Source organism: Oryctolagus cuniculus, chromosome 11 (assembly GCF_964237555.1).
Source record: "Oryctolagus cuniculus chromosome 11, mOryCun1.1, whole genome shotgun sequence".
Lineage (NCBI taxonomy): Eukaryota > Metazoa > Chordata > Mammalia > Lagomorpha > Leporidae > Oryctolagus > Oryctolagus cuniculus.
The window spans coordinates 888,672-956,376 of NC_091442.1; the positions used below are offsets into that span (position 1 = coordinate 888,672).

A 67,705-nucleotide genomic window follows, 5' to 3' on the forward strand; every position below is an offset into this window, starting at 1 on the left:
CCTCCTTCGGGAGCCGGTGCCTGTGTGCATCACGTTCCCTCCCTGGCTGGGCTGAGCCCCTCCCTGCTGCACCTCGGGGCTCCAGGGCCCCAGGACTCGGCCAGGGCCGGGGACACGGCGGGTGCTCCGTGTCCCGAGGAAGGCACAGACGTGAGCCCACCCCTGCCCTGGCTTCTCACTGCCAGGCCGTGCCGGGGTCCCCGGGGGTCCCTGACCCCACATGGCTGCTCAGGCATGGCCTCCCTGGACGCCGCAGTCCTCGAAGCCCACAGGCCCCCACGCCCGGCTCCAGGCCACGTCGGGGGAGCAGGAGGAGACTCCTGCTCGGCTCTCGGCCCTCTGGGAACTGGTTCCGCTTGACCTCACCTGTGTGCCACTGCCTGACCCGGAACCTCTCACAGGGGCCCATCAGCCTTGCCCAAAACACGGGGGCTGCACCAGGGCAGGACCAGAGACCTGGGCAAAACCAGGAGAGGGGGCGAGGGGTCCCCGACACATGTCGCAGGAGACGCCCTCTCCCTGCTGGCCCGGAGCTCCACGCTCGGCTCAAGCCGCCCCAGAGGAGTGGGTGGCCCCGAGGCGCCCGAAAGGCTGTCCCAGCCCAGCCCGGGACTCTGCCTGGTGCGGCCTTGGTGCCCCTGCGCAGTGGGCTTTGCTGCCTGGCCCTGACGTCTTTGTTTGGAACAGGTCCTGTTGGTGGGTGGGGCCGCAGCACAGTGGGATCAAAGTCCCCTTTGGCACGGGGACAAGGCTGGTGCTGGAGCGGGCTCTGCGAGGCCCCTCCCATCTGTCCGACGCGCGTGTTAGGAGGCGGCAGTGTGCCGCTTCCCTGGCATGCAACCAGATTACCTAGAATTCCCCTGGACTGGGCGGTGATGGCCACAGGGCCCTCGTGGGAGGGGCTTGGCGGCCGGCTCAGGGCAGGGGGGCAGCGCGGAGGCCTGCAGGCGGGGTGGGGTGGGGGCGGGCAGAGCAGGGGCTGGCTCTGTCTGTGCACGGGGACGTTGATATCTGAAGCGGTGCACGCCTGGGGGTGCAGAGCCCTCGGGGTCCCCTCACGGCGTAGCAGGGCGGGGTGCTGCATGTCCCCCAGCCGGGGATGCCGGCGGCCGAGCTGGGGCCCTGCCAGCCAGCTGAGTAAAACTGCTAATGAAATTCGCAGCGAGGAGATGGGCAGCCTCCGTGGCCAGAGTGCTCCGCTGGCCCCCAGCCCAGGGCTTCCCAGCGCAGGGTCAGGGGCAGGTCCCCGGGGAGAGCAGAGCCTGGCGGCGTCCCCACCCCCGCCGCCCCGGAATGTGGGCTGTGGAGCTTTGCTGCTGTTTGCTGTTTTCAAGCTGTGTTCTCCAACAAGGGCTTTTCTGATAGCTCTGGCCGCCTCTCCCCTCCGTCCCCAGCTCTCCTCTTCCCTTCCCTCCCCATCCAGAGGTCTCTTTCTCTCCGAGCAGAGCGTCAGGTGCGTCCAATCCAGGCGGGGCCTGATCAATACTAAAACAGAGGTGTCCCCGCAAGTGCCTGCCCCTTGCTCACGAGTGACAGCAGCGCCGCTCTGCCTGCCGGGTAAGGCGGCTTTCCTGGGGGAGCAGGTGCCAGGAGCAGGTGCTGCCCCTGCGACTCCTGAACATGGAAAAGTCTGTGTTTCCCTGGGATGCCTGGTTCAGTTACTGCTGTGGCCAGAGGGCACCATGGTGGGCGGTGTCCCAGGGCAAACCCCAGGACAGGGGTTACCTGCCTCCTGCAGCGCCAGCATCCGGTGCGAGTGCTAATTCGAGTCCCTGTTGCTCTTCTGACCCAGCTCCTGGCTGATGGCCTGGGGAGCAGAGGAGGACAGCCCAGGTCCTTGGGCCCCTGCACCCACGTGGGAGACCCGGATGGAGTTCCAAGGTCTTCGTTTTGGTTTGGCCCAGCCCCAGCCATTGAGGCCGTTTGGGGAGTAAGCCAGGAGATGCAAGATCTCCCCCCCTTCTCCCTCCCCTCCCCCTCCCTCTCCCCTCCCCCTCTCCTCTCCCTCCCCTCCTCCTCTCCCTCCCCCTCCCCCTCCCTCTCTCTCACCCTCTGTCACTCTGTCTTTCAAATAAATTTTTAAAAGAAAAGAATCCCACCGAGCCAAAGCTGCCACCACACGGGAGGTGCCGCGGGACACAGGTGCCTTCTCCAGCCCGAGCTGCAACTCCCCTCTAATGCAGCGCGGGGCTGCACCCTGTGGCCTTCGGGCCTGGGGTCCTGAGGAGGACATAGCCCACCCCAGTGCTCAGTGCAGGGGCTGCAGAGACCCCGCGTGCCTCAGGCCCCTGCAGCACGGGCTGTGGGGCCAGGCCAGGGGAGTGTGCAGGCGTGCTTGGCCCCTGGGCCGCAGGCATTGGTGAAGCGGGCTGCAGCTCCCTGGCAGGTGGGGACTCAGAGTGGGGGGAACCCGGGGCACGGAGGAGCAGGGGCCGAGGAGTCGGGCTGGGGCTGCAGGGCGGGGCCCTCCATGCCCACGGCTCTGGCTGCCCAGAGACCTGGGCTGGGCTCTCCGGAGAAAGGCACGAAGCTCTTCCCCGACCTCAAGGGGCGCCCGACCTGGAGGGACGGGGCGTGACCTGGGTGCCCGTGGGGGCTCCTGGGAGGGCCCTGAGGGGCGGGGCATCGCAGAGAACATGGCCGCCTTCCCGGCTGCCCGCTGTCCCCCGAGGCCGGGCCGTCTTGGCTCGGAGGCTCTCCGGCCCGGCACGTTCAGAGGATGCTTCACCAAGGCCATTAAGCTGTCACGGGCGTGCGGCTCGCGCCCCTTCCCGCCAGTCGCCGGGGCAGCTGCACTTCCCGTCTTTCCCCTCCACTGAGTCACCATCCCGCCGCCGCCTCTGAGCTCATCCTCCCAGCCGTCACTCAGCCCCCTCCCCGCCGAGGGCCGAGGACTCTGCCAGCCCGCGCAGCCGGACGGCCGCAGGCGCCCACTCTGCTCCCTCTCCCCTGTGTCGAAGGCAGGTGCACCTCGCAGGACGGCAGGTGGACGCTGTGGCCTGGGGTCCTCCCACCACCCCTCTGCTCCAGGGCCCGGGGGTGGGGGCAGCGGCTCCCTTGGTGGCTGAGTCCGCAGATGTCAGCGCCACCCGCACCAGGAAGGAGGAGGTGGCATCGGTCCATGGCCTGGCACACGCGTCCGTCTCCCCTGCCATACAGAGGACAGGGCTGGGCAGGGACCCCAGGGAGCTGCCCACTGCCCAGCTGCCTGCGACAAGGCCCGGCGGCCCCACCACCCTGTGAGTCCTCGGGGTCTCTGCCGGGAAGCCCTCCCGGGGACCGGGGAGGCGGTGCGCGCCCCAGAACCCTGGCACCGCGCATGCTCAGCAGCAGAAGCCGCGATGGCCCCGCCCGACGGGCAGAGGAGACCCAGACCTGACCAGGCGGGCAGGTAAGCAGCTGGCGCAGCACGCGGACACCCGGAGAATGTGGGGCACCAGCGCTCCGGTTCCGGTTCTGGTATTTCCCCGGGGCTGTGCCGCTGACGGGGACTCCCGGGGAGGGGTCCTCCAGGCCACAGCCTGGGTGCAGAGAGCGGCCTAGGGACCACCCGAGTGTGCGCACGTGACTCCGTGCACAGGGCCCGCCCGCGGGCCAGGCTCCACCCCTCAAGGCCTGGAGGACCGACTGGGCCACCGCAAGGGCCGAGCAAGGTGACGCCCCTGCGAGAACGGAGCACAGCCCGGGGTCCTCCCAGCACAGCGCTCGGGCTGAGCGAGACCAACAGAGTGCGCAGGCGCGGCCGTTCCAGGGACAGGCGGTGCCCTCGTGCGGGCCGGGGCCAGGCGCTCCCGCAGCCGCCATCTGTGAAATGCACACGCGTGCACACTCGCTGGAAATGCACACGCTTGCACACTCACTGCACACACTTGTTGCAAATACACACGTGCGCACACCTGCTGCCAATGCACACACACGCAACCCGCTGGAATGCACACACGTGTGCACACCCGCTGCAAACAAACGCGCACACCTGCTGCAAACACACGCACGTGTGCACACCTGCTGGAAACACACGCACGTGTGCACACCCGCTGGAAATACACACACGTGTGCACACCCGCTGCAAATACACACACGTGTGCACACCCGCTGCAAATACACACACGTGTGCACACCCGCTGCAAATACACACACGTGTGCACACCCGCTGGAAACGCACGTGTGCACGCCCGCTGGAAATACAGAGGAGACGGAGGAAGTGCAAGAAATGAGCAAACGCATGTTTCAGACCTGAAAATACAACATCTGGCCTAAGAACGTTGCGGACAAATGTCAGTAGGGAAGAGTTGGAGAGGGAGAGTGGGGAACTCGCGACGGCCGCAGAGAGCAGGGGCTGCGGACCAGACGGCCAGAGGAGCAGGAGCAGCCCCGCGACCAGGCCGGGCAACGCCGTCTGTCCGTCCAGCGCACTGGGCTCCAGAGACAGCAGAGGCTGTGGCAGAAAAGGCGTCGGGAGGCGTCCCAGGTCTGGGGAGAGGAAGATTCGAACCTCCCAGAAGCGCAGAGAACGGGAACGGCCTAGAAACGCAGGAATCCGAAGGAAGCGCTTTGGAAGCAGCTAAGGAAAACAACGCATTTCACACTCGAAAATGGCGCCGATGGCCGCAGGCTGCCCGTCAGGGGCAGAGGCGGGGGCAGTGGGGCGGCATCTTCTCATTAAGATCAACTGTATTAACTTGAAAGAGTGACGGAGAGAATGGGAGAGACAAGGATCCCCCAGCCGCAGGTTCATTCCAAGTGTGCAATGGCTGGGGCTGGGCCAGGCCGAAGCCAGGAGCCAGGAACTCCCTCCAGGTCTCCCAGGCACTGGGGCCACCTCCCATGGCCTCCCAGGCTGCCAGCAGGGAGCTGGGTGGGAAGTGGAGCAGCCGGGACTGGAACCGGTGCTCTGAGACGGGACGCTGGCCTCACCAGCCGTGGCTCAGCCGGCTGCGCCCAGCGCCGGCCTCAGAACAGCGTCTCGGAGGCGGAAGGTTCTGCTTCATCTTCTGACCTGACTTGTTCCCGTCTGCGTCCTGCCTTGACCTTCACTGCTGGCCCCGGGCTCCGTGCACGTCCCCTGGCTCCCTGCTGGAGCTGGAGTGCGGAACGGGCCCAGCGCAGGCCCTGGGCTCCCCAGCGGGGTGGGGCTGGCCCCTCTCCCTGCTCCTGGGGTCTCCGTGGGCCCCACGCTTCGGCGCGAGCCCTGAGGCGTGACCTGAGCCTGTTTCAGGGCCCAGCCCTCGTCTGTACCCCCGCCCAGGTAGGCTCCACCCCGCACGTCCAGGTCAGTCCGGCCCAGCCTGGGGCCCTGAGCACCCGGGGATCGGGGGTCGGACACGGAAGCCCAGCAACGCCTCCACCTGCTCCTGGCTGGCAGCGTCCCCCGGCCCAGTGCGATGGAGCCTGATGGTGCCCCGACGGTGTCCCGGTGACGCCAGCAGGAAGGACAAGGACAGTGCCGCAGGCCTCGGTCAGGAGCTCCCCTCACCCCAGGACAGGACCCTGAGCCTCGGCTGTGCAGGGGCCTGGGGTCCTCTCCAGAGACCACACACCAGACCCACGGACCACAGTTTCCAGGCAACAGGTGCCCCATGACCCAGACAGTCGCACCCGGGGAAGGCCGGTGCTGGCCGGGTCAGTGCAGGTGGCCCCAGCGCAGCCAGCTGCATGGGTGCCAAGGGCGCCTTTGAGGCCACACATGCTTAGGGTGCTGTCCAGGCTCCCCAGGACACGGCTCAAGTGCGGGCAGCACTGTCCCCGGACCTCGCTGGCCCCCGACGGCAGCCAGCGTCCCCTGAGGCTCTCGGCTTATGGCTTCCAATACTCCCTGTCCTCGGGCCACAGAGCGGGGCTTCTGGGGGCGCTACTCCAGCTGGGCTGGCCTCGAGCCCCACCGCCGCTGCACAGGGCTATCCTGCTGCGTGCTGGCCAGGAGCACGAGGGGCATGAGGAGTCGCCCGTCCCCAGGGCGCCCTCACCCCCAACATCTCAGTTGCCTGAAGAGGAAAGAGCCTGCCTGTGCGGCCGCGGGAGACCCTGTCCGCAGGGCTGTGCCCCACCCCCACCCCAGAGGGTCTCCCTCAGCCAAACCTGGCTTCACCTGAGGGCGCTGGGAGCTTGGAGATCCCGGGAACCCGGAGTCCCGTTTCACGCTTCAGCACCGCCCCAGCCCCCGCCCTGGCTCCGGCTCCAGGGTGGGGCTGGGGGCTGCCGAGGGGCTTGTGTGGTGTCTGATGCCCCAGAGCCAGGACTCGCGGGGAGCAAGCGGGGGCTCAGGAGGCAGCAGACCCCTCCACTCCTGGGGGAGCCTGGGGAAGAACCTGGATGCTCCTGCCTTGGCTGCCTCCACTGTGTCCTGGGTGCCCTTGGCCTGGGGCCGCCCGCTCACCGCCTGTCTGGCCGAATGATTCACTGGGCCGCACAGGGCCAGCCCTGGCAGGACAGGCGGGGTGAGCGGTGTCCTGGACAGAGGCCCGGCCCACCGGTGCCCTTAGATCACCAGGCTGCAGAGCCGGCTCCGCCTCCGGCCCCCAAAGCCGCCTCCTGCCCACTGCTGCCTGCTGTTCTTGGGCCGGCTCAGTGCCGCCACGTGCACTGTGTCCTGGCTGTGCCTGGCTCCATCCAGTCCCGTGTCGATCCCCAAACTCCACCGTGAGCCGGCAGAGGCCGACAGGCAGCAGAGAGCCAGGGTATGGCGGGCTCCGCTGTCGGCTTGGTTTCGGCTTTATCAGACAGCACCGCCCAGGGGCCTGGAAAAGACAGTTGCGGGTTCGCTCTGGGGCGCGTGTGTCTGCAGGTGCACATAGGTGAGCCGTGTGCCGTGTCCACACGTGTGTGTGCGTGTGCTGCATGGCCGTGTTTTACGCCAGGGCGCGCTGGAGGCCAGGATCGGGCTTTGGCTGGTTTGCTTCCGGGGGCTGTGGGCCTGGGTCAGCCTCCTTGCCCCCAGCCTCGGCCTGGGTGTTTCTTCCCGTGTCCTCTCGGGCTTGTTCACCCAGAGCCCCCTGCCCTGAGCTGGGTCCCTGCGGGCTTCTGGTGCCGGCTCCTGCCGAGAGGAGGACCCCCACCCCCAGGCCTGCGCCAGCCCAAGCACTCCGGGGGACGAGTAAGAGGGCCCTCCCCACACGGCCCGGACCCTCGGACTTGGGTCTGCCAAGCAGCCCACTCCCCCGAAGTTTGGGGCCAGCTGCGGGGGCTGGGCGGGGCCCTGGTGAAGCGGCCACGGCGGCGCCAGCATCTCCTGCCAGAACTCGGGGTTCAAAACGCAGCTGTTCTGCTCCCCTCCAGCTCCCGCCAGCACAGGTCAAGGGCTGCGGCCCCGGCACCCACGGGGAGGCCTGGAGGCGGCGCCTGGCCCAGCCCTGGCCATCGCTGCCGTCGGGAGTGAACCAGTGGATGGAGGATCGCTCTCTCTCTCTCTCTCTTTCTGCCTTTCAAATAAATAAATAAATGTTTAAAAACTTGTTATTTCAAAAATAATAAATAAAATATTGTGTTAAAAAGGTAGTGTGCCTGCCTGCCCAGTGGCCACGGCACAGGGCCACCCCCCCAGACCTCAGATGGACGCCTCGCCTCCCCCTGCTTGCCCCCCCACTTAGCCCCTCATCCCCCGGGGAGCCGGCCCCTCCCGGATGCGGGCCACTGGCAGGAGGGTCCCGCGGACACATGGGGGAGGGGCTCCGTGCAGACGCTGAGCCAGGTGAGGCTGAGCCCCTCCGTGCTGTGAGGGGCGCCCAGGTCTGGGGTCTGCCTCCCTGAGCTCCGCGCTCCCCTGCCTCTGGGCGCCTCCACTGTGGCTGGGGCGCTGCCCACCTGCCGTCTGGTCCCCTGGGCAGCTGCGGGCTCTCCTCCCACATGGAGAGGGCACTCTCCAGGCCCGGGCTGCGGGAAGAGCTCAGGGCCAGGGTCGGGTTCAGGGCCAGCGGCTCTGCTGTGGCTCCTGCACAGGGGGGCCTGGCACGTGGGCACGCCCGGTCCTGGCTGTGCTCTCGCCCGGCTGGCTCTCCCCGGCACTCAGCTCCGGGTGGCGTGTGTTCCCGGTCCGAGGCCTCCCTCCCTGCCCTCAGACAACCCCGGGGCACTGCCCGCTACCCAGCTGCCAGGCCCTCTCAGTGCCCAGTGGTCTCAGGTGGGCGTCCAGGGGAGCCGGTCCCCGTGGTCCACACCTGAGGGACAGGGTTGGGAGACTGCACCAAGGTCCCACTGGCCCCAGAACCCTGGCACCGGCGGTGCTCTGGGCCCTCGCTGCTGGCGGAAGTGGCTGTGGTGAGCAGACCCCAGCGTGGACTGGAGCCTGGGGCCAGGCGTGAACCCCGGCCCTCGCTTCCCTGCAGGGTGACCCGCTCCGCCTCCCCTGCCCCCTCCTCTGTGCCCTGGGAGGAGCAGGGTCCGAGCCTCCCCAGAGGGCAGGGTGATGATGCCCCACCCCCTGTCCTGGGGCCCCGCCTGCTCTCAGCTCTGAACCCAGCAGCCCTGGTGACCCCACCGGAGCTCCTTGACCTGGAGAGGCCACTCCATGCTGGACCCAAAGCCCAGCTCGGCCCCGGCTGCCCAACCTGTCTCAGTCCTCGGCACCACCTGGGCTTCAGCGAGGGGCCCCCAGTCCCCCAGCCCCCCGCTCTGGACTGTGGTGAGGATGGGAGGGGGCACTGGACATTTGAGGGGCTTGGGGCCTCTTCACAACAGAAGCAGACCCCAGGCCCTGGTGAGGGGGTGCACAGCACAGGCAGCCGGAGCCGAGAGCTGGGCGCTGTCCAGCAGAAGTGGCGGCTCGGCCATCTTCACGGGGAAGGGGTCTCGGGCGACCCCAGCCAGGGCACGTGGCGTGTGGTCTGGGGGCCACTGCAGGCACGGAGACCCGGACACCCCTGACACCCAGCCCTCTCCTTTGTCCACCCCCCGAGCCCCAGGGAGCAGGTGCCAGATGTAGCCGAGCCCCTCCCTGCCCCTCACAGAGCGACCGCCCCCTCCCTGCCCCTCACAGAGTGACTGCCCCCTCCCTGCCCCTCACAGGGCGACCGCCCCCTCCCTGCCCCTCACTGGGCGACCGCCCCCTCCCTGCCCCACACAGAGCGACTGCCCCCTCCCTGCCCCTCACAGGGCGACTGCCTCCTCCCTGCCCCTCACAGAGCGACCGCCCCCTCCCTGCCCCACACAGAGCGACCGCCTCCTCCCTGCCCCTCACAGAGCGACCGCCCCCTCCCTGCCCCACACAGAGCGACCGCCTCCTCCCTGCCCCTCACAGAGCGACCGCCCCCTCCCTGCCCCACACAGAGCGACCGCCTCCTCCCTGCCCCTCACAGAGCGACTGCCTCCTCCCTGCCCCTCACAGAGTGACCGCCCCCTCCCTGCCCCACACAGAGCGACTGCCTCCTCCCTGCCCCTCACAGAGTGACCGCCCCCTCCCTGCCCCACACAGAGCGACTGCCTCCTCCCTGCTCCTCACAGAGCGACCGCCCCCTCCCTGCCCCTCACAGGGCGACTGCCCCCTCCCTGCCCCTCACAGAGCGACCGCCCCCTCCCTGCCCCTCACAGGGCGACTGCCCCCTCCCTGCCCCACACAGGGCGACCGCCCCCTCCCTGCCCCACACAGGGCGACTGCCCCCTCCCTGCCCCTCACAGAGCGACCGCCCCCTCCCTGCCCCTCACAGGGCGACCGCCCCCTCCCTGCCCCTCACAGGGTGACTGCCCCCTCCCTGCCCCACACAGGGCGACTGCCCCCTCCCTGCCCCTCCAGCAGCTCCGTGGTCACCGGGCCTGACACCCCGCGAGCCCAGTACTGGACACTGAAGCGGATCCAACCCCTGAGACGCAGGGCCAGGGCCTGGGCTTTGAGGCTTCCGCGAGTGCTCTCGGCACCTGGGCTGCGGTCGCGGAGCGGCCTGGATGCTCCGCGGTGGCCTCACGGCTGAGAGCCGTGTCCTCAGGCGGCTGCTCCCCAGCTCCAGCACCGAGCGGCCCTCGCCAGCCGTGGCCGTGCTAGAGCCCCACGCTGCTGCCCACGGGAAGCAGGGAGTGCCCAGAGAAGGCCCCAAAGCTGGATCTGCTTTGGTCATTCTTGTCGGGAAACTTGGCCCAAAGCCCCTGGAGGAGCTGTGGCAAATCCAGGAGAATGTGGACCCCTCCAGGGGTTACACCACCCCCTCGTCGGCAGGAGAGAGGCAGAAAACTCCGCTCCTCTCGGAAGCAGCTGTGCCCTGCCCCAGCCAGCCCCGAGCGCCAAGCCCAGACCCCAGTCCGAGACCAGCCGCTGTCCCTGGTGCTGAAAGCAGGCAGGGTGTCTGCGGACATCCTGCCTCGGTCCCCACAGACAGCCCAGAGACGCCTCGGGCTGTGAGAGTGCGGTGTGCACGGCCGGCTGAGACACGGGGACCCACCTCCGCTGTCTGGCTCAGCCCCTCGGTGCTGCTGGCCAGGCCAGTGGCGCCCAAACCCAGCTGTCCTGGGAGAAAGCCTGGTTGCAGCCGCGCTGTGCAGAGCGTGTCCCCAGAACGCTTGGTCCCACCGAGCCCTGAGAGCTGTGTGGCCAGAGATGGGCAGCCTGGCTCCCGGGGGCCCCTGCGGGCTGAGCTCGTGGCTCCAGGAGGGACTTGGCAGAGCCTCATCCCCACTAACACTGCGAACACCCCCCACCACCACCCCCGTGGACCTGGGACTGCAGACGGCAAATCTCCTCCTGGTAGCGGTCAGCTCCCCGAGGGCTGACCACACGTGCCCTCGACAGCCGATTTCCTGCAAGCGTTTGGGCAGCACAGAGTTGCCAAGTCACGCTTGGGGACATAGACCGGGTGTCCTGGCGGCCGGCGGGCTGCGGCACGTGGCCTCCATTTGCATTTCCTGAGTCCCCTTCGCAGCCAGGAGCACAGCCGCCAGCGTGAGTGATGCGTCTGTCCTGACAGAGGCCACCCGCAGAACCGCCAGGCCCCGCTCGGGCTCGGCTGCCTGGGCCTTGCAGTTCCTGGGCTGGGAGGACCACGGGCGGAAGCCCCACCCCCACTGCAGGAGCTCACCCTGGCTCCCGGGCTCCCCTTGGCCGGTTCACAGCAGAGGAGCCGCCGCCTCGGAGGCCCACGGAGTGGTACAGACAAGCCGGGAGCCTGTGCCTTGGCGGCTTCTCCCCAGGGTGCGGTCCCAAGGAAGTCTGGTTTTGTCTTTCACCTCAGCTGAGCCCTGAGGGTGGGTGTGCAGCGTGTGCAGGTCTGGGCGTGAGTCACTTGTGTGTGACTCCCCCGGTGAGCGCCGGGTCAGGGCACAGTGCTGTTGTGTTTGGGGACAAAGTGTGGTGTCACCACCAGCCCTCGCGCGCCACAGGGGACACAAATGCACTGCCTGTCCTGCCACACTCTCCAGGGGTCCTCAAGACACTTCTGTGTCCTTGGCGAACTCACCAGAGCCCGTTCTGAGGGGACCCCAGCCCCTGCCAGCCCCTCAGCTGTGAACGGCCCCGCCTTGACCTCCACCCAGCTCCTCGTGTCTGACCCAAGGGGGAGTCTTCCAGCGTGTTCCGCCCCCACGCCACGGCCACTCCCCAGGACGCCCTGAGCGGCAGGCAGGGTGTGGAAGGGGGGAGCTGGAAGCATGGCCCAGGAAGGGGGCTGCTCTGAGACCTTGTCCCAGGGAAGCTGCTGTTGGCGGGGTGAGCCTTGTCCAAGGCCGCGTGCCTGAGGCTCGGTCCGGACCCTCTGAGACGGAGCTGGCCTCACCGCAGGGCAGGGGCCAAACGAGGACCAAGGCGGACAGCGGGCAAGGGCGAAGGCAGCCAGCACAGCCAGGCTGGAGGGGAGCGGCCCCCCTGAGGGGCGAGGAGTGGGCTGGGGGCTCCCCAGGCTCTGCCCCAGCCAGCCGGGACCTCCAGCCCACAGAGGTCAGGAGAAGGGAAAGTCCGGGAGCTGCTCCACGCTCGTTCTGAGAGCGCAGCTGGCTACTGACTTGGTGTTTCTGTGCGTGACGGGGCCGTGGCCAGCACGAAGAGGCGGCGGATCGGCCCACGGGTCGGCAGAGCTCTCGCCGTGGAGGTGTAGATCACTCATGTAGTTGTGCGGACCACCCGTGGGTGCGGGAGACGAGGAAACTTCACCCAGAAGCCCCCACGCGGCCCCCAGCCCGTCTCCAGCGGGGACAGCCGAGGGGCATCGCTGTTCCACCTTGCGCTGAGCGTGAATTGGGCAGACATCCTACAAGGGGGTGACCTAGACCTGCGGCATGGTGTCCGCGTGTGCACTGTGCATTGCACACACCCATGCCCGTGTGAGGACTGCTGTGTGTGCACCGTGTGCATGTGTTCATGTGTGTGCACCATACACTGTGCACACGCGTGCCCATGTGAGGACTGCTGTGTGTGCACCATGTGCGTGTGTTCATGTGTGTGTGTGCACCATACACTGTGCACACGTGTGCCCGTGTGAGGACTGCTGCGTGTGCACCGTGTGCACGTGTTCGTGTGTGTGTGCACCATTCACTGTACACACACGTGCCCGTGTGAGGACTGCTGCGTGTGCATCGTGTGCGTGTGTTCATGTGTGTGTGTGCACCATGCACTGTGCACACGCGTGCCCGTGTGAGGACTGCTGCGTGTGCACTGTGTGTGCGTGTTCTCCCTGCCTGCAGTGCCGGGAGCTGGGATGAAGCCTGATGAGCTGCCCCCCCACCCCGCAGCACAAGTGGGGGGGGTGAGGATGCCCCGTGGGCGTGAAGGGGGGGCAGCTCGTCTGTGTCTGGGGGAGGGGCCCAGGGCCCTGGGGGGTTAAACCTCGGGAGCCGGGAGCCCGGGCCCATCCGCCATCCCGGCGCCGCCCCCCGCCAGGCCGGCTGACTGCGAGGACGGTGGGGGAGGGGAGAGGAAGCCTCTCCTTTTAGCTAACACGGGGGTCTCGAGCACTTCCCACTTCACAGGTGGGAAAGAAGGGCCAGGGAGGCGGGGCCGGAGCCCCCCGCCCGAGGAAGGTGGGTGTGGGAGGGAGGAGGCCGGGGCTGGAGCCCCCCACCTGAGGAAGGTGGGTGCGGGAGGGAGGAGGCGGGGCCGGAGCCCCTGCCCGAGGAAGGTGGGTGTGGGAGGGAGGAGGCGGGGCCAGAGCCCCTGCCCGAGGAAGGTGGGTGCGGGAGGGAGGAGGCAGGGGCACGGAGCTGCCCGCTGGGGAATCGCAGGGCAGGGGTGAAGTCCTGATGCGGACGCTCTGCCTTCTCCACAGCCCCTGTGAGGCTCGCAGAGGCCTGGCCACCTGGCCCCGGGCGCCCTGGGCTCCTCCCTGGCCAGGCACACGGGGTGAGGGGCGACCCGCAGCCCAGCATACGGCGGCCAACGAGAGGCTGAGGACAGGAGTCGGGGGCCCGAGGGGGCGCAGGCACAGGGACCTGAGCAAGGGGCCCTCAGGGGGAGGGGCAGGTGCGGCAGAGTGGCCGGCTGGGGGTGTCCCCCACAGGTCTCAGGACCGCCGGCCCTCGGCCCTTGGAGGATGTTGCTTGAGGGCCCAGCCCGGGGGCACCTAGGGACGGCCCACCTAAACCCAGGACGGGGGCGGGGAGCAGCGGCTCCTGACCCAGGAAGGGCCCCCTGCCTGCAGGCTCTGCGGTGGGAGGAGGAACGAAGGAGGAGGGGAGACTCCAAACTGCAGGGCTCCAGCCTCCCAGGGTGGCCCTGACCTGGTTTGTGCCCCTTTGTGCGGAGCGCGGCCTCCTGCAGCCGGCGAGGTGCGCACAGCTCTGCCCCCTGCTCCAGCCCCACACACACTCCCACCCGCCAAGGCCAGGGGAGGCGGGAGATTCTGCAAGGACCCTGGTCACCCCTGAGCGCTGCAGCCGAGAGCATGGAGGAGGAGGCGACAGCGACTGTGGGCCCGGGGAGCCTCGGAGGGGGGTCCTCACCTGGGTTTGGTCTGGGGGTGTGAGCAAGGTGCACCAGGGGGCAGGGTGTGCGGCGGCTGGGGGCCCCACAGGCTGGAGGGGTGCAGCTCAGCATCACTGCTCCCGGGGCTCCCCGAGTGCTGGGTGAGGGAGGACCCATGTTCCCAGGCCCCGCACCGGGGCTCTGCGTCCTCACCAGCCCCGCCTTACGCTGCCCGGGACCCGCAGCTCCGTCCCAGCAGCCACCTCTGCACGAGGCTGTGACCCGCAGCCCCATGGCAGTGGCCACTCGGACCCCCACCGCCCTCGGCGAGAAGACAGGGCCAGAACCCCTGGACCAAGGCTCTGCCCCAGCACGGCCCTGCTCCTGACGGCCCCTCCCCCCAGGAGCCCCCTGATGTAACCGGGGGGGGGCCCATGTGGCTCAGTGCACAGCAAACCTGTAGCCCCAAGAACAGCGGCCGGACAGTCCCCAGCTGGGCCGGCCAGGCCAGGGCGGCCGCAGGCCTCCAGGCCACGGAAGGGGCTCCAGGTCGGGGCGGCCGCAGGCCTCCAGGCCACGGAAGGGGCTCCGGGCCTGGCCGCCTCTTGGAGGAGCCCCAGGGATAGGGAGGCGCCTGTCACCTGCTGGTCCACCAGGGCGCCAGCTGCAGCCCCAGGCCTGACCCCGAGTCTGTGTTCCGGCTCCCGGGGAGAGGAGGGCGGGGCTGCCCCTGCAGCCATCACGGAAACCCGGAAAGGAGGAGGGCGTCTCCCGCTCCCGCCTGGGGAAGTTCCACGGAATTCAAATTCCAGTGTCCGTGGACAAAGTCGTCCTGGACCCTCCCGGCCCAACAATGAGGCCTCTCCACAGCCGGGGGCAGCCCTCCAGCCGCTGCCCGCCCAGTGCCCGCCCCGTGCCTGCCCGGTGTGTACAGTTCACCCATGTCACTACAGGGGGCTGGACGTGGCCCCTCCTGGGGCTGGCAAGGCCTGCAGAGGGGTTCTCTCCAGGGACCCCACACGGGAGCTGATGTCCCCCCACGGGGGCCTCTGATTTACAGGGAGCCTGGAGGCCCAGGGCAGGGAGAGCCCCACCATGGGCAGAGCCTGGCCTGGGCCACTCGCACACTGGGCTCCCCGGGCCAGCCTGGGGCATCTGCTGGGCTTGGGCCTGCCCGCCAGCGTCACACAGGCCGTGAGGCACACACGGGGCTCAGGGCCCGGGGGAGGAAGGGCAGCTTCCCGCCACCGCCCTGGCTTTCCCGGGCTGCCTGTTGCTACCGTTTGGGCAGGGTGTGAGCTGCCACTCCACGGAGGAGCCGATTGACCAACTGCTCAGGGGTAGGAGCCAGCGCCTCTGTTGGGGGCAGAGGTCACGTGAGGAGGTCGGGTTCCTACAGACGGGGGCGGGGGAGGCCCCCTGGGCCTTGGGGCTCCTCGCCCAGGTCGGGGGGCTCCTCGCCCAAGTTGGCCGTGGGAGGGCCAGACCTGGCAACTCTGGCCTCGACACACCCTCAGTCGTGGAAGGGTTCCCAAAGTCTCCCCTCTGGGAGGGGCCCTCCCTTCCCGCACCCCACACACCCTGGAAAGGTGTTGCCTGTGGACGACCTGGGGGTGGGGACAGAGTCTGTGTTGCTTCTGCCAGACGTGATGGGACACACATGGCTGACTCTGCAGAGGGGCCCCCAAGAGGCCAGAACCCCAAGGGCAGGCCGTCCTGCCCTCCACACGGAGAGGGGTGAGTGGAGGGGGCAGCTGAGCCCGGCCGGGGAACCTGTGGCTGGAGGGCACCTCTCCCCGCCCGGCCTCGGGGGACCCCTGCAGCCTCTGGCCTCCTGTGCCCACCCGTGCTCGGGGATGCTAGCCCTGTGTTGGAATCAGGCAGAGCCCAGGGCTCGGAGGCGGGGGCCGCTGTGTCCATCTACAGAGGTGCCCACTGCCCGCCTGGCTTCTTCCCCCGCCCCTGGACCCGGCCTTGAGCTGAGGCGCCCCCTATCTGCTGCTATGGGCAAAAGTCGGGGCTCACTCCAGCGCTGCTACCCGCCCCCCAGGCTGGCAGTCACCCGGTGGACCCACCGGGCCAGAGCTCTGCCCACCAGCTGCCCTGAGCCCCTCGATGCCAGGCCCTGCCCAGGAAGGGGTCTCATCAGGGTCCCGCTCCCCAGCCCGCGGTGCACCCACGGCAGCCTGCCCACGGTGGCCTGGCTTCTGGGGTCCTGGCCTTCACCAGAAAGGCCCCACAGTCCTCCCAGCCACAGCCCAGCAGGGTCCCCCCACCCGCCCAGCCCGTGCCACGTGGTCTAGAGAGAGGCCCAGCCCCAGCCTTGCCCAGTGCCAACGCCGTGATGTGCCTCAGAGCACTAGTGAGACGTGACGCGCACCCCAGCCGCAGGCCCCGGCCCGTCCTTGGCCTGGGGCTCAGAGGAGGGCGTGGGCGGCCCCAGGGAACACTCGGTCAGTCGAAGCTCTGGCGTGAAGAAGGCGTTTATTTTCACGGAAAGCTGGCCGGGGGAGGGGGACGGGGGGGACGGGGCAGGAGCACAGCTCTGCCACCACCTCCGGCCGTGTCCAGTGTCGCGGCGCCACCTCCTGGGTCCTCGCCGCGTGTTCCAGCCGGGCCGCGGCGCAGTCAATGCACAGCTACAGCTGGTTGAAGGGGACCAAATCCATTGCAGAGTCGATTTGGTTCCATTTTACCAGCTTCAGCAAAGCATTTGGCTCCCGGTCCACGGGGTGGCGACGTCCGCGGAGCAGCGGCTCCGCCCCGTGTGGGGCTCTCGGGGAGTCACCAGGCCAGGACGCACACCTGTCACACACAGCCCCACACACCCAGGCACGCGCCGGCGCAGGGACCTCCAGGCGTCTGGGGTGCTGCCCGGCCACTAGCGCCCCTGCTCTGTCTCCTGCAATCCCAAGGCCCCACCCCTGCACACCATTGCCTCTGCCCTGTCGCGGGCCTGGGGCCTGGGGTACAGCCAAGACCCTGGGGCCTCAGTGAGCCCTGCAGGCTTAGCCCTCACTCACCCCTCAGCCAGGCAGCACAGCCGTGGGCCCTGCCCCGTCCACCAGCCGTGGCCTTGGCAGGTGGTGGCCCCGCTGCTGTGTGGGTGCCTCTGGGAGGGCAGGGGCCAGACTGTCCCAGCGACCCCCATTTGCCATGGTAGGGGGCGGTGAGACGGGGGACCCGCACGGCCTGGCCCAGGTGTGACCCCGCTCGCTCTGACGCCTCGTGACGTGGACAGGCGAGTTCCTTCCCAGGCCGCCGGCTCTCTGGGAGCAGGAGCCGGGGGGGGGGGGCGCTCCACAGCCTGGGTGCATGGGGGTCACTATGTGTGCAGCCCCGGGCCTGTCCCCAACCTCCCAAGCACGGCAGCACAGGCCCTCAGGCCTGTGCCCACACCCAGGCGCCTCTGGGAGCTGCTGAGCCCCACACCCCTGTGACCTGGGCCTTCTAGAAGGATCTGTGCTGCGCTGCAGGGCACCCTGGGCCCTCCGGGAGCCACAGAGGCCGGCGCCACGCTGCCCAGCCCTGCGTCCCGGGACAGCTCCCCCACCCCAGGCCCCTGGTCACCCAGGCACGGCCGCCACGCTCTCTGTGACGGGGCAGGGAGTCTGACAGCACTGGGTTGGCCCCGAGTCCTCTGCTCCAGCCCCGGCACTGTCCCTCAGCGTGGCACCCCCGGCCCGGCCTCAGAGCAGCAACTTCGTCCTGCCCAGGACGTGGTCCCGTCCCCTGGTGTGCTGCCTGCCTGTCATGTAAATGCGGGGGGGGGGCGTATGCAGGAATTTCCCCCAAACGCACCGATCTTTGCCTGTGCAGCCAACCTCTGCCGTCCTACTGGCCTCCAGACAGTCCCCCGGCATCCCTGGCTGTGTGGCCGACGTTTGAGGCGCCAGGGGCCACATCCACGGCTCAGCCCACGCAAGCCAGGCCCTGACACTGGGCAGCTCCAGCCCCCTGTCTGGTCCCCTCCACATGGCAGGCACTTCTGTGCCCCTCCCCCAGTCCCACTAGGCCGCCCCGTGTGGTCCCAGAGGCTCCTGGGTGTCTCCCAGCATTCCTGCTCTCCCAGACAAAGGCTGAGATGCGGCATCCCACCCCGTGACCCAGGGCTCAGAGGCCGGTGCTTTGTGGAGCCCACCCTCTGGAGACCCCCGCTGGATCTGCAGACCCTGGCACTCACCTCCTTGCAAACCACGATGCACAGCCCACCCTACCTCACCTCTCAGCATGGGCCCAGCCGCCCCTCAACACCGCTGCCCAGTCATGTGTCACCTGAGCCCCAGGGTCACCAGGGGCTCACTCGGGAGCCAGCAAGGCCTCCCCTGTCCAGCCCCTACCTGGGCTCAGCACAGAGAGAGAAATGCCTGCCCCATTCCCCCACCCCCATTTGGGGACATGTGCCGTCAGGCAGGGAGGGAGGCCGGCTGCTCTCCTGGTGCCCCAGGGCCCTGGTGCAGAGCCTGGGAGGCGGGGAGGGGGCGAGCGCACTGCCGAACTCACCGCGTGTCCGGCTGCACCCAGGCGCGGCTTCCCGGAGAACCCCCGGGTTCCTTGTGCCGCCCTTTTTACCAGGGTGCTAAAGAGCACGGGGCTGCAGCTGCTCCCGTCGGCGCGTTTTATGAACCAAACAGTCAGAGGGGCTTGAAAGCAGCTGCCGACAGAGTGGCCCCACCGGGAGTGCGCTCAGCACTTTCGCCAGCAGCCGGTGCTGGGCGCGGGCACTCACTGCCGAGAACACCGCCAGGATCGATAGGAAATGAGCCGCTATGGAATCGCAGGGTGCGTCCAATTAGTTAGCGCCAGGGAAGCCCCGCCCCAGACCCACCTGCTGCGGGCAGCTCAGGGCCCGCCCCCAGCCTTGCCCCGAAGGGCCCACTAGGGGGAGCAGGGGGCCTCATCCGAGAAGCCCTCCTGCTTGGTCAGAGCCTCAGGGTCCCGGGCTGGACCCTGGCGTGGAGGCAGCACAGTCGCCTGGATTTTGGGAACGGTGGACAAGCCGTGGACCCAGGGTGCTCCCAGTGGCCCAGGTCTGACCTTCGTGTGGTGACCTTGGGCTCCCGAGCACTGCACACCACGCCGGGATGAGCCTTGGTCCCTCCTGCAAGAAGTGCGGGTGGCATCGGTCACCGACACTGCCTGACTCAGCACAGCTCGGCTGGGGACCTCGGTCCGGCCCCCTGCAGGGCAGCACCTCCCCATTCACACCCTCAGCCCCTCCCAGGACGCACAGACCCCGCCAAGGGGAGGCGTCCCCGGCCCCAGCACAGTGGACGCTGTGACCGGTGTCCCCCGAGAAACGCAGCAGTGAACACCTTGGGCTCAAGGACAGCACGCAGGGCACAGCCACACCCATACCACGGTTCTCGCCAAGCCGGCCGGGCCCCCCACCCCGCCCTCGCGAACACAGCTGGGAGGAGGGGCGGCAGGGGCAGTGCCCCCCGCTGCCCCGGGGCGCCACCAGCGCAGCCCAGCTGTCAGTTGCGCCGGGGCATTTACGACGGAAACACCAGCGCCCTGACGTGTCTCCATGCAACAGCGTCACCGTCACCGTCAGCGCTCGGGCTCCACGCAGTTCGTTTTTATCCAGATTTTGGTTAACTTTTAAAGGAGATGGCACAGAAGACCGTTTGCCAGTGGGCGTCAGCAGCCCCTTGGGGCCGCCTCGCGGGCGCCTCCTGGGGGCCTCACTGGGGAACGACCCCCACCCCCGCGTGCGGCGAGCCGGGCCCACCGGCTCAGGTCCACAACTTTTCCCCCTTCCCCGGAAAAGGTGTTTCTAGTAAACTTGTCGACAGAAGAGCCTGGGACCTGACGGAGCCCCCGGGGGAGAAGTCAGCTCCACGGGGCCTGGGCGGGGGCCGGGGCGGGCGCCGGGGCGGGGCACGCTTGCTTGGCCCTTTTCTGCGGGAGATTTCCGGGTCTCGCTCTCCAGGCGGGGCCTGGCAGAGGTGGCTTCCTTCGCTATTCCCAGAAAGGAAGCTGCTCTGCTGAGACCCCTCAGCTAGGGCGAGGGCCGGCCCACGGCCCCGGGGGCTGCCCGCGGGTCTGGGGGAGCCCCTCCCTGCTGCCCCTGCACCCCGGCCACCTGCAGAGGGGCCCAGGGCTCAGGAAGGCACCAGAGGAAGCGGGGGGGGGGGAGGCCGGGGTGGCCGTGCGTGCAGCTCGGGGCCTCTCCGGCTTGGGGAGGGCTCCCCGGGCTCAGGCGTCGCGGGGAGCTTGCTGTCCGCCTTCGGCCTGGGGGAGTGTCCTTGGACGGGCCTGTGTGCCCTCTCTTAGGGACCCGCACTCCACAGCCCGCGTGCCACCACGAGAGATTCACTTCTTGGGCCTCCAGGAGGGACTGACGCAACGTGGCTCTGGGTGCCGAGAGGCCCCTGCGCGGTGCCGGCAGCCGTGGCCGGGGACAGAGGAGGCAGGGCTGTCTCGGGCCAGCCTCGGCCTGCAGTGGGGCCGAGCCCCGAGTCGGGCGCCCTGGGCTTGGCGTCTTGGGCCTCTCTTGCCCCTCAGCGGCAAAGGCCCTGCCTTGCCCTTGGGAGGGGACGACGCCTGTGGCCGGATCCCACTTGCTGGCCGCCCGGGAAGGGGCGAGACGGGGACATGTGGCGACTGGGCCCCGAGCCCCACGGCGGGCAGATCTGAGGGTGGCTCCTGGGCCTCCTGCCCCGGAGTCATCGGAGCTCAGTCCTCCGTGGGGCAGCTGAGCACAGAACTATTTATACCGCGAGGCCAGCGGGCAGCCCCCTGGCCATATCTGGGCATGGCGAGGGCACCCGGGCCTGCCGGGGACGAGGCCCCGCGCGCACATCTGTCCTGGGTGCCCTTCAGCCTTGCCAGGTCCCCTCTGAGCCCCCGCAGGACAGGCTCGGGGACAGCTGCCTTCTCCACTCCCCGCTGTTAAAAATACTCTGGTCCTTGTCCTGCTTGTCCCCGAAGCCGACCTCACGCGTGCGCATGCACGCCAACCCCGCCCGGCTGAGGAGCGGCCGCTCCCCGCCCAAGCCAGGGGTTGGGGTCCCTGGGGAGGGGGCCTCAGACTCTGGGGGAGCCACGCCCTGGCCCGGGGCACTGGCCTCTCTGTGCTCCTGCAGAGGGGCGTGCTGCCCTTCGTCCCTCACCGGGTCGCGAAGGAGGCCTGGGAGGCCCCTCCCCATCAGGGGCACCCGCCCCTCCCCCATCTGGGCAGCCCACCCTGCGGAGCAGACCCGCCCGCGACTCCGCGGTGCCTTGGAAAACCTGCGCTTGCACCCGGCGGCGGCCACTGTGCGGGAGCCCAGCCCTGCCAGCCTCCGTCCCTGCCCTTGGGACGCGGCCCCGCACAGGCTGCATCGGCCGCTGCACTGCAGCACACACAGCTCTGCACCGCCGCCCCTCCCTCCCCAGGCCCTCCCAGCACCCGAGGCCTCCCCTCCAGGGCCCTCCCAGAGGCCCACTCTCTGGCCAGCTGGGCCCTGGGCTCCGGGGAGGAGCAGACAGGGCTGGGGGAGCTTCTCTTCTGGAAGATCACGCCGGCCTCCCCCCAGGTGCGATGCATCCGGGCTCCGGACAGAGGGGAGAGGCTGGGGCCCCTTGCAAAGCCACTGAGTCCATCTCAGAGCCCCCGGCCGCCCCCAGGAGCAGCGCCCTGCCCGCGGGCATCAGAGGCGGGAGCAGCGCCACGGTGAGCACCAGGCCCCGCACCCGGCCGTGCTGGCACTGCTGAGTCAGCAGAGGCTGTGAGTGCCGGGTTCCCCTTTACACGAACATGGCCCCGCCCACTCAGCAAGCCCCTCCCTGCCCCAGCCCTAAAGATTGTTCAGGTCCCCTCAGATTTGGGGCATTTGGGGGCGGGGGATTTGCAATGCAAGTGAGCTCCCTGCCCTGCTGGCCAACCGCGGTCCATCCTTCAAGGCCAGGGTCAAGGCTTTTAAACGAGATGGCTGACACACCGCCCGCTACGCCAGAATCCCCAGGCGGCGCTGCAGTGAGGGCGCTGTTTGCGAGCCTCCTGACCCTCAGCGAGGACCCCTTCTGCTCCTGCCAGCCCCACGCCTCCCTCAGCGGGGGTCTCACCCGCAGGCAGAAGCCCCATTGGGAGCCAGACACTAGGGCCGCTGAGTCTCGGGCACCATGGAACCCACTGCAGGACCCCAAGCGTCCAGGGCGTTCGGGGAACCCAGCAGCCGCCCCTCCTCCAGAGCTCAGAGCAAGGGTCCTGGCTGCCTCCTCTCAGCCCCAAGCCCAGCCCCTGCCCCCTAAGAGTCACCAGCCCCGTGCAGCATCAGGGGCGGCGCAGTCAGCACCCCAGGCCCAAGACCCCACAGAAGGAAGTCGGGGAAGCCGCGCACGGCGGCTCTGAGCCCTTCCCGGTGCTCCCTGCAGACAGCACAGGAGGCCAGGCCTGGTCCCAGTGCCCTGGAGGCAGCAGGCGCCCCGGGGGGCCCTCGGGCTCGGTTCAGAGCTGGGCGGCCGGGTGATGGGCGCGCTCGCTGTGGACGCGTGGTCTTGCTCAGACCCGGTGCCACTGATGCTTTTATGCAAACACCACATCCTGCAATAACGCGCTAATGCGCCCCAGACCAGCTGGGGAAACTCGGCGCCACCGCCGGCCCGCGACTTCCCTCCCTGTGGCCGGAGCTGGCAGTGAGCAGAGCGGGATGACCTTGGGGAGGGGGGGCTCTGACCCCTCTGGGCTCGGGGCTGAAAGGAGAGCGCAGCCCAACGACAACGCAGCGCCTCCCCAGCTGCCACGCCCGCCACGGGGGAGCGGGGCCAGAGCTTGGAGAAGGCGGCTCCCAGCTCAGTGCGCCCTGCCCCTTGTTCTCAACTCACACCCGGGGTGCAGACCAGCGCCCCAGCCTGCCCAGGGACATCCACCCAGAGCTTGAGGCGGCTGAGGGGGGTCCTCTCTGCCCCACCCCCACTCCACCGAAGGTCAGGGCGAGGGTGGGAAGAGCAGCAGGACCAGGGACCACAGCCAACGCAGAGATGACCCTCGGGGACAAAGCCGGCCCCTGGGCAATCAGCCTCCACTCTGAGACCAGAGGCAAAGCCGCAGCCAGGCTGACCCCTCCAGGGCGGCCCAGCCCCTGCTAGCGGCCCCCAGACCCCCCCCCCACACACACATTTTGTCCCACAAAAGACCAGCGGCGAAGAAGAGACTCAGACTTTGTCCTCAGGGCCGGGGGACGGCAGCCCAGCCAAGGACAGACGCGGGGGTCCTGGTCACCTAACCCGGCTGCCCGCGTGCCGAACACACGAGAGGCAGATTCAGTGCGAGGGAGAGGAACGCTGTGCCAGGGTGGTGGCACAGCGCGGGAGTCGGGCAGGGGCCGAGGCGCTGAGGGCTTCGGGGGAGGGGCAGAGGCAGCCCCTAGGCTAGTGGTGCCCCAGTGAGGAGCAGAGCCCGGGCCAGCCGGGCACTCTCCCCTGCCTTCCCCCGGCAGGGCCCCTGGCACACAGGGCGCACGGAGCTGCCGCTCTCCCAGTCTGCACCGGGCACGGCCCTCTCTGCCGCTGCCGACCTCTGCTAGGTAGCAGGAAGTGAGGGCCCTGGCCCCCCGCCCCGGGTGGGACCCCACGCCTGCTGGAGGGCCGCGCCCTCTGCCGCAGTCAGCACGCTGAATATTTAATGTCTGATGAGCACTTCCACCTGCTGACACAGGCAGAGTCAGACAATGCCAGCAGGGACACGGCGGCCCCGGCCTCGCCCGGCTCAGCCCGTCTGCCCGTGCCCCCGCGGCCCCCACGGCGCAGACGCCCCTCAGTCCGGCGAGAGAGTGCCCGGCCTGGAATACATACTTCTTTACATTCCATAGCGTACCAGGTCCATATGGGCATATAAAGAAGTATGTTTCCCAAGCAGGGGTTCAGTGCGCGCTCTGAGCACCCGGCCCCCGAGCCCAGGAGGCAGCTCAGAGTCAGCGGCATCCCCAGCCCGGCCTCCACCCTGGAGCCCTCCCCACGTCCCCGGGCTGCCTTCCCTCCTCCCCTCAGCCTGCCTGGTCTACCCTGGGGACCCCAGGTCCCGCTGGCCTCGGCGTCCCTCTCTGAGTCTCCCCACAGCCCAGCGAGGAGGCAGGAGCAGATGGTGTGCTCCGGAAAGTCTCAAGGCAAAGACGAAGCCATGTAGGACCCCTCCCCCCAGCTGAGCGATGTGCCCTCCACCCAAATCCCAGACGGCCAGGAGCAGCGTCCGAGCCTCGTCCACACTGTCCCTCTGTCCCAGCTCAGCGGGGGTGACACAGGCCGCGGCCCACCGGGGCGTCACACCCCAGCAGGGGCAGCCGCCTCTTCTCCCCGAGAGCTGGGGGACCCCTGCTCCCTGCCGGGGCAGGTGGGGCCAAGAGACCTCGGAAGCCAGCGGGGGTGCTTACCTGGGCGGGTGACGGCTTCCGGGGCAGGCCCCTGCTCAATTCTGCCTCCCAGATCGGGAGTCAGGGGAGGGCTCGGTGCCTCTACGGAGGTAGGAGCGGGAGACAGGGCCTGGGCGGGCACCCAGGGGTGAACGCTCAGCTCTGGCACCCGGGCAGCCAGGCCTTTCACGCTCGCACCGACCCCTGCTCAATACGAATGTGCAGGCAGAGGGGGCTGCTCCCTGGTGGCGACCTGCCCGGCGCTCGCCGGCCCCTAACGAGCGCCTGGGCCAAGGCTCAGGATCCCGGCCGGATGCGCCATGCTACACTGCACCTAGAGTCCAGCTGTGCCCGGAGGAACGGGGGTGCCTTCCTCCCCCCAACTTCGACTGCCCGCTGAGAAGCCAGGGGGTGCAGGGAGAAAGGGTGCCGGGCAACAGGACAGCGAGGGCACGGCCCCCTCGGCCGCAGGGGACGTAGGCCGCGCCGTCGCCCAGCGTGAGACCGGCAGGTGCGGTGCTGCAGTCTGCAAGGAGGCATCATTGCTGGTGCCCAGGAGCCAGAGAGCCACGCACCCCGAGGGCCTGCTGAGCGCCAGGTCAGCCGGGCCCTGGCGCTGCCATGGCTGGGAGCCGATGCTGGCACGGGGCCGGAGGGCAGGCCCGGGACCTGACAGGACTTCCAGTTCTCCCTCGTCAGCAGGACGAGGCCCGAATGACCCCGCTGCCCTCCTCGCGGGCAGCCAGCCGGTCCCCGAGAGGGAGCAGCCCAGAGGGTGTCCCGACGCCCGTCCCTGGCAGGGCTGCGTTCCCACAGCGCTGAGCTCATCCGTCCTGCCTGGGCTGGGTCTGGGCTGAAGTTTCGGGGGAGGCAGGGATCAGGGCTCTGGGAGGCCCCCTCTGCAGAGGGCCCCTGGCTGTGAGGGGTCTCGGCGCCGGGGCCTCTGGCTGCTGTCACTCAGGAGGGGACACGGCACCCAGCCCCCAACCCCTCCCAGCTCCCGTCTGCCCTGGGAACAAGTCCCCGAGAGCCTGGAGGGCAGAGGGGTAACCTCCGGCCCCTGACGTGGGACCTCAGTGGCTGGGACCCTCAAGCCCCTGCCCCCAGACACTCACATGGGGATGAAGGGGAGAGCGGGGGCCATGGGGGCGGGAGAGTCCCCCCCAGACCCTGCTCGAGCCCGTGTGAGCTCTGCCCCGTCACGAAGGAATCATGATCACTTTCCAAAGTTTCCCATCCGGATGGAAACCCGGCCCCAAGCCCCTCCCAGCAGCGCCCTGGGAGAGCAGAGCTGGCGCCGGTGCCCTGGGCCTCGTCTGGGGGCTCCTTGGACATGACCGGTGCCACCCGGGCACCCCAGTGCCAGCCCAGAGGAGAAGCCGTGTGGGAGTCACACTCTCCCTGGGACCCGCACAAAGCCAGACCACGGAGCTTCTCTCCCAGGAAGCCCCTAGCCTCCGCCCACGTGTGCCCCCCAGGCCCCCTCCCCACCATAACAGGGGCTGAGAGCCTGCAGACGTCTAGGGTCCCGCCCGGCTCAGGACGCTCTGCCTGGCCAGCACCGCAGTGCTCAGAGCTGCAAGTTCCGCGGTAAGTTCAGCTGCCCTGAGCAGGTGCACCCAGCCCTCCCCCAGCCCCCGCGCCCCCACCGGCCTGCGGCCCCCGCCCACCCTGTTCCAGCCGAGCATCCCGGGGAGGCCGCTTCCTCGCAAGATGCCTGCACGACAAAGTTTCCGCAGCCCAGCCGGACGCGCCTGCCGGCCCTGCTGGCTGCTGGCGCTGCAGCTTTTCAAATGTGGACGATGCCGGCGCGAGCCAGGAGCCAACTCCAAGGCACCCCCCGCTGGAGCCACGCGGCGCCGGCACCCAGAGCACCCACCTGGCTGGCGGGCACACCCCCGCCGCAGCGCAGGGCAAGTGTGCAGGGGCCGTCCGGGGCGGGCGGAGCGGGCGGGCGGAGCGGGCTCACCGCGCCCCTCGGGCTGGGCTGGTGACAGCAGTGGCGGTGGCGGGCGCAGGGTCGGGGCTCCCGGGAGATGCTGCAGCAGCGGCAGCGCCAGCCACCTCCTCCCAGAGCCAATCGCAAATGCAGGGGGGTGGGGTGGCGGGGGGGCAGGCCGGAGCTCCCAATGCAGCTGCACGGGGGTGCAGGAGAGAGAAGACACCAGCCCCCCCTCTCCGCACCCCTGCCCTTCCCCCAGCCCTCCAGCAGCAGTGCAGACCTAGCAGGAGGGAGAGGGAGGGAGGGAGAGGGAGGGAGGAGAGAGCGAGCGAGGGAGAGCGAGCGAGCGCCAGGAGGTGCCGATGCAGAGTTGCGAGAGGCAGCCCCGGGCACCCCTCGAGCTCCTGCACCCCTGCCGGTCGGCACCAGGTAGAGGTCAGCGTGGAACAAAAGGGAAGCCCCCGGGGCGGGCGCGCGGCTCCCACAGGACGCGGCCGGAGACCGGTGCCGGTGCCGCGCGAGCCGCGCGCAGGCCGGCGGGGGAGGGGAGGGGAGGCCCGGCGAGCGGGCGGGCGTGGGGCCCCCTCGGATCAGGAGCGCCTCACCTTTGCCGCGTCTTATATACTCGGCCAAGCATCCCAAACACGCGGCCTGGCCAAGTGGCCCCCCTCGGGCCGTGCTCCCTGACCATATTTAGTCAAGCAGGAGAAAAAATAGCCTGTCAGCTGGGCCGCCCTGGCCCGGCCACCGCGCGCATGGGAGCGCCAGCGCCATTGACGGGCGGCCGGCCGGCTGCTCCGACAGCCCCGCGCCGGCTGTCCCTGCCCTGTGATCCCCCGCTATTTTTAGCCCAGCCCAGCACAGAGAGCGGCCTCTGAGCCCCGCCAGCCGGCCGGATCCTGGGGGTGCCCTGGGGAGACCGAGCAGCTCCAGGGTGCGGGCCAGAGGGAGGGGACGCCTGCCGCCTCCAGGGGACGGGGCCTGGCCCGGCCACCCAGCCCCCTCCACGGCCTGTCCAGAATCTGGAGCCAGGTCAGGTGGTGACCAGGTGGACTGGGTTTCCTGAGCCCCCCAAGCCGACCCTCAGGTGACCTTGGATGGTGGGCAAGGCCCTGTAGCTCTGCGTGTGTGGCGGGGAGACCCTGGGTCCCCCGCCTGCTCACACCTCAATGACGGGGCACGGCCTGACAGCGAACAGTCCTCCGAGGACTGAGTGTGGGGCCCTGGGGTCACCCCACCGACCCCACAGCTCGTCCTCTCGGGGGTCCGCACCCAGTGCTAGGGGGTGTGAGGTTGCAGGGATAGAGGGGGCACCTCCCACAGGACCAGGAGCAGGTGTGGGGGCTCCTGTCTAAAAATCACCTCCCTAACAACCTCCCACCTCCCTCACAGCCAGGATGGGAAACGGGGGGCTCGCCCGTGCCTCTCTCTAGGGGACCCCTGTGAGCAAGCCACACCCACCTCCCAGGAGGTGAGGTGGGGACGGGGACGCAGGGCTGGCTCTGTGGGGGTCCCGGCGACAGAGGGTCCCGCCGATCACAGCCCGGGGACCGGCAGCCAAGGAGGAGGGGACGGGGTGCCAGGCAGTGACGATGCAGATGCCTGGGTCAGTCGCCCGCCAGCAGTCAAGGGGCACAGGTGAGGGTGGGGTCCCCGGGGCCCCAGGGTCCCAGGATGAAGCCAGTCACAGGTGTGCCCGGCATCCCACAGGCTTCTGTGAGCCCAGTGCCGCCCCGAGAGGTGGGTCTGCGCGGGCCCTGCCTGGGGGGGAGGGGACTGGGGCTCCCAGGTGCTCACGGGGACCGGGGCTGCGTCCCAGAGCTGCCTGGGCCACGGTGGGGCGGGCAGCCCTGCCTCCCCTTCCTGGCCCTGGTGGCTAAGCACCGCCCCTGCCTGAGGGAGACTCCAGGGGTTGGGGTGGTGTGGACCAGGCCCAGCCCCTCCCCCCATCCCCATCCAGGTGACACCTGGCAGGTGATGTGTGGGAGGAGCAAGCCCCCACAGCGTGGCTGCGCCACCACTCGCCCCATGGGACAGCCCGGCCCACCCAAGGGTGTCCTCACACACACCTGAGCCTTCAACTTAACTTTAATTAACTTCAGTCTTGGGGGCCACGTGTGGAGGAGGGACAGTGCAGGCGGGCGCTGGTCGGGGAGGGTGAGGGCCGGGGCCCAGGGGAGCTGGGGTGAGGGGGCCCAGGCCTGGGGAGGGCAGAGCATAGGCAGCAGGGGTGGGGACAGCAAGGTGGACGGATGGCCCGGGGCTGGGCTGCAGGCGGGTAAGGGAGCTGAGCCAGGCGTGGCAGAATCCCCGTGGCCCTGAGGGGAGGGCAGGGCTGCGTGGGGGAGGCCTGGGGCAGGGAGGTGGCGGTGGGGGGAGCGTCTGCTCTGGGTTCTCCGGCACAGCAGATGGGGCCGAGAGGGGAAGAAGCGCCAGTAGGGTGGACGCCTGGGGGCAGGACCCTGGCTTCTCCAGGCAGAGCAGCGCAGGGACGTGGCACGGAGGCCCTGGACGTGGTGTGGAGGCCGGGGAGTCCTCGCAGACCCATTTTGCAGGTGAGCAAGCTGAGGCTTAGCGCGCTGTAGTCACTCCCGGCGCAGACCCAGACGGTGGCAGGTGGAGGGCCGGAACCCTCGTCCTGTCCCCACCTGGAGCTGGGCTCTCCCTGGAGCGGCTGAGCGGGGTCCAAGGGGAGCTTGGAAGGGGGGGGGGTTGGGGATCACAGTACGGTGCTGGCAGGAGCCGAGCAGGGCAGGCCCCGTGGCCCTGTACGCCGAGGGCTTCTGTCGCAGAGCGAGAGTGCGAGGAGACAGCAAGAGGGGAGGGGGCTTCCAGAGGCTCCGGCCGTGGGGCGCCGCGTCCTGGGGTCTGGGAGGACCCTGCTCCTGGTCCCGGCCTCCCTCTGGGCCACAGCAGCACATGCAGGCCGCCCATGGCCACCAAAGGTCACCTCCCTCCACAGAGGCCACTGCTCTCTGACACTTCTGATGGGGGTCAGTCGAGGGTCTGGGTCCCTGAGGGAAGCCTCAGCCAGGGGTCTGCGATGGAGCCCCACGGGGAGGGGGCTTTGTCACAAGGCTGCCCTGGGGGCGTCAGTCCGGTGGAGGCAGAGCCCTGGGCTCCAGGGCCTCCGTGGTGAAGCGGCGCCGAGGGCCTGGGCTGCTGGCCGGCGGTCCGTGGGCTCTCAGAGCGGCTGCCTGTGGGGCTGCGTTGGCCATCAGGGGAGGGCCCCACGGGGGACCTGGCCATAGCCCTCCAGGTCTCACTGTCTCTGCTGCCCAGAGGAGCCCCTGGGGGACGGACTGCTGAGTCGCCCGAGCCAACAGGCAACCGACCGAGCCATCCGCTGGCCGCCGACCGCCGGTGTGGCGGGGGTGGGGCGGGAGCCTTGCCGATGCGCGTTCAGCTTCAGGCTGCGGATGAGGCTGGGGTCCTGCTCCAAGCCAGGGAGGTGGGCGCAGTCAGGGCGGGGCCAGCTCTGCGGGACGGGCGGGTCGGGACGGGGCCACCGCAGACCACGCGGGCCGGACGTGAGGCACGGAGACCGCGGGCCCAGCGGGCAGAAGCCGGACAGGGATGACCATGTGCGGCAGGGCTCGGCCCACCTGAAACATCGGGAGACAGATGAGGGTCTCGGGTGGGGGCGGCCCCGCGCCGGGGGATGGGAGCACGGGGAGCCAGGCGGTGTCCGCATAGCTTCACCTCCCTCTGCCTCGGAGTCCGGCCTCACCGCCTCCCAGGGCCCCCAAGTCCACCCCAGGCCCCCTGCTGCCCGAACGTTCCCTGTGTGGTGGGCGGGGGTGGCCTCCCCGCACCCCCAGCACGTGGGCTGCTGTCGCGTCCACGCACCAGGGCCTTCGCAGATGGGGCTCAGACATGGGGCTGCCTGGAGAGGTGCGGGGCGGGGCAGGCGGGAGGGCCAGGCACAGAGGGAGGGGCCGTGAGCCCAGGGCTGCGGCCACCCCGGGACTGGAAAAGCCGAGGAAACCCGACTGCCCACCTCTGGGCTTCTGACTCCCGACTTCCAGAACCCCAGTGCCTTTAGGGCCCAGCTGTGTGGGGCAGAGCCGGGGCAGGCAGGCGCCTCTCCCGAGCTGTCCATCTCTGAGTAGCCACCCCTGGGGAGAGCTGAGCTGGGGATGGGGTGAAGGGCTTGGAAGGGCTTGGGGCCACAGGAGGACACCCTGGGCCCAGCTTCCAGTGGCTGTGCCCCGGCTGCCCCTCTGCCGGCCTGGCCTGGGTGGGGCAGAGGGCATTGGGTCCTCAGGCAGGGCGGAGCAGGGGCCTAGACCCCAGCCAGGAGCGCAGCGTGTGGCCGTGAACCGCCCGCCAGCTGCTACTGACGCCTCCAGGGCTCCGCCCAGCACCAAACGCAGGTCGTGGCCCGGATTCTCCTCCTCCCGGCCGGCCGCAGACCCGAGGCTGCTCCTCCAAGCGAAGTCCCCGTGTCCAGCAGACTGCACCGCGAGGTCCAGCAGGGCCTGCGGCCTGCCCACCCCACCAGCCTGTGCTGCATCCCAGGGGGCGGGGCTTGTGTGAAACGCCCATGGGCACCAGCCACGCCCACCACGAGAGGGCTGACCACGACCCTGTGAGCTGCCAGACCTCAGCCTCTGCCCCCACGGAGCCCTGGCCGTGCGGGGACACCGACAGCTCACGCAGAAGACGCTCTGCCCAGCCACGAGGTCAGCAGAGACAAGTTTGCTTTCCAGACCGGGGACAGCTTTGCAGATGGCTGGCCTGGCAGGTGTCTCCCTGGGGGCCTCGTCCCCAGCCCCACCTGCAGCCCCCAGCCCAGGCTACCCGGTAGCTTGAGTCAGCACCCGCCTGTTCACAGCCCAGCCTGCTGTGAGCGCGCCCTGGGCTCGGGGGGCTGCCCAGGGCGGGGCGTCCCCTTTCAGCCCCATTCTGGGGAGTCAGTGAAGGAGCAGGGACCACGGGACCTCCCACGGTCCTGTGAGTTAGTGGGGACCCCCCACGGCCATCTGGGGACCACACCCTCCACGGCTGGCCCTGCGGGGGACGAGGGCACAACGGCAGGATAGGGAGCAGACAGGGCCTCCCCAGGTCTGCCAGCCCCTGCAGAAGCACGTGGGCAGGTGGAGGAGGCGTGGACCCCGCTCCAGGAAGGAAGAAACCCGGGCCCCGGCCCTGGGCACGGTTGGCCTCCCGCAGGGCTGGGCAGGGCAGGGGGCGGGATCCGCGTGGCCCGAGGCTCAGGCTGGGTTTTAAGAAATGTGCTGCGCGTGTAAAACCGCATCGCAGTGGGAGGCGCTGCTGGCCCGGGGGAGGCGGCCCCCAGGACACGCGGTGGGGGTGGGGGTGCAGGCGGGAGCCCCTCGAGGTCACTTTCCAGCCGGCCCGGGGCTGCACGCTGCACGCCCAGAGCTTGGGGCTCAGTGGGAAAGAGGTGGCCTTGGGCAGCACAGCCAGGGCCAGCGGGGGGCGGGCCGGGCTCAGGATGCCTAGCCCCTCCTGCGTCGATGACACAGACACCCGTGGGGGTCGCCCCCCTGCCCCTCTGCCCTCCCTCCCAGGCCACAGCCGCACCCTCTGCAAAGCTGCTCAGTGGGGACACTTTGTCACTGTCCATGTCCCTGGTGCCCCTTGCAGCTGCCCTGCGGCACCATAGCTCACCCCACCCCCACAGCCCCCTGCTGAGTCCCAGCTCAGCTGAGCCCCCATGGCTCCCGCATCCAGACCTGCCTGCTCCCGCTCACCCCACCGTGGTTCACTCTCTTCTGCCTCCAGGCCTCTGCTTAGGTTGTGTCCTCCAGCAGGGCCACTCCGTCCAGGAAGTCCTCCAGGGCTGCAACCCACAGAGTGCCCACCTCACTGTCTCCTTAACCCCTGCTCTGATCTGGTGAGGGACCAGGGACGTGTAGGGGAGCGGGGCGGGGGGGAGAGAGAGGGAGATCTAGCCACTGGTTCATCCCCCAGTTGGCCACAACAGCCAGGACAGGGCCAGGCTGAGGCCAGGAGCCTGGAGCTCCATCCGGGTCTCCCGTGTGAGTGGCGGGGGCCTGCTGCCTTCCGGCGCGTTGCCAGGGAGCTGGGTCAGAATCAGAGCAGCTGGGACTCCAGCCAACGTCCAACCCCGGAGCACCCAGAGCCCACGCTGGGAAAGGCCCCCTGTGCGGACCTGGAGCGCTCCGGGGGTCACTGGCTGGGCCCAGGAGGCAGGGCCTCCATCCAGCCTGCGTCCCAGACGGCGGAGCCCCTGACCGCCCCGGCTCCGAGCTGCTTGATTGACAGCCCCCCCTGCCTGAAGCCAGCGTCGCCCTGGGAGGAGGTCAGGGGCCCCCAGGAACCGTGGGCCTGGCAGGTGTCTGCACCTCGCTGCTGGCGCCGTCCCTGGGTCTGGGGCTTGCTGAGGGCCCAGGCTCGGCCAGGGACGCCTTTGCCAGGAGCTTGGGCTGGGAACGCTGCCGCCGAGGGCTGCTGTCCGGGGCCGGAGCAGCTGCTGCACCCAGAGGGCACAGCGGCCACCCCCACCTCAAAGACAGCGAAGCCACCGGGGGTGCAGTGGCCGCCTGGGAACCTCCCCGGTCCACCTCCACCCGGGCGTCTCGGGGGCCCCTCCCATGGGCTTTCCAAGCTTCCTTTAGTAGCCTGGGAAGAGCAGAGCCCCCAGCCCCTGGCCCTGGAGCACATGCCCTGTGCAGCCCCTCCCCAGCGGTGGGGGCAGCACCCCCAGACCTGATCAGAGGGAACAAGGCTGGGGGAGCCGGCCCAGCGCCCAGCCCCGGGAAGCAGGGACCACAGTCCAGCGAGCACCGGAGCAGAGGACGCCGACCTCGGCCGATGCCGTGACGTCAGCCCGGCGAGACTGTGCCGAGCCCCGGCCCGGTGAGGCCGCGAATCTGCCCCAGGGACGCCGGGGTCACTCACGTCCTGCACCCTCCAGCCTCCTCCTGGCCCCTGGGCTCCAGGCTGAGGCGGATTCCGAGCCTGCACCGGGCCCTCTGGTTGGAGGTGTCCCTTGGTGGTGAGCGGGGAGGGGGGGGCGTGGCCGTGCCTGGAAGGCCTGGTCTGAGGGTCACCCAGTCAGGGGCTCCCTCCCACCTCCCGCCCCCATGGGGAGAGCCCAAGTGCCTTCCTGCCCTGCCCCTGACCCCTGCCGGGGCAGCTCCCCCCAGGCACGCCTGTGGCCCTCTTTTTCCCCTCCCATTTTGGACACTAAAAGCCCCGGGAAGCCTGTGGAACGCCCCCCCCCCGCCCCTCCCCCTCAGGCCCCCCCACACCACCCTGAGCTGAGCTCACCTGGCCTTGGGGATGCGACTGTCACTCAGCTGACCCACACAGGGACCACTGCCTGGTGAGGCCGCATTCCCAGAGCCAGGCAGCCGCCTGTCCCCCGCCCTGTGCCCAGGCCCCAGAGCGACCCCCCTCCAGGGACCGCTGGGCCTGGCTCAGCCCAGCGGCTCCTCTGAGCTCCTGGAGTGACCTTGGCCAGGCCTGTGAGGCCGCTGGGCCGCGGCACTTGGCACTCGCGGTGCTGAGCTGTGTTACCGTCCGGTCAGTGGAAGCCTGGTGACGTCATTGCAGAGGCCACCGTGCGCCAGAAGCCGCGTCTCCTCTGTCCACTGCTGACCCCAAGACTGGCGCAGGCCTCGTCCTGCGGCCTGCCCGGGGCTTCTGTTGACTGGGGGACCTGGCGCTGCACCAGGGCCGCCCCCAGGCCCAAGGGCTCCACCCACACAGGTGGGGAAGGCGGAGGCGTGTGGCTGGGGTCTGGGGGGCTCGGGGCTGGGGAAGCCGCCCGTGGCCCTGGGGAAGCGGGGGAGGGGGAGTGGCCCTGGGCTGAGGCCGCCGCAGCCCCTCTGGGACAGGTCCTGGCTGCCTGCACCTCTGTGCTCTTGCTGAGGCCACGCCGGGCACCAGGGGAGGGCTCGCGGCCGGGCCTGGCCTGCGGGACCCGGGCGCCGGCCCACACTGCCTGCTGCTCCCCAGCTTGGAAGCAGCAGTCCCCGGGGACGAGGTGAGAGCCGGGAGGGCAGAGGGCCCCCTGGAGGTGACGGCACCCTCCTCCTCCGTGTCAGAGCCAGGTTTCCTGGGAAAGCAGGGGAGGGCTCTCGGCCACCCCCACTGCCTGGGTGAGATCGGCGCCGGGATCCGCGCAGCCCTCGGCCAGCCCAACACTGGTCAGTGGCCAGCCCCCGGCTCCTCCGGCACAGCTGGGGGTGGAGGTGGCCCCGAGGCCCAGCCAGGACGCTTTGGGAGGTTGACCTCAGCGGGGACTCACTCCCCACGCTGGGCACCTGTCGAGCTGGCCCAGAATGGCCCTTCCAGGGAGCTGGTCAGGGCCCAGGCCCAGCGGGGTCACTCTCCCTTTTAGGAAAGAGGGTGCTCACGGCCCTGACCTCCGTCTGAGCAGCTGAGCCCAGCGACCCCCTCCAGTGGGGAGGGGTGGCCCGGCACGAGGGTCCAGAAGACAAGCTTCAGGAGACCCCTGCCCCTCCTCTCCCCCACTGAACCGCACTGAGCTGTCAGACCCCAGGGCCTGCGCAGTACTGGGGGGGGGCACCTTGGCTCCTGGGGCCCCGGCTCTTCCTTCCCTGCCTGTCTGCTTTCCCAGGCCGGACCCCTGCTCCCTCAAGTCCTCCCTGGGGGCCGCTCCCTGAGGAGGGGGCAGGAGAGAAACCAAGTCACCCAAGTGCCAGCTGCGGCCCCCGTAGCCCCCAAGGCCCAGCCCCACCTCCCAGAGATCCCTAAGGAGAAACTCACAGGTTCTAGAAGCAGAAAAAAGAGCCTTGTCCCTCCCCGCCCCCCATACCCACCCCCCATGTTAGCCCACCATACCCACCCCCCATACCCACCCCCCATACCCACCCCCCATGTTAGCCCACCATACCCACCCCCCATACCCACCCCCCATGGCCTCCCCCCAAGGCCGCCCCCATGCCCACCCCCCATACCCACCCCCCATGTTAGCCCACCATACCCACCCCCCATACCCACCCCCCATACCCACCCCCCCATGCTAGCCCACCATACCCGCCCCCATACCTGCCCATGACACCCGCCCCCATACCCGCCCCCATACCCACCCACCATACCCACCCTCATACCCGCCCACCATACCCACCCCCCATACCTGCCCCTCATGCCCACCCACCATACCCACCCCCCCATGCCCGCCTACCATATCCACCCCCCATACCCACCCACCATATCCGCCCACCATGCCCGCCTACCATACCCACCCCCCATACCCACCCCCATACCAGCCCACGATACCTGCCCCCATACCCGCCCCCATACCCACCCACCATACCCCCATGCCTACCCCCATGGTGTCTTCCTGCATCTGCATCAAGTGGGCCCGGGTCTCCCCTCCCACCCCTGCCCCACACCAACCAAGCCTGACCCCTCCCAGGTGTCCAAGCCCCCAGCCCCCAACACCCACCATCAAGTAGGGCTTTTTCATTGGACCTAGGAACAAACCCATCTGAAGCAGCCCTTAGAACACACCTGTGCCCTGTAACCAAGAGACAGGTACACCACACCTGTGACCACACCTGTGACAGGAGACAAGTCCACCACACCTGTGACCAGGAGACAGGTACACCCACACCCGGTGACCAGATGACAAATATACCACACCTGTGACCAGGGACAGGTACACCACACCTGTGACCAGGAGACAGGTACACCACACCTGTGACAGGAGACAAGTCCACCACACCTGTGACCAGGAGACAGGTACACCACACCTGTGACCAGGAGACAGGTACACCACACCTGTGACCACACCTGTGACAGGAGACAAGTCCACCACACCTGTGACCAGGAGACAGGTACACCCACACCCGGTGACCAGATGACAAATATACCACACCTGTGACCAGGGACAGGTATACCATACCTGTGACAGGAGACAGGTACACCACACCTGTGACCGGAGACAGGTACACCACACCTGTGACCAGGAGACAGGTACACCACACCTGTGACCAGGAGACAGGTACACCCACACCCGGTGACCAGGAGACAAATATACCACACCTGTGACCAGGAGACAGGTACACCACACCTGTGACCAGGAGACAGGTACACCACACCCGTGACCAGAGACAGGTACCCCACACCTGTTACCAGGAGACAAGTACACCACACCTGTGACCAGGAGACAGGTACCCCACACCCGTGACCAGGAGACAGGTACCCCACACCTGTGACCAGGAGACAAGTACACCACACCTGTGACCAGGAGACAGGTACCCCACACCTGTGACAGGAGACAGGTGCCCACACCTGTGACAGGAGACAGGTACCCCACACCTGTGACAGGAGACAGGTACCCCACACCCGTGACCAGGAGACAGGTACACCACACCTGTGACAGGAGACAGGTACACCCACACCCAGTGACCAGGAGACAAATATACCACACCTGTGACCAGGGACAGGTATACCACACCTGTGACAGGAGACAGGTACACCACACCTGTGACCAGGAGACAGGGACACCACACCCGTGACCAGAGACAGGTACCCCACACCTGTTACCAGGAGACAAGTACACCACACCTGTGACCAGGAGACAGGTACCCCACACCTGTGACAGGAGACAGGTACCCCACACCTATGACCAGGAGACAAGTACACCACACCTGCAGGCAGGAGACAGGTGCCCACAAGTACACCACACCTGTGACCGGAGACAGGTGCGCACACCCATGACAGGAGACAGGTACCCCACACCTGTGACAGAAGACAGGTGCCCACACCTGTGACAGGAGACAGGTGCCCACACCCGTGACAGGAGACAGGTACCCCACCCTGTGACAGGAGACAGGTGTCCACACCTGTGCCGGGTGGTGGAAGAGCACTCTGGTGCCGGGTGGTGGGAGAGCACACGGTGCCGGGTGGAGGGAGAGCACACTGTGCCGGGTGGTGGGAGAGCACACTGTGCCGGGTGGAGGGAGAGCACACTGTGCCGGGAGGAGGGAGAGCACACTGTGCCGGGAGGTGGGAGAGCACACTGTGCCGGGTGGAGGGAGAGCACACTGTGCCGGGTGGAGGGAGAGCACACTGTGCCGGGTGGAGGGAGAGCACACTGTGCCGGGTGGAGGGAGAGCACACTGTGCCGGGTGGAGGGAGAGCACACTGTGCCGGGTGGAGGGAGAGCACACTGTGCCGGGTGGTGGGAGAGCACACTGTGCCGGGTGGTGGGAGAGCACACTGTGCCGGGAGGAGGGAGAGCACACTGTGCCGGGTGGAGGGAGAGCACACTGTGCCGGGTGGAGGGAGAGCACACTGTGCCGGGTGGTGGGAGAGCACACTGTGCCGGGTGGAGGGAGAGCACACTGTGCCGGGTGGAGGGAGAGCACACTGTGCCGGGTGGAGGGAGAGCACACTGTGCCGGGTGGAGGGAGAGCACACTGTGCCGGGTGGTGGGAGAGCACACTGTGCCGGGTGGTGGGAGAGCACACTGTGCCGGGAGGAGGGAGAGCACACTGTGCCGGGTGGAGGGAGAGCACACTGTGCCGGGTGGAGGGAGAGCACACTGTGCCGGGTGGAGGGAGAGCACACTGTGCCGGGTGGTGGGAGAGCACACTGTGCCGGGTGGAGGGAGAGCACACTGTGCCGGGTGGAGGGAGAGCACACTGTGCCGGGTGGAGGGAGAGCACACTGTGCCGGGTGGAGGGAGAGCACACTGTGCCGGGTGGAGGGAGAGCACACTGTGCCGGGTGGAGGGAGAGCACACTGTGCCGGGTGGAGGGAGAGCACACTGTGCCGGGTGGTGGGAGAGCACACTGTGCCGGGTGGAGGGAGAGCACACTGTGCCGGGTGGAGGGAGAGCACACTGTGCCGGGTGGAGGGAGAGCACACTGTGCCGGGTGGAGGGAGAGCACACCTGCCGGGTGGTGGAAGAGCACACTGTGCCGGGTGGTGGGAGAGCACACTGTGCCGGGTGGAGGGAGAGCACACTGTGCCGGGTGGTGGGAGAGCACACTGTGCCGGGTGGAGGGAGAGCACACCTGCCGGGTGACCAGGTGAGGAGGAGCAGGCACCCTTGCCGCTGGCTCCCAGCCCCAGTGGTTTCAACTCCAAGACAGAAGGGCCCCGGCTGGTCCTGCGCCGTGAACACTGAGGCCTGGAGCCCAGGAGCTGCTGCCAGGCCCGGGAGGCTGCCCGGGCTACTGACCATGTGGCTTGGGGCGCCCATCCCCGCCTGGGGGCGGGGTGGGTGGGAAGTGGGCGTGGCTGGCAGGTCGAAGCGCCTGGGTGTGAGCTGCTCGGGTCCCCAAGCTCGTGGTGCCGTCCGGGCCCTCGCTAGGCATCAGAGCTGGGGCGCGGGCAGCAGAGGTCGGGGTCGGCTGTGGCAGAATCAGCCTCCCTGCCATGGCCTCGGGGAGCAGCCCCCGGGACGGGCACCTGTGCCTTGTGAGCAGCCTGGGACTGGGGGCTGTGGGCTGTGGCTGGGGGCGCGGCCTCCCACAGTCAGGGGGCCTAGGGGAGTGGCTCCCAGGTCAGGGACCCTGTGCCTTGTGAGCAGCCTGAGACTGGGGGCTGTGGGCTGTGGCTGGGGGCGCGGCCTCCCGCAGTCGGGGGCGTGTCTCTCCCCATCTTCCGGCGCCTGCCGCCTGGGGAAGGGGTGGCCCGGGTGGCTGTTCTGACCTGAAGCCCCCCCGGGGAACTTTCCAGAATGCCCCTGTGCCCCCACCACAGGGCGCAGCCGCAGCAGGCAGGGTCGTGAGCTCAGGGGCGAGGGGCCTTTGTGCTCCTACTACCTCTGTGCCCCTGTGTCTCCTTGGTGGGGGCAGAGGGTTCTGGGAGGAGAATGGGCAGGAGAGGGCCCAGGCCCCGGCGCAGAGCTGAGGCCCGGCTGTGGGACAAGCCCCGGCCACAGAGGGCTCGAGCCAGCCCCGGGGGGCCCTGCCCCACCCCGTGCACTTGACCGCCCTGAGTGATGCTGGGGACGGTGGCGACAGCGCCCTCCATACAGCCAGCACGTATTGAGCGCTTGCTGTGTGCCCCTCCCACGCCCCCAGAGCAGCGGGCAGAAAGCTTGGCACTGACCACACGGCCCAGCTGTCGGTGAAGCCTGGAGCGGCCGCAGCTGCCGGCTAACTGGATTCAGGTCTTTCAGCAGCAGGTGGCCTCTGGCGTGGGCGCCTCCCAGAGCGGGGGCTGGGCCCTGGGGCCAGAGGGCGAGCAGGGAGGAAGGGGGCGATGGGGTGTCCCCAGCGCTCCATGGGGGCCAGCAGGATGGAGCCTGGCACCTGGGGTCTTTCCTCCTCGGGGTCCAGGCCCCCCCCGAGCCAGGATGCCGGCCCTGGAGCCAGCCCTGCCCCCTTCTCACAGCGGCTCCCGGAGCACGATGCCCCCCCCAGTTCCCTCGCCTGCACACTCAGGTGCCTGTGGGACAGGTGGGCTCCCGTGGGCCGAGCCCGAGAGCACGCTGCGGGTTGGTTCCATCAAGCGGGGACGCAAAGAGGAGATGCACCGCGGACATCTCCAGTGGTGCCACTCCTCCGGTGTGCGGGGCCGCGGCCTCCCTGGGGGTGCTCCGAATCCTCCCCTCCCTCACCCCAAGGTGGGCCCAGGCCCAGGCCTGCCCGCCTCCCTCCGGAGGCCCCAGGGCCGGCCCGTGGCCCGGGCATCACATGGGCTGCAGGCTGGCCAGAGACCCCTCCAGGGACCCCCCGGAAGTTTCCAGAGGGAAGAGTGACACAGACAGGAACCAGGGGCTTCGTGGTGGCCTGGGTGGGGCGGGGATGGAGATGAGGCTGGGGGAGGCTGGGGTTGGGGCCCCGCGACCCTCGGGGCTGTGGCCACCTGGCCACCTGCTTCCCACCCGACTGAGGCCTGGGCAGGAACTGCAGGCCCCGGGTGACCCCCAGAGTCCCGTCCCTGTCCCCGGGCTCTAGAGCCCCATCCCCCAGGAGTGCCGAGGTGGGCGGAGCGGCTGTCCAGCATCTCCAACGCACTGGGGCCTGACCCTGCTCGGAGACGTAATTCGTTTTCATGTCACAAAGGGATTTCCCAGGGCCAAGGTCACGCCAGGAGGGGCTGCGGCCGCGGGGGCGCGCGGGGCGGACGGGGCTTGGAGACGCGGCTGGTTGGAGGCACAGGGGTGGGAGCTGCCTTTGCTGTAGGGAGAGACAGGATCAGGTCTGTGAGCTGGGAGGCCTCGGGCCCCTACCTGGCCACGCCTGTGCCCACCTGCCAATCAGACTATTAGCCACTCCCCTGTGGAAGTGGATTAAAGGCCTGGGACACAGTGGGCCCAGCCCCCCCTTTCTTCTTCTTTTTTGCCTTTTACCCTGGCAGGCCTGAGCTCTGAGCTGCCCGGGCCTGCAGGATGCGAGGCCTCCGGGCCGCCGGCTCCGGGCCTCCCGGCCTGCGCGCTCCTCCCGGGGCTCCCGGGGCTCGGAGAGAATCCACACTTCCCTCCCTTAGGCAGGGCGCGCCCTGTGCATCTCTCACTGAGTAAAAGCTTGACGCTCCTCACGCTGCCCTGTTTGTTTGCGCCGGTACTCAGAATTCTGCTCTGAATATTGGGCAAGAACCCACAGGGCTCATTGATATTGGGGACTTATTAATGAACACACAGTGGCATAAGTGGTGCCCCAATGTTCCGATATCACTTTCCCTGCAGAAGCACCCACAGGCAGCAAGGCTGGGGCGCGGCAGCTCCAGACCCCGGGGAGCCCCTCGGGAGCCCGTGCCGAGCGGGTGCTGGGTGACGGCCCCGGGAGGCGGCTCTGCCAGGTCCTTGGCTGCAAACCGGCTCACACCGGGGCTTCCCTCCAGGGCGCTCGGGGCTGGTGGCGGCGGCCAGTGTGGCTCCAACAGGTGCCGGGGCGGGGGTGATGTCCTGGGACCTCCGTGGGAGCAGCTGGCCTGGGTGGCTCAAACAGCACACGCCGTGGTCGGAAGGCGGAGGTAAAGGTGTCTGGTGCCCGGCCCCTCCCCGCTCCTGGTGTCCCTGGGGGTGCAGAGGCCGCCCCGACTTCCGCCTTGGTCTTCACGTGGTCGCTCCCGTGTGCGTGCCTGTGCCACAATCTCCCCTTTCCACAGGACCCCGGCCCCTGGTCAGAGCCCTCCTGCTCCAGCTCAACCTCGTCCTGACGGCGTCGGCAGGGACCCCGTCTCCAGTGAAGCCCCCCCACCCCGAGGTTCTGGGGTGAGGACGGCACCGCAGGAGCCAGAGCTGCAACGTGAGGTTGGAGCCCGGCATCACTACGGCAAAGTCACGGCCACACGCTGGCCAACTTGCAGCCGCTGCCCCAGCAGCACCCAGGTGCCCTTCAGGGGGGAGTGGACACAGGAGCCTCGGCGGTCCAGACGTGGGACACAGCTCAGGGCTACAGGGGGAGGAGCCAGCGCGCCAGGAGGGGACCGGTGAGAGCCGCCCCACTCTGACCCGGCGCCATCCTGGAAGAGGTCGAGCTCCCGAGACGGGAAGCCGCGGCTGCCTGGGGGCACACAGGTGCAGCACCGGGACTTCAGCTGGTGAGGCTGCTGGTGGGACGCTGTGACCGGACACGGCCCCCCAGGATGAACGGCAAGGGCGACCCCGTGTCCACGGTGCACGCGGTGACGGTGCAGGCTCGTCGGCTGTGGCCGGGGCACCACCCTGGGGGCGGCCCGCTAACAGGTCCCACGTCCCGTCTCTGCGCCTCTGCTCAGCTTTTCTGAGACTGCTACAAAACGGGCTGTTTGAGTTTTTTCTTCGTTGTTGTTATTGTTTTAAGTTTATTGGAGGCACACGGGTAACTCTGCTATTAATCTAAATTTGCTCCAAAACAGGCCCAGGGCTGTCTCACCTTCTCACCTGACGCTGGCTTCCGGGCAGCCCGGGCGGGGACAGCGCTGCAGCGGGGGAGGGGCTGCAGAGAAGCCGCTGGGGTCAAGGCTCTGACCGGTGCCAGCGCCCGCCCGGCCTGGGCGTCAGGGTCCGACCTGCTTCCTGTGCCGTCCGGCCGGGGCAGGGCTGCTGGGGCTGTCCCTTCCCTCGGGCCCTGCGCCCCCTGCCCGAAGCGCAGGAAAGCAGCCGGGAGCAGGAGAGGCCGGGCTGGCCAGGCTCGCGGGGGCACCAGTGAGGCTCAAGACTTCCCCGCAGAGGGCGGGGGGCCTGCAGGTGGGGGCACCGGGCACCCACCCCTGCCCCAAGTTCCCCGGAACAACCTGGTGTCCTCCCCCCAGCAGGCCCCTGTGTGGCTCAGGGCGGGCAGCAAGGCAGCCCCAAGTGCCCCACGTGAGGATGGGGCTGCGCTGTGGGTTAGGGGCTCTGGAGGGGAGGCTGGGGGCTGCCTGGGCACTGCCAGGGCCTGACCCTAGTTAAGAGGACACACACCTCTCTGTTTTCATGCAATCGTGGCTCGGTGGGCTCTCATCTGGGGTCCCTGCTCCACCTACAAGATGGGGCCATCCCGGCCCTGGCAGGAGACCGGCCAAGCTGAGCCTTCCCCGGCCCCGGCGGGACACCGGTCACCGCCGAAGCTGAGCCTTCCCCGGCCCCGCGGGACACCGGTCACCGCCGAAGCTGAGCCTTCCCCGGCCCCGGCGGGACACCGGTCATTGCTGGAGCTGACCCTTCCCTGGCCCCGGCGGGACACCGGTCACCACCGAAGCTGAGCCTTGCCTGCTTCCTGGTCCTGCAGCGTCCTGAGGGAGCAGTGGCCACGGCGGTGTCCAGTAAGGAGCCTCTGTTGCCGGAGGAGATCCCCGTCGGGTCCCCACATCTGGGATGGGGGCCGCCACGTGGAAGCTTCACCTGATCCCACGTCTCCGCCCAGTTCCGGTGTAACCGCCACCGAGCAGGGAGCCGCGTCTCACCGAAAGTAAAGCCACACAGAGGCTGCAGATCGCTCCTCCCCTCTGCCCTGGGCCGAGAACCCTCGGAAGCCCCTCCCCCCGGGGCGAGCCTGGGGGAGGGGCGGCTGGGCGCGGTGTGGTGGCTCCCGTGTGCGGACAGCAGAAGCCGTTTCTAATATTCTTTAAAATCTCTGCGCTGTTGGCCAGTGCCGTGGCTCAATAGGCTAATCCTCTGCCTGTGGTGCCGGCACACTGGGTTCTAGTCCCGGTTGGGGTGCCGGATTCTGTCCCTGTTGCCCCTCTTCCAGGCCAGCTCTCTGCTGTGGCCCAGGAAGGCAGTGGAGGATGGCCCAAGTGCTTGGGCCCTGCACCCGCATGGGAGACCAGGAGAAGCTCCTGGCTTCGGATCAGCGCGCTGGCCGTGGCGGCCATTGGAGGGTGAACCAACGGCAAAGGAAGACCTTTCTCTCTGTCTCTCTCTCTCACTGTCCACTCCGCCTGTCAAAATAAATAAATAAATAAATAAATCTCCGAGCTGTTTTTAATGGCACGCTCTAAGCGATGACGAAATAACTCACTGAGGAGCAGGAAGGCTCGGGGGGGGGGGGGGGGGCTGTGTCCTGTTTTGGGATCTCGGCCTCACCGAGGAGAGAGGGGTCCACAGCTGCTCACAGCAAGCTTTGGTCACTTCGTGGCTGAAAGGAACCACCTGCCCAGCTGCCCAGCTCCCCGGCCGCAGGCTCGGCGGGACCTGAAGGGCAGCACGGCCCAGCGGGGAGGAGGGGGGGGGCAGAGGCAGTGGGGGGTGCGGGCGGGCACAGGAGGGCCCCTACCTCTCTCCCTGGGCGGCCCTGGAGCAGCCCCCCTCCCAGCTCGGCCTCGGGTGGGTGGGTGGGGGTCCCGTGGGACTCAGAGCGGCATTTTTCATCCGGGCACCCAGGGAAAGGGTCCAGGAGGGGCTTCAGGAGCCCAAGTCCCCGCCAGCGAGGCCTGCGCTGCCCGGTGGACCGCGAGGCCGTTCCCACTGTCTGGGCGCAGGTGTCCCCAAGGACTCGGCCGAGCAGCAGGGCCCTGCAGTCCAGCCCCTGCTCCCCACGGTGCCCTTCAGCAGGTGGGGGACAGACGGACGGACGGACGGGGGATATCGCTCAGCAGGGGGAAGGCTGTGCAGGGCAGGGGTGAGCGTGGGGAGGGAGGGGGAGAGGCGGGCAGGGCGCAGGGGTTTTGAGGCCGTGGAACTGTCGTGGGGGACGCCCTGTGGGCACACGCGAGGGTCGCTGCGCCCGAGTCGGCAGCACCGAGTGACCCAGGAGAGCCTGGCCTTGCGACAATGACCATGTGTGGTGACCGGTCCATCCCTGAGGGCCCCCACGGCCGGGCGTTGGCTCACACTCCTCTCGATCTCTCTGAGTTTCTAGTAAATAAACAAATCTTTTTAGAAGCTAGAGCCTATTATGACCTGAAAATCAGAAAATCCCACCCCCACACCCCCCTCCGCCGCCGCTGCCGCCGCCCCCACCCACACCCCCACCCCCAAACCCACCCCCACCACCGCCGTCACATTCTGCTGTCAAGTGGGCACAGGTTTGCAGGCCAAAGAGGGGGAGGAAAGACCCCCCGCCCCCCCCCCGCCCGATGCTCAGCATCCAGGTGGGCTGTGGGAGGGGCTGCGGGGGCCAGGGCTGGCATAGCACCGCCCCTCCAGCCCCCCCTGGCAGCTCGGAGCACGGTGCCACTGGCACACACAGAACCAGCTGCCTGGGGCTGGTCGGCGTGGTGAGCAGAGGCGAGGCCGTGGAGCAGGCAGAGTTCCCAGGGTGGGGCTGGCCTTGGGCTGCAGAGAGACCCCCGCCCGTGCGAGTGCCCAGCCCGGCCCCCAACAAGGCCCCAGAGAGGCCAAGCCTCGGCCGGGCCCCCAGGGAACTGTGCTCCGCCCGCTCCGCACCACGAGTGCCCGGGGAAGCAGTGGTGAGGCCTCCCCGGCTCCAGGGCGTCCCGGAGGAGCAGGCGCCCCCAGGCAAGCCCCTAAGCTCCGGCCCCCCCCCCCCCCCCCCCGTCCGTAGAAGGAGCTGAGGACCCCTGCCCTCCCCCTCCTCTTCCTCCAAGCTCAGGGAGGAAGGACTGGGAGTCCCTGGAAACGCCCACCTCGGCCACAGCTGGGGCCTTCCTCGTGTCCACCAGGGCCGGGGCGGCCACAGCGCAGGCTCTGTGGCTGTCATGGACACCAGGGGCTGGGCAGCAGGCACCCCGGGCGTGGCTGGGGTTTTGTGCCCCGGAATCTCAGCACCGCCCCTTCCAGCCCCAAGAGCACTGGCTCATGGGCTCACGCCTCTGGGACTGTGTCCACAGCAGGCCCATCGGTGGCCACTCCCGAGCCGGCGTCCAGGCCCAGAAGCCAGCACGTACGGTCATGGGGAGGGGGCGCGTGGGCCATCCCAGCTTCATAGCTGGACGGGGACTGCCCACAAACCAAAGACCCCCGACGGAGGCTCCCCGAGGGGCAGGGGCCAGGAGCTCAGGGGGCCAGTCTCTTCCTCCAGGAAGCCTCCTGGCCCAGACTCGGCCACTTCCTCCTCTGAGGGTCCTTTAGTGCCCTGGGGCTCACCTGGCCGTGTTCATCTGCGTGGTCCTGTGGCCCCGGTGGGCTGCAAAGGGGCAGGATTTTCTTACCATGGTCTCCCGGGAGACCAGCAGCACCTGCTCGGGGCAGGTGCCCTCTGGGGATTCGTCAGGTGGATGAGTGAGTGAAGGACCCAGGCTGGTCACCCAGGAGTGTCCCGAGCTTGGGCCGCACACACCACACAAGGCGGGTGGAGGGCCGGCAGCCACGCTCCCGTCAGTGATTCAGCACCCCCCCCCCTGCCCCCGCCGGCACCTGCTGGGCATGGACCAGAGCGGCTCTCGCAGGACCCTTGAGCTGTTGCAGCAGGTGGCGCCTGGGCAGCTCCCCAACAGCCTCTCCCCAACCCCCCTCAGCTCCAGGCTCCCAGCTTGGCCGCGCCTGAACCACAGCAGCCCCGCCCAGAACGGTGCCCGAGCCCCGTGGTCCCGCAGGGTGGGTCTGCCCCGGGGCAGGCACCCAGCGCGTCCAGGAGGCTCTGGGAAGGGACCGGTGGCCGAAGCCGAGGCCAGAGCATCCTGTCCTGAGTGCGGGTGCCTGCTCTGTCCCCAGAGAGGGACGGGGGCCAGCACGCCTCCTCCCTCTGCTCCTGTGCCTGGACTAGAGTGGATTTGGAGAACCCCTGGGTGTGACCCAGTCCTGGACGCCTGGACGCTCGCCCAGGCTCTGGAGGGACTCTGAGCATCGTGTGCCCCCGCCCTGCCGCCCAAGGCTCCCTCTGCCCCCTCCCCAGGGCGTCATCCACAATTACTCTTGGAGGTTTGATGTCACCCAGGGCCACCAGGAACAGAGATAACACACGGTCCCTCGAGTGGGCAGGGGACATGGGGACACAGGACGGGTTACCCCGCCAGCCCAGTGGAGTGGGAGAGCCCGAGGCAGCTCTGCCCTCCCCAGAGGCTTGTAGCGTGGGCGCGTGGGCCATGCTCAGAGCCGGGCACGCACACGTGGGCCCCATGGTACCACTGGGGGACCACCTTGGGGCACCGCAGTGGAGGCAGCTCCTGCCCTGGCGTTGGCGGGCCTTGAGGGAAGAGGGGACAGAGCCGTGAGGGCAGGCCACAAAGTCCTCTTCCTGACAGCTGGGCCAACAGCTGCCCTGGCCCAGCTTCCTGTGCCAGGCTGGGGTGGCCCTGCAGGACACCCACATCTCACAGTCCTGAGACCTCACTGGCCGGGGGCTCAGGGAGCTGTGAACATCTGGGCCTCTGCTGTACAGAGCGTGGCAGGCAGCAGGGCAGCCCTGAGGGGGCGCAAGTGTGCAAGTAGTGTGGGGGGAGGGGCCCTTGTGACCGGGCAGGGTCAGAGTGGGATTGCGGAGCTGGGACAGGGTCTCGCTCTCCACGGCAGGACACCATCAAGGGGGGGTGGGCAGGAGCCCTCCCCAGGGCTCTGTTTGGGGGTGGGGGAGGAAGGGCCTGGGGATCCCACCCCTAAAGATCAGGCTTGTGGTCATGGCTGGCGGTCACCGGGGCCGTAGTTCACTTGAGGGACCCGACTGGGACAACCTGGCCCCGCCCCCTCAAGAAACCGATAGGCCCCGTGGGGCCAGGGTGCCAGGGCACCTCCACGGGGGAGGGGGACCACACTCTTCCCCACCCCCGCAGGACGGTCAGCTGTCGGGCACCTGTCAGGCCTGCTGCGCGCGCCCCTGCGGGGACAGGCCCTGGTCAGCAGGCCCTGGTCAGAGGCCTGGCACCTGTCAGGGCGGCTGACTTGCAGGCTCGCGCTGCCCCCACCCACTCGTTCCTGCCTCCATCCCCCACCGCTGTGGGGGCTCCCGGAAGGAGGCCCTGCTGTCGTCTGTGGGGAGCCTCCATGTGACGAGCCCGGACCCGAGCCGGGGGCCAGAAGTTGTCCTAGACGCGCGCGTTCAAGTCTCTGACGCCCCAGGACCCCGAGAGGCCCTGGTCCCCGGTGGGCAGCTGCCCGGCCCCAGCCCCACAGGCCGCACTGCTCCCTTGAGCCTCAGCGCTCACACCCCACGGCCCTGGGCCGTCCACCGTGTGTGATGCGGGCCCATGTCCGGCCACCGTAGGGGATTGGAGGCGGCTGTGAGCCCCCTCCCGCCCTGCTCACCAGCCTTGGGTCCAGCCTGGGGACAAAGTGGCCTGGACAGAGGGGGTCCCTGCAGGACGAGGAGACAAACGCTGGTCAGTGCCGTCACCGGGGATGAGCCCTCAGACTTCTCCCCGCTGCAGGAGCCACGGAAGGGCGGGGCTGGGCTGGCCGCTGTCACTGGCCCCGCTAGTGCCCGCTCTGCTCTCTGCTCTGGGGCCTTAGGGGCCTGCACACCCCGGAGCTGCCTGGCTTGGCCTGAGCCCCTCTGGCCCTGTGCACACGGACCCTTCCAGAAAGGAAACGCAAGCCCCAAAGCCCACACAGGGAACTGCAGCCCCTGGGGCACAGAGGGGCTTCCTAGGCACAACGTCCCCACACCGGTGCCCAGGACACAGCCCAAGTCCAGCCCAACAGTGAGGGGCTGGCAAGAGGCCAAGGGCCCCAGGGAAATCGGGTTACACGGCCGCTGCCCAGCCCACACGACCCAGATCCCAACGCTTGCTCCGCCCCCAGCAGGGGTCCGAGACCAGGGTGGGTCCAGAGCCACCTGCTGGGCAGGAAGCCTCCGCCTGTCTCCCCGGGGGTCGTCAGCCCCCGCCTCTCTGCGAGCACTGGCTCCAGCTTGAAGCGGTGTCCGTGAGGCCCTGAGGCCTGTGCCGCGTCCACCCCGCCGGGAGTGCGGTGAGAAAGACAAACCCCAGGGGCCGGCGCTGTGGCGCAGCGGGTGAAGGCGCCGCCTGCAGTGCTGGCATCCCACACGGGCGCCGGTTCGAGACCCAGCTGCCCCACTTCCGATCCAGCTCTCTGCTGTGGCCTGGGAAAGCAGTGGAGGATGCCCAAGTCCTTGGGCCCTGTACCCGCGTGGGAGACCTGGAAGAAGCTCCTGGTTCCTGGCTTCAGATCGGCGCAGCTCTGGCCATTGCAGCCAACTGGGGAGTGAACCAGCGGATGGAAGACCTCTCTCTCTCTCTCTCTCTCTCTCTCTCTCTCTCTGCCTCTCCTTCTCTCTGTGTAACTCTGACTTTCAAATAAATAAATAAGTCTTTAAAAAAGAAAGAAAAAAAAAAAGAAAAAAGAAAAACAAATCCCAGCTTTGGGGGCAGGCATTCAGCCTGGCGGTCCAGCGCCCCCTGCCGACACGGGCGCGTCCGGGTTCAGTCCCTGGCTCCTGATTCAGACTTCCTGCTGACACAGACTGGCACAGGTGGGCGCCTGCACCCACGGCGGGGGGGCTCACAGCTCCTGGCCTCAGCCTAGCCCAGCACAGGCTGTCACGGGGATTGAACCAGTGAACGGGGGCTCGCTGTCTCTCTGAAATAAATAAATTAAAATATTTTTAAATAGAAGTTTTAGGTTGAGTGGGACCCTCCTGCCTGGGGTTCCCAGGGGCAAATGCACAGACTCAAGTCCACCGGGCGCTGGCCGCGCGTGACAACCCAGCAAGGCAACGCAGCCTCAGGCCCCTGGTCCGGCCCAGCCGCTGCTCAGTCCCCGGCCCCAGCCGCGCTGAGCAAATGCCGGAGCTGGGCACGGGGCTGTCACGGGTCCCCCCTGAGCTGGGGCCTTGGCACCCACTCTGTGAGGGAAGGTGCTGTCCCCGCCCCAGGCCCCCCCAGAGGACTGCTCCCGCACAGTGCGGGGGGGCGGCCGGGGCGTCTCGGTGCTCCCCCCGCCACACACACCCCAAGCCGGCCTCTGGGACAAGAGCCACTGCCCGGTCCTAGGCGTCTGTGTTCAGGACCCTGCAGGGTCAGGAAGAAGTGACCCCCCACCCCCCACTGCCCGGGGAAGGGGCCCCTCTGCTCTCGGTGAGGACAGGGTACACAATGCTCTCCACACCTGCCGGCCAAGGGGACGGCCCCACCCCTACACCAGCACCATGGAGAGGGCGGGGGGCCGGAGCCCAGAGGGAGGGGGCTGGGGCCTGCCGAGGGCTGTGGCGAGGCCGGAGCTGGGTGGCTGTGCCGTGCCATTATCTCCATTTTCCTCATGACATCATCAAGCATTTTTTAACCTAACAGAGCCAGGTGTAGTGTCCCTGCACCCCACAGAGGCCCTGACTGTCCCCCCACCGCCCCGCCCGCCGGCCTCCCCAGGCCCTGGTTACGGGGATGGCGACGCCCACCCCACCAGCCACACCACGGAGCTCAAGGGGCAGGGAAACTGAGGCACGGGAAAGGTCAGGCCCAGACTGGGCCTCTGGACCCAGCATCCCCGGCAGACCCTGGCCTCCTTCCCTCCCCAGCCTCAGAACGGGGACCGGACGCCCGGACGCGAACCACATCCCAGCTCCCACACCGCCTGGCGGGGGTCCTGGGGTGGGGAGCCTCATCCTGGAAGCCCCCTGCACCCACAGCCCACCCACCACTCCCTGTGCGACCTCTGGCCCCCGGACCACCTCCCACCCAAGCTGCCGGCTCGGAAGCAGCGATGTCACAGAGGGATGGTGTCTTTCCCGGCAGGACCTGGGAATTCCTCTCCAGCCCTGGGCCTCCCGGCCGCAGCAAAGACACCAGACGAGACGGCCACACCAGCTGGAGCGCCAGGGTCGCCACGGCGGGGGGCGCGGGCTGGGTCAGCCGCTCTGACTCGGCCTCCCTGGCCCTGCAAGGGGCCTGCTCGGGGAGAGCGAGACCCTGTCCTTCCTCCACATCCCACGGGACGTCCCTGCCACGCGGCAGGGAGCTCCCCCAGGCAGCCCGGGGAGCCGCCTCCCACAGGGCCCCCCGGTCTCCTGCTACCCGCTGGGCCGGCCCCCCACCCCCTGCTCTCCTCCTCAGCCACGGGCTTGGCCTGGAGACGCGTGCGGAACACCCCGGGTGGGAGGTTTTCAGGGCGGTCGTGGGCTGGGCCACATCCCTGTCCGTGGCCATGGTGAAAGCCGGGGTTCCACGACGCCCGTGTGATGTGAGCAGCACACACCCCTCTTTTGGCCGGGCCCACGCAGACGTGCGGGGAGTGTGCTTCCCACGGAGCCGGGGCCAGCCTGTCCTGGCTGCTATGCCCTGCGCTGTGCTTCTGGAACGCTCCACAGACATCCTGGCATGGCTCCGTGGACACAGTGCCCCACCCTCTGCAGGGCCCGCTGGGATCCCAGGCCCCAAACGCCCCCAGCTGCCCCCAGGCGCCGGGCGTGGCCGCAGTTACGAGGGCGGTGGGGACCATGGCCGTAACCAGAGAACAGTGCAGGACGCAGCGGTCCCAGAGCCGGATTTACCCCGCCTGGTCAGCTGACCGGTGTCGGTTACAGACCTCAGCGGCCTCCGCGGGGCAGACGGCGGTGCGTGAGCCACCGGGATTGATTGGGAGAGCGGTTTTCCCGCAGAAATGCACTCAGCACACGCAGTGTAAAAATAGCCCCGGAGCCGAGCACCGGCCCGGCCGAGAGCAGTCTCAGCACAGCGGCCGGCGGGCACGGCGTGAACCTGAGGGGGCTCCCGCAGGACAGGCCCCCCCCAGGCCTGGGCTCCCTCCACCCACACGCAGCCCTGGAGCCGGGAGAGGGCAAGGACAGGTACGAACCAGGGCTCTGCCACGCTCGCGCCGCCCGCCGGACCCCTGCTAGCCCTCCCTGTCTCAAGGTCACAGCAACCGAGAGGCCAGTGTGGCCTGGACCCAGGCGTCCTGGCTGACCACCCGCCCGTGTGTCCTCTGGCGATCCTCCTGCTGCGCCAGGGCAGTGGGGAGAGCAGCTTTTTTGGGAAGGCTGTGTGGGCCCCAGGGAGGAGGGAGGAGGCGGTGCCTGGTCACAGCTGTTTAAAGGCCGGGGCTGGACAGGTGCGAGGCCGGGAGCTGGGGGGGCAGGATCTTAGTCTTGGGCGGAGGAGGAGCCTGGGAGGGCCCAGCCTGGACAGAAGGCCCCCTGCCAGGGTCCCCTGCACACCAGGACCCCACAGAGCCCACAGGTGGGAGCTGCAGAGCGGAGCCCGCCCCGCTGTTGGCTGGAACAAGGTGCCACCAGGGTCACCTGTGGGCTCGGGGCGTGCAGGTCCCCAGGCGTGTGGGCAGTTACCTGGTCCAGGGCCGTGACAGGACGTGGAGAGGGGCGGGGGCAGGACAAAGGCAGCCGGCTCAGTCCCAGGAGCCTCCTGGGAGCCCCAGCGCCGTCGGCAGGTCCTGTCCGGGCTCCGTTCTCGGCCGTGCCCAGGAGCCCACCTTGAGGACAGCCGGGGCTTTCTCTGCACCTCTGCCCTGAGTGGAACCAGCAGCCTCGTCCCAGCCCCACCTCAGGGCCTCTGGCTCCTCTGGCCAGGCCCAGCGACCCCAGGGTCACCTCCCATCAGGCCACGCTCCCAGGCCTGGGCAGCAGGGGTGCCACTCAGGATGTGTCCTCGGGGTGGCCCTGGGCCAGCGGGGCTCACAACGCGTTCTTCCCCAGACCAGGGTCCTGCTTCCTGCCCACTGAGGCCCAAGCCCCGCCCACTCCCTCAGCCTGAGGCCGCCCTGGCCGCTCTGGGGCACTCAGCTCCACACCCCTGCTCCCTGGAGCCCTGAGCCCCCCACTCTGCAGCTCCAGCCACACCGGCCGGCTCTGTCCCTCCCACTGTTGTCACCGTCATCAGGCCAAGGCTGCCCGGGACGGGGCACGCTGGGCTGTACTTGCGGTCAGCTGGCCGGAGAGGGGGGCGGGCAGAGGAGAGGACCAGTGACCCTGGCACGTTCCAGGTGGCTCACCCTCCTGGAAGGGAGGCCCCAGCCGTTAGTGCAGGGGAGCAGCGACCCTGGGGCAGTGTCTGGAGGAGCGGGGACGGAACAGGACGGGGGGCGGGGGGGAGCGGCGTGCGTGCCGCGGAGACTGAGGGGCCGGTGTGTGCCATGGGCGCATCCCCCTCCACCTGGTGAGGGCAAGAGCCTGTGTCCAGCACTGACCGCACCCCTGAGCCAGGGTGACCACCAGCCCTGCAGCCCTGGCCGGCAGCCGCTGGAGGAGCTGTGGGCAGGGCACGGCCAGCACACAGAGCGTCTCAGAACGAGACTGGAGCCAGAGGCGGCTGGAGACCCCGCGTTCCCTGGGAGTCAGAGGACCACCCCGGCGGCCGGGCTGTGGGGCTGGGACGCAGGGTCTCGGGCGGATAGAGGGCAGGCCATCCCATCATCCCCAGCGTCTTCCTGTCTCCGCAGCAGGGGTTGGCAGAGCCGATGCAGTGCCCGGCGAGGGCGAGGGCACGGGAGGCCAGCCGTGCGGGCGCCGGCCTTTCCTCCGTCTCTAGAGGGTCCCTCACCCAGATAGAACTTGTGCTCTGTGGGGACTCACGGGGCCTGGGGAAGAGGTCGCCCCTGGACAGGGCGACGAGCAGCCCACAGCTGGAAGGCAGGGGCCCAGGGCTTTGTCCACACACACACACACACACACACACACACACACACACACACACACGCGGCCCCTGACTCCGCCCTCAGCCCCACCCACGCAGACACAGGCCTGCAGGCTGCTGCCTGGCTGGGACCCACCGCTGGCTCCCGCTGCTTTTCCGAGGGCCCGGAAGGGCTTTGGGTCGCACCCCCAGCCTCGCGGTCCAGTAGCTAATGGAGCCCTGGCCCAGCTAGTGGGCATTTGGGGAGATGGATGATCTCTCTCTGTCACTCTGCCTTTCAGATAAATAAACCCATCTTTAAAAAATGAATAAATAAATAACTAGGCACTGGGGTTGTGGCGTAGCGGATTAAGCCGCCGCTACCGCACCAGCATCCCGTAGGCACGCTGGTTCCAGTCCCGGCTGCTCCTCTTCTGATCCGCTCGCCGGTAATGCACCTGGGAGAGTGCTCGGGCCCCTGCACCCACACGGGAGACGCGGATGGAGCGCCCGGCTCCTGGCTTCAGGCTGCCCAGCCCTGGCTGTCATGGCCATTTCGGGAGTGAACCAGCGGATGGGAGACCTCTCCCTCTTTCTGTCTCTCTCTCTCTCTCCTCTCTCTCTCTCTCTCTCTCTGTCACTCTGCTTTCCAAACAAATCTTTTAAAAATAAAATCACCCCCTGCGTAGTGGCAGCAGCTCAGCAGCCACAGGAAGGTGGCGACCCAGTGAGCCAGGAGCTCGGCGCCGGCCGCGGGCGCCTCCCCGGCGCTGACCCAGTGCTCGGCAGCTTGCAGGTGCTGCTCATCAGCTACCTCCCTCAGAGCCAGGAGACCGGGCGGAGACCCCGACTTCAGCGTGTCTGCAAGGCTCAGCTACCTCCTCAGAGCCAGGAGACCGGGCGGAGACCCCGACTTCAGCGTCTCTGCAAGGCTCAGCTACCTCCCTCAGAGCCAGGAGACCGGGCGGAGACCCCGACTTCAGCGTCTCTGCAAGGCTCAGCTGTCGCTCCCTGTCTTCGTGGAGGAGCGACACTAAGCCCTGCCTAGGCTTTGTATCCGAGTCACAGCACCATTATGTCGCTCCCCGTCTTCGTGGAGGAACGACACAGGACCCTGCGCTGTTCTTTTGTCTGCTCGGCCCTCCCCGGGTTTGCTGCTGGTTCTTCCCGGGTTGGCTACCGTCCCTCCACCTCCGTGGAAGGGCGGTTCCCCCTGCCACTTTCCCCACTTCCGCGGGGGAGTGGTACACCGCCGGCCGGCTCTCTCGGGGGCTGCACAGGTGCTCCTTCAGATAGACGTTCCCCTTAGATATTCCTGGTGCATGTTGTCTCTCTCCTCCTTTATTTTTTTTTATTTTTTTTATTTATTTATTTATTTTTTTTTTTTGACAGGCAGAGTGGACAGTGAGAGAGAGAGACAGAGAGAAAGGTCTTCCTTTGCCGTTGGTTCACCCTCCAATGGCCGCCGCGGCCAGCGCGATGTGGCCGGCGCACCGCGCTGATCCGATGGCAGGAGCCAGGAGCCAGGTGCTTCTCCTGGTCTCCCATGGGGTGCAGGGCCCAAGCACTTGGGCCATCCTCCACTGCACTCCCGGGCCACAGCAGAGGGCTGGCCTGGAAGAGGGGCAACCAGGACAGAATCCGGCGCCCCGACCGGGACTAGAACCCGGTGTGCCGGCGCCGCTAGGCGGAGGATTAACCTAGTGAGCCGCGGCGCCGGCCCCTCTCTCCTCCTTTATAGTCCTCTTCCACCAATCCCAACTCTGCTACCCACACGCCGAGTACGCTGCTCTCCTCCAATCAGGAGCAGGTCCTGCTGTTTATTGGTTGAACTGGAGGCAGCTGTGTAGAAGCTGTTTCCTCCTCTCCCAGCGCCATATTGTGGGAGAGCAGATGCATAGAATAAGTCTTAATTCCAGTAACAGTATAGTCCGAGTTGCTCCCAGTTGCTCCCCACACTCAGCTACCTCCCTCAGAGCCAGGAGACCGGGCGGAGACCCCGACTTCAGCGTGTCTGCAAGGCTCAGCTACCTCCCTCAGAGCCAGGAGACCGGGCGGAGACCCCGACTTCAGCGTCTCTGCAAGGCTCAGCTACCTCCCTCAGAGCCAGGAGACCGGGCGGAGACCCCGACTTCAGCGTGTCTGCAAGGCTCAGCGGGGCAGCCGTGCTGGGCAGGCTGGCCCGCTCCTCGTGCAGCCGCACCCTCCCTGGGGGACCCCAGCCCGCCGGCCCTGCTCCCGCTGTCCTGTGCCCCTGCTCAGTCCCTACGTGACCTGCTAGGGCCCCTGGGCACTGCTGGCAGCCTCTGCCCCAGGACACAGCGGGGGCGGGGCTGAGGCCCAGGAGGGGAGGCAGTGACAGGACCAAGACAGGCAGCAGAGGCACCCAGCGTTGAGGGCACCCCGTTCCCCTCCCCGTGCCAAGCCCATCACCCACAGGCTCCACCTGGCCCCTGCTGTGCGGAACCTGGGCTTCCACCAGCCCCGCCAGAGCCCAGTCCGCATCAGGACGGCTCCTCCGCCCTGCGGGAACTTCCCGCTGGACCACACCTGTGTCTCTCCCATCTGTCTTCGCTGAGAGCCTCAGCCTGAGCCCCAGAGACCCAAACCCTGCATTCGAGCAGGAGGGCTCCGGTGGGCAGGAGGGGTCTCGGTGGGCAGGAGGGGTCTGGGTGGGCAGGAGGGGTCCGGTGGGCAGGAGGGGTCTGGGTGGGCAGGAGGGGTCCGGTGGGCAGGAGGGGTCTGGGTGGGCAGGGGGGCTCCGGTGGGCGGGGGGGCTCTGGGTGGGCAGGGGGGGTCTGGTGGGCGGGGGGGGGTCCGGTGGGCAGGAGGGGTCCAGTGGGCAGGAGGGGTCCAGTGGGCAGGGGGGGTCCAGTGGGCGGGGGGGCTCTGGGTGGGCAGGGGGGTTCCGGTGGGCAGGGGCTCCAGTGGGCAGGAGGGGTCCAGTGGGCAGGGGGCTCCAGTGGGCAGGGGGGGTCTGGGTGGGCAGGAGGTCCAGTGGGCAGGAGGGGTCCGATGGGCAGGGGGTTCCGGTGGGCAGGGGGGGTCTGGGTGGGCAGGAGGGGTCCAGTGGGCAGGAGGGGTCTGGGTGGGCAAGGGGGGGGTCCGGTGGGCGGGGGGGCTCTGGGTGGGCAGGGGGTCCAGTGGGCAGGGGGGGGTCTGGGTGGGCAGGGGGGCTCCAGTGGGCAGGAGGGTCTGGGTGGGCAGGAGGGGTCCAGTGGGCAGGGAGGGGTCCGGTGGGGGGGTGGTCTGGGTGGGCAGGAGGGTCTGGGTGGGCAGGAGGGGTCTGGGTGGGCAGGGGGCTCCAGTGGGCAGGGGGGCTCCAATGGGCAGGGGGGTCTGGGTGGGCAGGAGGGGTCCGGTGGGGGGTGGTCTGGGTGGGCAGGGGGCTCTGGTGGGCAGGAGGGGTCCAGTGGGCAGGGAGGGGTCTGGGTGGGCAGGAGGCTCCGGTGGGTAGGGGGGCTCCAATGGGCAGGGGGGTCTGGGTGGGCAGGAGGGGTCCGGTGGGGGGTGGTCTGGGTGGGCAGGGGGCTCTGGTGGGCAGGAGGGGTCTAGTGGGCAGGGAGGGGTCCGGTGGGCGGTGGGGGGTGGTCTGGTGGGCAGGGGGCTCCGGTGGGCAGGAGGGGTCTGGGTGGGCAGGGGGCTCCTGTGGGCAGGAGGGGTCCGGTGGGTAGGGGGGCTCCGGTGGGCAGGGGGGTCTGGGTGGACAGGAGGGGTCAGTGGGCAGGAGGGGTCCAGTGGGCAGGGGGGGTCCGGTGGGCAGGAGGGGTCCAGTAGGCAGGGGGCTCCGGTGGGCAGGAGGGGTCCAGTAGGCAGGGGGGTCTGGGTGGACAGGAGGGGTCAGTGGGCAGGGGGGGGTCCGGTGGGCAGGAGGGGTCAGTGGGCAGGGGGGTCTGGGTGGACAGGAGGGGTCAGTGGGCAGGGGGGGTCCAGTAGGCAGGGGGGGTCCGGTGGGCGGGGGGGTGGTCTGGGTGGGCAGGAGGGGTCAGTGGGCAGGGGTGGTCTGGTGGGCGGGGGGGGGTCTGGGTGGGCAGGGGGCTCTGGTGGGCAGGAGGGGTCCAGTGGGCAGGGAGGGGTCCGGTGGGGGGGGTGGTCTGGGTGGGCAGGAGGGGTCTGGGTGGGCAGGAGGCTCCGGTGGGTAGGGGGGCTCCAATGGGCAGGGGGGTCTGGGTGGGCAGGAGGGGTCCGGTGGGGGGTGGTCTGGTGGGCAGGGGGCTCCGGTGGGCAGGAGGGGTCTGGGTGGGCAGGGGGCTCCTGTGGGCAGGAGGGGTCCGGTGGGTAGGGGGGCTCCGGTGGGCAGGAGGGGTCTGGGTGGGCAGGAGGGGTCAGTGGGCAGGGGGGGTCCGGTGGGCGGGGGGGGGTCCGGTGGGCAGGGGGGGTCCGGTGGGCGGGGTGGGGGGTCTGGGTGGGCGGGGAGGGTCCGGTGGGTTGGGGGGGGTCTGGGTGGGCAGGAGGGGTCCAGTAGGCAGGGGGGGTCCGGTGGGCGGGGTGGGGGGTCTGGGTGGGCGGGGGGGGGTCTGGGTGGGCAGGGGGTCCAGTGGGCAGGGGGGTCTGGGTGGACAGGAGGGGTCAGTGGGCAGGGGGGGTCCGGTGGGCGGGGGGGTGGTCTGGGTGGGCAGGGGGCTCCAGTGGGCAGGAGGGGTCCAGTGGGCAGGAGGGGTCCAGTGGGCAGGGGGCTCCAGTGGGCAGGGGGCTCCAGTGAGCAGGAGGGGTCCAGTGGGCAGGGGGCTCTGGTGGGCAGGGGGGTCTGGGTGGGCAGGAGGGGTCCAGTGGGCAGGAGGGGTCCAGTGGGCAGGGGGCTCCGGTGGGCAGGAGGGGTCAGTGGGCAGGGGGGGTCCGGTGGGCGGGGGGGGTCCGGTGAGCAGGAGGGGGTCCGGTGGGCGGGGGGGGTCCGGTGGGCGGGGGGGTCTGGGTGGACAGGAGGGGTCAGTGGGCGGGGGGGGTCCGGTGGGCGGGGGGGGGTCTGGGTGGGCAGGAGGGGTCAGTGGGCAGGGGGGGTCCAGTAGGCAGGGGGGGTCCGGTGGGCGGGGGGGGGTCTGGGTGGACAGGAGGGGTCAGTGGGCAGGGGGGGTCCAGTAGGCAGGGGGGGTCCGGTGGGCGGGGGGGGGTCTGGGTGGGCAGGAGGGGTCCAGTAGGCAGGGGGGGTCCGGTGGGCGGGGTGGGGGGTCTGGGTGGGCAGGGGGGGGTCTGGGTGGACAGGAGGGGTCAGTGGGCAGGGGGAGGGTCCGGTGGGTTGGGGGGGGTCTGGGTGGGCGGGGAGGGTCCGGTGGGCGGGGGGGGGTCTGGGTGGGCGGGGAGGGTCCGGTGGGCGGGGTGGGGGGTCTGGGTGGGCGGGGAGGGTCCGGTGGGCGGGGTGGGGGGTCTGGGTGGGCGGGGGGGGGTCTGGGTGGACAGGAGGGGTCAGTGGGCAGGGGGAGGGTCCGGTGGGTTGGGGGGGGTCTGGGTGGGCGGGGAGGGTCCGGTGGGCGGGGGGGGGTCTGGGTGGGCGGGGAGGGTCCGGTGGGCGGGGTGGGGGGTCTGGGTGGGCGGGGAGGGTCCGGTGGGCGGGGGGGGGTCTGGGTGGGCGGGGAGGGTCCGGTGGGCGGGGTGGGGGGTCTGGGTGGGCGGGGGGGGGTCTGGGTGGACAGGAGGGGTCAGTGGGCAGGGGGAGGGTCCGGTGGGCGGGGGGGGGTCTGGGTGGGCAGGAGGGGTCAGTGGGCAGGGGGGGCCCGGTGGGCAGGAGGGGTCAGTGGGCAGGGGGGGCCCGGTGGGTTGGGGGGGGTCTGGGTGGGCAGGGGGCTCCTGTGGGCAGGAGGGGTCAGTGGGCAGGGGGGGTCCGGTGGGCGGGGGGGGTCCGGTGAGCAGGAGGGGGTCCGGTGGGCAGGGGGGGTCCGGTGGGCGGGGTGGGGGGTCTGGGTGGGCGGGGAGGGTCCGGTGGGCGGGGGGGGTCCGGTGGGCGGGGGGGGGTCTGGGTGGGCAGGAGGGGTCCAGTGAGCAGGAGGGGTCAGTGGGCAGGGGGGGTCCGGTGGGCGGGGGGGTCTGGGTGGGGGGGGGGCCCGGTGGGCGGGAGGGTCTGGGTGGGCGGGGAGGGTCCGGTGGGCGGGAGGGTCTGGGTGGGCGGGGAGGGCCCGGTGGGCGGGAGGGTCTGGGTGGGCGGGGGGGGGTCCGGTGGGCGGGGGGGGGTCTGGGTGGGCGGGGGGGGTCCGGTGGGCGGGGGGGGGTCTGGGTGGGCGGGGGGGGGTCTGGGTGGGCGGGGGGGGGTCTGGGTGGGTTGGGGGGGGTCTGGGTGGGCAGCCCTCAGCACGTCCCAGGATGAGAGTGACACTGACACTGGGCAGCAGGCGCTCCTCTCCCCTTTGACCTCTCCCCTTTGACCTCTCCCCTTTGACCTCTCCCCTTTGACCTCGCTGGCAGGAGTCTTGCACGGGGGGGCGGCGCTCTCTGTGGCCCCCGCGACACAAACCTGACTGGGAGACTGGGAGCCGCCCTCCCCGACCCTCGTCTCACGTCCACAGCCGTGCTCACGTCAGAGCTGCGCCAGGGCCCGCGTGCACAAGCCCCTCGGGGTCTGCCCGGGGAAGCGAGGCGGCCACAGGAGGCGGCTCACACCCGGCCCCCCATTTCCTACGGGGCGGGGGCGCCCAGCCCGGCCCCTGTCATCACCACTCTCAGGCAGGCGCCTGCTGAAAGCCTGGGCCAGAATCAATGGAGACCCAGCCCACCTGGCCCGGCCCCACTCCCACGGGGCTCCTGCTGTGTCTCCCGCCTGACACCTGACACCTTCAGTATCAAATGGGGGTGGGGGCTGGGGACCCCGGGGCCTGCTGATAAGGCAGCTGCCCACCGGCCCCTCCTGAGCCTGGGAGGTCTCTGATGAGCTGATAGTGAGCTGAGGGGAGAGAATTCCAGGGTGTGGGGCAGGTCCCTGGGAGGGGCCTCCCGGGAGGCGCCCAGGATGCCAGGGGAGGCCAGGTGCTGGGGTCTGGCGGGGGCAGCGCAGCCGGGCACCCTCCGGGGGCTGGCAGCACCAGGTGGCGGCTCTGAGAAGTGCGGTTCGCAGCTTGGAAAGCCTGGAGGGTTGGCGGTTTCAGATTCAGAACAATCCTGACTGGTGAAGCCGCCTGCAGCCCCGCATCCCACGTGGGTGCTGGGTCCAGTCCCGGCCGCTCCACTTCCAACCCAGCTCCCTGCTGTGGCCTGGGAAGGCGGTAGAAGATGCCCCATGTGCTTGGGCCCTGCACTCGCCTGGGAGACCCGGAGGAAGCGGCTGGCTTTGGCCTGGCCCAGTCCTGGCCGTTGCAGCAATTGAGAGGGAACCAGCGGATGGAAGACTCTCTGTCTCTGTCTCTCTCTGCCTCTCTCTCTGCCTCTCTCTATATATATCTCTGTCTCTCTGTCTCTATATATCTCTGTCTCTCTGTGTCTCTCTCTGTGTCTCTCTGTTTCTATATATCTCTGTCTCTCTGTGTGTCTCTCGCTGTCTCTCTGTTTCTATGTATCACTGTCTGTCTGTCTGTCTGTCTCTCTCTCTCTGTCTCTCTCTCCTCTGTAACTCTGACTTTCAAATAAATCTTTAAAGAAGAGGTCCCTCTAGCAGGTCCTCGTATGCGCCCTGAGACAGCCGTCCTTGCTCCTCGTGTCCGGCAGGAGGTCTGTCCTGGGGTCCCAGCCTGGCCCTCCCCGGGCCGCTGCTCAGAGCATACCCTGGGAGGCCGGCAGGTGACAGCCCTGGGCCTCGCGCTGCGTCAGTGGCGGCTGCAGGCCAAGGCTGCTCGCAGGGCAGGCGGGAGCTGAGCCGCCATGCCCAGGGAGGACCCGGGTGTGGGGACCAGGCCTGGGGCTTGCAGGCTCCTCAGGTCGGCCTTGGTCTCCCCCACCAAGAAGCGTCAAGGGGCCCAGTGCCTGCTGCACGTGGGGGAGCCGCCCGTCCTGGGGATGTGGGGGCTCTGCCTGCAGGGCTCCAGGCCTGGCAGCGAGCTGAGCCTGCCCGCCCCGTCCCCCACCCTCCATGACCCTGCTGAGCACCTCCTGGCCGAGCCGCCCCCTCCCATGCAGCCCCGTCTCTGCACCTCCCCCAGTCCTGCCCACCCTGGCGTGTTCTCAGCTGGAGAACTGAGCAGCCTGGGGTCCCCGGCCCCGGGGGGGGTGCATCCGTCACACTGGGGGAGGGACCTGTCAGACACGGCCAGGAGGGCGCAGGCGCCACCGGCAGGGCCCTGGCCAAGCTCCTGCAGCCTCCCTGAGCGCCCACGGCTGCACCCAGGTCCCGGGCTCCCTGCCACACAGCCTGACCGCGACTGCACAGCTCTCCAGGGCCCTGTCCGCAGAAGCCCTGGCTCATCCAGACTCAGCACGCAGCAGCGGCACAGCCAGGGGCCGGAGGAGCCCCCAGCCAAGTGTGCGCCAGCAGGGCTGTGCTTCCGCGCGCACTGACTCGCCAGCGCAGCGGGGCAGCGCTCACACCCTGGCCACACGCGGGCCTGCAGATGCGCGCCCCTGGGCTGCCCCCTGGTGGCCAGCGCTGCACACACACGGCGGGACAGCCCCGCAGGGGCCAGCCTGGCGGCTCCCAGGGAGGGACCAGGTCCCTGTTGGGATGAGAAGGGGGGGCAGCCCCTTCGGAGTGCACAGACAGCTCGCTGCCCTCGGCAAGACGGCGCTCGGCCGACCGTGAGAACAGCAGGACGAACTCCAACGCCAGCCTCCGGCCTCTGCTTCCCAGGAGCCACGCGGGGTCACCCCGGCTCGGCCCTGCCCTCTGATCCTTAGCGGTCGCTCTGCTCCCCGAGCTGGGCACGGGAGACCCCACACGGCCACTTTCTCCCGTGCCCCCCCCAGGAGCCCCCTTCTGACTGCCGGGCAGGGGTTTCTGACTTAAACCAATCTTGCTTAGGGGGCAGGCGCTGTGGCGACGCGGGCAAAGCCACGCCGATGCCGGCACCCCATACGGGCACCGGCTCACATCCCAGCTGCTCCGCTTCCGGTCCAGCTCCTGCTAGTGCACCTGGGGAGGCAGGAGACGCCCAGTGCTTGGGCTCCTACACCAGGGTGCAGGGGGGAGGAAGCTCCTGGCTTCAGGGTGAACCAGGGATGGAAGATTCTCTCTCTCTCTCTCTCTCTCTCTCTCTGTCTCTCTCTCTCTCTGTCTCTCTGTCTCTCTGTCTCTCCCTGTCTTCTCTCTGTAACTCAGCTTTTCAACCAATTAAGTAAATAATAAAATTAAAATTAAAATCTTGCTCTGCGCATTGTCCTGTCCGCTGCATGGGAGACAAGAACCGAGTCGGCCCCACTGTTCCCACAGCACTGGGACCCCTCCCCACCTGCTCTGAGCCTCGGCCGTGCCCAGCTCTGGGGCCCTGGGCGTCCTGAGTTCCCGGCTGCCCAAGATTCAGCCCTCGGCACCCGGCGCCCCGACGGGTTCATCAGTCACCTCTGGAAACGCCCAAGTCAGTTCCCCAAGATCTGTCCTTGGAGAGTGGGGCTCCAGGACGGGTGCACCAGCAACATCACCCCTGACCCCAGGACCCGGGACAAAGCCACCTCCTGCTGCCCACCAACATGCCCAGGGCTCTCAGGGGACACCCCCCCCCCGGCACAGCAGGGTCAGTCCTACCCCTGCCCTCGCCCAGAGGGACCGCGCCCCTTCCTTTCCTCAGGGGCCACCCGGCACCACCCTCTGCCCCGGCCCTGAGACGCCCTGGCCGGGAAACAGCTCCTCCCGCTGGCCGCCGTGGCCTCCCGCTGGCCGCCGTGGCCCCCCACTGACCACTGTGGCCTCTGGCCGCCGTGGCCTCCCACTGACCACTGTGGCCTCCCGCTGACCGCCGTGGCGTCTCCTGCCCCCGCCCAGCTTCCCTGCGAGCCCACAGAGCGGCTCCCACCACCCAAGCCCTCGCCCCGCCATCCTGGGGGTACCACACGCCCCCCCCCGCACTGTGCTCCCTGTCACCTCCACCCCCTCCCTGGCTCACGGCAGGCGCTCAGAACAGGCCGGTGGGGCCGGGTCAAGCCGCTGCCCGTGCACCAGCGCCCAGTCCCGCCAGCTCCACTTCCAGGGCCACAGCCAGGGAGACCCGGAAGCAGCGCTGGCTCCCGGCTCCCACCGCGCCCATCCCTCCTGCTGCGACCACTGGGAGTGAACCAGTGGATGGAGACCCTCCCGCTCCCTTCCCCTCCCCCTCCTCCCCCCTCCCCTCCCCCTCCCTCTCAAATAACTAAATCTTAAACAAAAGTGCTGTTGACAGCGCCTGAATGGCCTCAGCGGCTCTCAGTGCAGTGAGGACGCTCACAGCGAGGCCAGGACCCCAGCCCCTGCCTGGACCTCCCCCGGCCACAGAAGGCGGCAGCCGGCACACAGCCCTGGCTGAGGGCACCGAGGGGGGCTGGGGGCAGAGCCCTGGCTGAGGGGGGCTGGGGGGGGGCAGAGCCCTGGCTGAGGGGGGCTGGGGGGGTAGAGCCCTGGCTGAGGGGGGCTGGGGGGGGCAGAGCCCTGGCCCAGGGGCCCTGTCTCAGGTTTGCAGGAGGCCTGAGTCTCGACAGCCAGGGGTCTGAACCCCAGGGCCTGGCCCTGTGCCCTGACGTCTCCTGGACCTCCCCACCCAGGGCCAAAGTGCCTCGCGTGGCCACCAGGGGGCGTGCCCTGCCCAGCACCCATCGGACCCGGGGATGGACCCTGGGGGCTCGGGGGTCTCAAACCCAAGGGGGCGCAGGTCCTCAGCAGGGGACAGGGTAGCCCCGGCTTTGACCCTGCAGGGTGGAAAAAGTGGCTCAACCCCCCCCCAGCCACAGCCCTCCCCACTCTGCCCTGCCCCGGGGATCCAGCCCCTCCCAGGGCTGCCTGAGACCCGTGGACAGGGGGGTGCTCCGTCCCGGGAAGGCCTTCAGACTGGCCGGGCGCCTGGGCCCACACCCCAACCCCTCTGCTGACACCGTCCCCTGCCCAGCAGCCAGAGCCTGGGCCAACCCCTTCTCTGCGAGTGGGCCCTACACACCTGCGCCTGCCTCCCGGGGCCCCAGTACGGCAGCCTTGGCTGCCGTCATCCACAGTCGGGGGCCAGGGCAAGCCAGGGGGACTCCCTGTTGGAAGCAAAGCCTGGCACAGGCTGCCCCTCCAGCGCCTGGAAGCCACAGCTTCCCAGGGGCCAGGGGTCCCCCCACCCCAGCCTCTGGAGGATGAGCGGCTCTGAGAGGCGGGCGCCAACCCCAGGCACGCTCTTGACCCCACCCCTCCCCCAGTGACCGCCCGCCTGCTCTGCACACCCGCCAGGACCCCACACTTCCCAAGACCCCGTCCCCTCCAGGGAAGACGCCAGGGCCCAGGCAGGTGTGCAGGGCTGACCGTGTGCCGTCGGGAGCCCGGGCGTGACGCTCGCTGGGGAGAGCCGCAGCCGCAGCCTGGCTCAGCCTGCCCCACCCCCTGCCATGTGCGCCAGCGCCAGAGCCAGGTGTCGCCTCCTTGGGCCTCCCGCTGGACACTGGCTGTTCCCGCAACCCATGTGCCCCCACATCCGTGTCGGCCTCCCTGAAGCCCCCTCCCCTGTCCAGGCAGGGGCAGAAGACTCGGGCCCTGCCCGGCTGGGGCCCCACCACCCACACTGCCCCAAGGCACAGCAGGGCGGCAGCAGAGCAAGAAGTGGCCCCACCCCACACCTGTGCCACCTGCTCTCATGGCCTCCCCTGCCCCAGCCCCGCCCCTCCTAGCTGGGTCTCCAGACCACGGGAGGCTGGGCTGGCATGGGAATGCAGTCAGGGAGGGCTGCCTGGAGGAAGCCACACCCCCCACAGAGTCACTGCCCACAGGTCCCCTTGGCAAAGGCGCAAGAAGTGAGGTGGGCTGCTGGACACTCGGCTGTGGACCAGGGAGCTGCCCCCAAGGCCGCCCTGGGCACCGTGGGCCCTGCCCTGCAGGCAGCTCCCCTTTAGGAGCCAGTGGCTGCCCTTCCAGGGTGGAAGGGCTCGGCACCCCAGCCTCACACCATCCAGCCCCTGACTGTGGGGCCAGAGATGCCCCTCGCCTACCTGGCCCTGGTTCCCTGTCTGTCCCCATAACCAGCAGCTCCAAAGAGACGCCTGACCTTGTGGCCGCAGCCTGCCAGCCGGACCCCAGCTCTGCAGGCAGATGGGGGGGTCCGTGTGCCTGGCCTGGGGCTGCTCAGACTCAGGTGGCATTCACAGCTGCCGGGGGGCCCTCCATGGGGTGAAGCCTGCAGGGCCCTGTCCCTTCCTGGGGTCTGCAAGGCCGTGAGGGACACAGCCCCACCCTCCCGTCTCCCCAGACCCCTCTACATGTGACCCTGCCTTGGGCTCTTTCTCTTTGCCACCCCAGGGCCTTTGCACATGCTGCCTGCCTGCCTGTCTGGACGACTCCCCCTCTTGCTGATGGTCAGCACCCCCACCCCCACCGGTGTCCCAGGCCGCCCACTCTGCCAGCTCCAGGTCTGTCTGTGGCCCTGCCGTGAGCCCACCGGGACAGGGCCCTGTCTGCTCTCTCCACTGTGTCCCCAGCAGGGCAGTGCCGCTGCCCACCCACCAGCACCAGGCAGGTGCACCCCAGCCCCGTCTCTCACCTCCCAAGGCCCTCCTGACCCCCTGCGGGGTCTCAGAGCCCCGTTCCCACCGGAAGCCAAGACTCAGCAAGACCAAGACGGCGTGCCGGGTAGGGCAGGGCCCCAGCTCCTGCCACGATGGCGTTCGGTGCGCCCAGATGGGGCTACTGCGCACGGGGGCTCAGAAGGTGACCACAGAGGGACCTGCCAAGGGACACCTGGCCCTGGGGGGGCGGGAAGTGAGGGCAGAGCAGGTAGGGGGAGGGGCGGGCCAAGCGAAGCCCCAGGCACTGAAAACTCCCTGTAGCCCCCCCCCCTGCTGGCTCAGTTCCCCAGCGCGACGGAAGAGGTGGGTTCCCGTGATGGCCCCATGGCCATCCCGGCCTTGGCACGGAGGCCCTGAGGACTCAGAGCACTTCAGCTGCAGGGACGGGCGGGGCGGGGCACAGGGCAGGTGCAAGGGACAGGTGTGAGGGGCGGGGCAAGGGAGAGGCCCATGCTGAGCACCTGCGCGGCTCTCCCCGGGGGTCCAGGTCCCAAGACCTGAGGGGGCGCTGGGCAGCAGCCCACCCACTTCCTCCAGCCACAGCCCCTGCCCCGCAGCCTGGGGCCGGGCGAGCGAGAGGTTCCGCGGGCACCAGCGGGCGAGCAGGGAGGAGCGGGCGCCGGTGCCGTCCCCGCCAGCGCAGGCTGCACTCTGGGGAAGGCTCAGCCCCGGGGCGGGGGGGCGCAGCCAGGGCAAGGCCTCCAGGGAGCACAATTGGGGCGCTGGGCCCATCACCCCGACTTTATGGCTGCGTGGGCAGTGAGTCATCACCGTTACAGGCCGTGCCATGTGCCGCCTCCCTGGGCGGCCCCTCGCCCTCCTGCCCCGACCCACAGGGCACCCAACTGCCAAGGCGAGCCCCCCGCCCCGGCTGCAGCTGGGGCACGGCCAAAGGTCAGGAGCCTCTCTGGGAAACGCCCTCGCGGCCGGGCCGGCTCAAAGTGCAGCAGCCCCAGCCGGGCAGGAAGAGCCCTGACTTGGGGTCCAGAGAGACCGGGAGAAGCCCAACAGACGGCAGGGTGGGCGTCTGGGTGGGCGTCTTCCCCCCTCCGGTCGGTGGGAGCTTTGGAGCCAGAACCTGCCGTGGGCGCAGGAGGAAGGGGTCCTCCGTGTTCCTCACCCACTGCCCAGGCCCCCACGCGTGCGCCCAGGCACGGTGCACGTGGGCCCAGAAATAGAGACATACTTGGGCGTCCGTACCCGGGGACTGGCCCAGCCACACAGTCACACAGCCACACAGCTGCACAGCCACACGGTCACACAGCCACACAGTCACACAGTCACACGGCCACACGGCCACACGGCCACACAGCCACACAGCCACACAGCCACACAGCCACACTGCCACACGGTCACATAGTCACACAGTCACACGGCCACACGGCCACACGGCCACACGGCCACATGGCCGCACGGCCGCACGGCCACACGGCCACACAGCCGCACAGCCACACGGCCACATGGCCACACGGCCGCACAGCCGCACAGCCCTGCTGCTGAGAATGGACAGTGGCGGGGGCCAGGGAGCCGAGTGGCTGGCTGAGTCCCGGCTCCGCTTCGATTCCAGCCTCCTGCTGTACACGCCTGGGAGGCAGCGGTGATGGCTCTAGCACGTGGGTCCCTGCCACCCCCGTGGGAGACCCGGATGGGACGAACGGCTTCTGGCTTCAGGCTCAGCTGCTGCAGGCATGTGAGCCGAGTGCCAGCGGACGGAAGCTCTCTGTCCCTCTCTCTCCTCCTCTCTCTTGCTCCCTCTCCCCCCTCTCCCTCTCTCTCTCTCCCCTCCCTCTCTCCCCCTCCCTCTCTCCCACCTCCCTCTCTGTCTCTCCCCCTCCCTCTCTCTCCCCCCTCTCTCTCTCCCCCTTTCTCTCCCTCTCTCCCCTCTCTCTCTCCCTGTCTCCCCCTCTCCCTCTCTCTCTCCCCCTCTCCCTGTCTCCTCCTCTCCCCCCTCTCTCTCCCTCTCTCTCTCCTTGTCTCCCCCTCTCCCTCTCTCTCCCCCTCTCTCTCCCTCTCTCCCCCCTTCTCCCTGTCTCCCCCTCTCTCTCCCTCTCTCTCCCCCTCTCCCCCCTCTCTCTCCCTCTCTCCCCCCTTCTCCCTGTCTCCCCCTCTCTCCCCCTCTCCCCCCTCTCTCTCCCTCTCTCTCCCCCTCCCTCTCCCCCTCAGTCCTTCTATCACTGCGCCTTTCCACCAGGCGGGCATCAGTAAGCGCCTTCTGACTCCGTATCTCCTAAGCCCTGGCTGTGAGCACGCCCCAGAGTGCTCAAGGAAATCCGTGCCCCCCCCTTCCAGATAAAACGCAGCCCC

General features: G+C 69.0%; 1 protein-coding gene and 1 long non-coding RNA gene across 2 annotated transcripts; one reads left to right on the forward strand and one right to left on the reverse strand.

Annotated features, from left to right (window-relative positions):
• Positions 1–4,202: 4,202 nt before the first annotated feature.
• LOC138844253 (transcription initiation factor TFIID subunit 4-like) lies at positions 4,203–31,676 on the reverse strand. The gene is made up of 6 exons (XM_070051554.1): positions 31,634–31,676; positions 30,424–30,593; positions 29,593–29,688; positions 29,442–29,516; positions 26,021–26,734; positions 4,203–4,521 (listed from the first exon to the last, which is right to left on the reverse strand). The coding sequence occupies exons 1-6, from the start codon at positions 31,674–31,676 to the stop codon at positions 4,276–4,278; spliced, it is 1,344 nt and encodes a 447-aa protein (XP_069907655.1). The 3' UTR covers positions 4,203–4,275.
• A 6,373-nt stretch (positions 31,677–38,049) lies between these two features.
• LOC138844265 (uncharacterized) lies at positions 38,050–41,848 on the forward strand. The gene is made up of 2 exons (XR_011379813.1): positions 38,050–40,981; positions 41,117–41,848. It is a non-coding gene; the product is annotated as an uncharacterized lncRNA (long non-coding RNA).
• Positions 41,849–67,705: the final 25,857 nt, after the last annotated feature.

What these genes read in the sequence shown, in the direction of transcription:
- LOC138844253 (XM_070051554.1), bottom strand. Translation starts at nt 31,676, where the DNA reads ATGGACAGTGACAAAGTGTCCCCACTGAGCAGCTTTGCAGAGG. An exon ending in GCGGAGCCCTGGAGGCGTCA is followed by an intron (nt 29,689 to 30,423) that starts GTAGCAGCTGGC and finishes CCGATGTTTCAG; the next exon opens with GTGGGCCGAGCCCTGCCGCA. An exon ending in GGGGTGTGCCCGCCAGCCAG is followed by an intron (nt 4,522 to 26,020) that starts GTGGGTGCTCTG and finishes CTGCGTTTCTAG; the next exon opens with GCCGTTCCCGTTCTCTGCGC.